The sequence below is a fragment of the Stomoxys calcitrans genome, chromosome 1, assembly GCF_963082655.1.
Source record: "Stomoxys calcitrans chromosome 1, idStoCalc2.1, whole genome shotgun sequence".
Classification (NCBI taxonomy): domain Eukaryota; kingdom Metazoa; phylum Arthropoda; class Insecta; order Diptera; family Muscidae; genus Stomoxys; species Stomoxys calcitrans.
In genome coordinates this window covers 14,678,996-14,739,943 of record NC_081552.1, presented here as the reverse complement: position 1 = coordinate 14,739,943, position 60,948 = coordinate 14,678,996, and the positions used below count along the sequence as shown (strand labels likewise).

Below are 60,948 nucleotides of genomic sequence, written 5' to 3'. Positions count from 1 at the left end.
ATATAGGTTCTGTACCAAATTATTTATCTGAATGATTGGTGATTTGAACATTCTTTATAGAGTTCTTAAAAAGGGTAGTACATAAAGTTCTGTTCTTTTCCATTGTTAAGGGGCCATTCTTGATTAGTAGTGTATGTTCTGCATAGAATACTTTAAGTGTTTAGTTCAGAAAATTAATGTATGTTCTATTCTGCGTGAGTAAAGCAGTCATGTACATATGGTATATATTTCCAATTTGAATGTATGTATGATCTGGACAAAGTTCTTATAACGACTAGTTCTTGAACCACACCACTTTTCGCTATTATATCAACTATCCTTCACGATTTGTTTAGAAAAATTGAAACTTATCTTTACAATTTTACTCACTCGAATAAATATTGATGATATATATGTTCTGTATATGAGTTCCTGAAATGAATAGTATTAAAAAGTATTTTCTTGTTCCACACTTCTTCTTGCTCTTATAGGGTTTGTTATTCATGATAAGTGCAGATATGCATGCATGTTCTGTACAAACTTCTTTGAATAACAGCTTAATAACATAAATAGCCCTATAAGTAATGCATCGCTTGGCATATGGATTAGTATGTTCCAACTCTTCAGATCCTTCAATAATATTTTAAATAACATTCCTTCGGTAGTATGGCTTGATGCATTGTAATGTGTAATATCACTACACTCTTAAGCATTCAATAAGTATAACCTTATCACATTGACACTCAAAAGATTATTTAAATACAACTTTATTTTCTCTTCTCAATCTCACACTTATACACAATACTATATGTACTATATACTATAGTATAATCAGCAGCGATTAAATGTTTGCACATTATTTGTGCTACCTATTAACTACTTACTGTATGTATATGTGAATGAATGTGTATGTATGTAGTATATGACAAATATTTAGTACGATTTGAAATTGAAAGAAAGCGAAAAACCAAAAGAAAAATGTAATAAACAAAAAAACCATATATATGTAAGATAAGTAGTTAATTCAAACAATTACCATTTTTCTGTTACTATAGGTTCCAAATAAAAGGTTACAAAAACTTGAATCCCTTCCCCCAAAACATTAGAAAAACTGATAATTTTTTTTTTATATAAACTTTTAGAAGTATTTTGCATTTGGAAATATTGATTTGAAAATGTGTATGTGTGTTGCATAAGTCGAAGAGCTTATTATTGACATACACATGGTAGTTTATATGTATAGTTAGTGCTCATATCGAGCAATAATCCAAATAAAAAAATTCAAATTATAAAAATCATGGTGCATAATTTCATAAACTATTTTCATTTTTATAGTTCCTCCCATACATTCCTAATTTTAGAAATGGATCTGTACTGTTAGTAGTGTCTAACTTTTATCAATTCCGTTTGTTTTATTCCTTTTGGTATTAAGTAATACAGTATTAAAATGGCAACTGTACTTGGACTTACGTGATACGGCATTTAACATCCTTAGGTCTAATCTCTCTCAAAGAAAGAATCCTTAATAAAAGGCTTTGAAGCACTTCCCAATTCAATTCATAGAAGTGTTTTGATGGAGGTAATAATGAGCTTCGAACCATAAAACTTGGTAAATCTAATACTTGCTCCAAGCTGCTCTAAATTAATTGACACCAATTGACACGGAAAATACTGTATATTTCGCTTGTTGTCCACATAGTGAGTTGCACGAAATTTGTGGCTTATATCGCAAATTGAATTAAAATCGAATTTTTTTACATGCCTTTTTTGGATAACAAGCGAATTTGTATACAATAAACATTTGTTGACTATATACGAATCAAAGGGTTTATTTTTATACCCTCCACCATAAGGTGGGGGTATACTAATATCGTCATTCTGTTTGTGACACATCGAAATATTGATCTCAGGCCCAACAAAGGATATATATTCGTGATCGTCTTTACGTTCTATGTCAATTTAGCCATGGTCGTCCGTCTGTCTGTCCAAAGCACGCTAACTTTTGAAGGAGTAAAGCTAGCCGCTTGAAATTTTGCACAATTACTTTCCATTAGTGTAGATCGGTTGGGATTGTAAATGGGTCATATTGGTATATATTTGGGTATCTTTGATCTTGACTTCTTGAGCCTCTAAACGGCGCAATTCCTATTCGATTTGGCTAACATTTTGTATGAAGTATTTCGCTATAGCTCCCAAATCGGGTTTAAATCGGTTCATAACCTGCTATAGTTGCCATATAAAACGATATTGGATCTTGAATTCTTGAGTCTCTAGAGGGCGCAATTATTATCCGATTTGGCTGAAATTTTCTATGAGGTGTCTTGTTATGGCTTTCAACAACTATGCCAAGTATGTTCTCCCATATAAACCGATCTCCCATTCATATTTCTTGAGCCTCTAGAGCGCTCAATTCTCAATAAGGCTGGAACTTCTGCTATGGTCTGCAATATCCAAACCAAGTATGGTCCGAATCGGTCCATAACCTAATATGGCTCCCATAGCATGGCAATTCATAGCCATCATCCTTTGCTTCCCTATTGAGAGATACCAGACAAAGAACTTGACAAATGCGATCCATGATGGAGAGTAAATAAGATTCGATCTAGCCGAACTAAGAACGCTTTTACTTGTTTTAATACCCACCATAATAGGATAAGGGTATACCAATCTAATCATTCCGTTTGTAACACATCGAAATATTCGTCTAAGACTCCATAAAGTATATATATATTCTTGATCGTCTCGACGCTCTACGTCGATTTAGCCATGTCTGTCCGTCCGTCCGTCTGTCGATATTACGTTAGCGGTCGAACGCGTAGGGTTAGCAGCTTAAAATTTTGCGCAGATACTTCTTATTAATATAGGTCGTTGGAAACTACAAATGGGCCATATCGGTTCAGATTTATATATAGCTTCCATATAAACCGACCTCCCGATTTGACTTCTTGAGCCCCTGGAAGCCACAGTTTTTGTCCGACTTTGCTGAAATTTAGCATGTAGTTTTGCATCGGTCTATAAACCGATCTCCCGTTTTAACTTCTTAAGTCCTTACAAGCCGCAATTTTTTCCGATTTGGCTGAAATTTTGGACGTAGTGTTCTGTTATGACTCGCAATAACTGTGCCAAGTACGGTCCAAATCGGTCTATAACCTGATATAGCTTCCATATAAACCGATCCCCCGATTTGACTTCTTGAGCCAGTGGTAGCCGCAGTTTTTGTCCGACTTGGCTGAAATTTTGCATGTAGTATTGTGTTGTGACTTTCAACAACTGGGCCATGTACTGTCCAACTCTGTCTATAACCTGATATAGCTCCCAAAAAATCCGATCTCCCGATTTGACTTCTTGAGTCTTTACAATCGGCAATTTTCGTCCGATTTGGCTAAAATTTTGCATGTAGAGTTGTGTTGTGACTTTCAACGACTGTGTCAAGTACATTCCACATTGGTGTATAACCTGATATAGTTTCCATATAAACCGATCTCCCCATTTGACTTCTTGAGTCAGTGGAAGCCGCAATTTTTGTCCGACTTGGCTGATATTTAGCATGTAGTGTTGTGGCCATGTACAGTCCAAATCTGTCTATAAAATGATATAGCTTCCATATATGACGATCTACCGATTTGACTTCTTGAGCCCTTACTGGCCGAAATTTTTGCCCGATTTGGCTGAAATTTAGCATGTGGTGTTCCGTTATGACTTCCAATAACTGTGCCAAGTACGGTCCGAATCGGTCTATAACCTGACATAGCTCCCCTATAAAGCGGTCTCTCGATTATTCTTGTTCGGTTCGTGGGAGCTTTAAGGTGACGGGTTCCCAAGATTCGGCCCGGCTTAAATTAGCACGCTGTTCTATTTATAATAGAAATAGTGAACTCTACGGTCTGCAGCCGTACAATATCCGATTGTATGAAACACTTTGATCATTGTGCTTCGGTTCCAGCCTTAAACGTCTATGCAATTTTTCGCCTGTACGCCTGGAGTTATAAGCCAGCTACACCCTGTTTGGACTCGACTAAAATGAAGAATATCTCCTGTAATTTAGCTAAAACTTGAACCAGCACCCTTTGAAAAGATTGAGGCCTTCTTGCAGTTTCTTTAATAGTTGTTATGCGAAAATGTTTGGCTATGTTTTGATTCGTTTAAAGATATTCGAATATGTTGAAACATTTTAAATCATCTTTTTTCACATCACAAGAGATCATTTTGTCAAACATTCATTTCAACTGCCACGAATTTGCCATTGCATGGACTTCATTGAAACAAAAGTCTTTTTATATCGCAAAAGTCTTTCTATATCATAGAGACTAAAATATGTTTGTTGGAATTAAACAAATATCAGTAGGGGGAAAATCTTAAATAAAATGTAAAAAAAAAACCCCAAGCAAAACCCAAAACAAACAAAAGAAATCTCATTTCAAATTAAGTTTAATAATACAACGTGTAGACTTGTAAAGAATTTAATAATGAATTTACAATAAGGTTTAAAAAACATATTCGAATTGCATATTTTTTTTATTATAAAGATAAAATAGGAGAAAAAATAAAAAAGGTAATTTATACAAAAAAAAGTTAACGAAAAAAACACAAACCCCTTAAAATCCACACCAAATTCCATAATTTTCCATTCAAGGAAAACTTCTTCTCAAATTTAAAACCAATTTAATATATAATTTAAAAAAATATTTCAATATAAATACTTTCTTTTCTTTCCCCAACCTAAAACCATAGAAACCATAAAAGAAAACCTCTTCCAAGAGTTTCATTTCAAAATCCAAAACAATAATAATTATATGTGTAAATCTTAAAAACAAATAATAACGAATACAGATACAGAACAAAACCAAAGCCTAAAAAGAATCAAAGGAAACCAACACCACCACCACCATTGCTATAACAAAAACAACTAGCATACAAATATACCCCAATCATTAAATTAAATACATACTCGTACTACATTATTGTGCAAAGAATCGTTATACCCGCATTAATAATCCCCATCCATCAACCTGATTATAAAGAAATCTTAAAATAAATATTTAAAAATATTTTTAAAAATGAAGCATATGACTTTGGAATATAATACTAACAAACAACAGATTTTTGGTTGTCCCCCAAATATAAGTAACTCTTAACAATAAAAGGACTCGGAAACCCTTGAATAAGATTTAAAAACAAAAATAAAGCAAACAACACAAAAGTAATAAATCGGAAAGAAACAGTCTAAAAAAATCTACTTTTAGACAAAAATTGATTTTCAAACGAAATAAACCCTTAAAAAGAATATAACACAACAACCAGACAGATCAAAACTATTTCAATAGCTATGGAATCAAAAATAGTTACAAAAAAAAACACTAACTAAAAGTCGTTTCTATTAGTGACATAAATTATTCAGTAAATGTCAGATTAAGTTCAATGAAAAATTGTATATATGGGATGATTCCACTGAAACCTTTTAGGACAGATTCAAGTGGCAATCTGCAATAAAACTCACCTAGACGTTTTCTTCTATTCTAATGCCACAGGAGAAGGAAGATACCTTCTAGTTCCAGTTCTTCAGAGTTTTCTTCTATTTTAATACCACAGGAGAAGGAATATACCTTATAGTTCCAGTTCTTCAGAGTACACCTCAAAGTCCTTCCGATCGTCTAGTCTGCAACCATCTATTCAGTTCGATATTGTACAATAGTTCCAATCGATTCTATCAAGAATAGTGGTACACAAATTTTTTGTTAAAAAGCGGCTACGACAATATGTAATTCACACTGCCTGGAACATCGGACATTATATCAAGAATAACACAGTGTTCGTAGCCTCCGCATGACCAAAAAGGATGTTCCCTGAGCCTCACAGCAGTGGCCGCAGCAATTTGTCTAGCCACAATGTCCAGAGGTATTAGGTGTATCTTTAAATTCAGTGCATCAGATGGTGTCGTCCTCTGTGTGCGGCTGTGACAAGTCATCCTTGGGATCCGGCTTGGTGTGGAAAAGCAGGTGTACTTTGGTCAGTGCCAGTGACACGCGGTTTAAACCCTCAATTTTCCTAATGGCCCTTTTGCAGGTGTATGGGGCAGGGGTTGTCTTTCTTTCCCTTTCAAAAATGTTTGATTTAAATTTACATTTCCTGTCTAGCAAAACACCTAGGTATACTGCGTTTTCAGTAAATGGAACCTTCCCTCCTCCCAAGGAGACAGGTGCCACTGTAGGTAACTTGTATCTCCTGCCGAAAGGAACTACAACTGTTCTAGATAGATTTACGAATAGACCGCTTTCAGTAGCCCACTTCGCTATCGTACGTAGAGCTCCCGCTGTCGTAGAGAGCTGGGAACCTTTCCCCTTACTGCCATAGTTACATCATCAAAATACGCTAAAATTTGTACAGCTTTTTCTTCCAGAGACAATGATATATTGTTAATAACAATACTCCAAAGTAGAGAAGACAGTACACCAGCTTGAGGTGTTCCTATGCAGACCCATCTTTTTGTACCAACCAGCATAGGATGAAGTAGAGGAGACAGTACACCATGCTGACCCATCTTTTAATACCCACCACCATAAGATGGGGGTATACTAATCTAGTCATTCCCTTTGCAACACCCCAAAATATTGATCTAAGACCCCACAATGTATATATACTCTTGATCGGCTCCACATTCTGAGTGAATCTAGCCATGTCCGTCCGTCCGTCTGTCGAAATCACGATAGCGAACGAAAGCGTGAAACCAGCAGCTTGAAATTTCGAACAGATACTTTATATTGATGTAGGTCGTCGGGGATTGTAAATGGGCCATATCGGTACAGATTTGAATATAGTTCCCATATAAACCGATCTCCTGATTTGACTTTTTGAGTCCTTACAAGCCGCAATTTTTATCCGATTTGGCTAAAAATTTGCACATAGTGTTCTGTTATGACTTCCAACAACTGTGCGATTCAGCTAACATTTTGCACATAGTGTTCTGTTATAAGTTCCAACAACAGTGCCATAGCTCCCATGTAAACCGGTCTCTCGATTAACCTAGTTCGGTCCCTAGAAGCTTTAATATTTGCTGGTTTGACAGAAGTTTGGTATTAAGAGTAAAATTATGCCCTTCAACTAAATTTATTTTGTATACATTTTTCGCATAATCCATGGTGTTGGGTTCCCAAGATTCGGCCCGGCCGAACTTAGCACGCTTTTACTTGTTATACCCTCCACCATAGAATGGGGGTATACTAATTTCTTCATTCTGTTTGTAACACCTGGAAAAATGCGTCTATATTCTTGATCGTCATGACATTTTAAGTCGATCTAGCCATGTCCATCCGCCTGTCAAAGGCTCGCTTTCGAAGAAGTAAAGCTAATTGCTTGACATTTTTCACAATTATATTTCAGTTGGAATCACAAATGGGCCAAATCGTTCCATGTTTCGATATAGCTGCAATATAAACCAATCTTCCAATTAGACTTTTGTCAATTAGACTTAGCGGGCGCAGTTCTTATCTAATTTAGTTGAAATTTTGCATATGTCGTTTTAATATGACTTCCAACAACTCATCCAAGTATGGCCCAAATCGGTTGATAACCTGATATGGCTGCCATATAAACCGATCTCCCAATTTTTCTTTAGCGGTCTTTTTCTATGACCGGAGGGTATATAAGATTCGACCCGTAATGCATCTTTTAGGAAGAAGTAAGTGAGAAACTTTATTATGCTAATGTTGATGCCTAGAAACTGCAGCACCTTCATTACTGACGTCGGTTTTACACTATCGAAAGAACCCACAATGTAAAGAAATGCTGCCATTATACATTCCTTGACAGCGAAAGAGCCCTCTATGTAGGTGACTAAGTCGTGAAGGGCTATTTAAGTGAATATATCTATGCATGTTGTTGCCGAGACAGGCGATCTCCAGGGATCTTTCCCCTAAGATATGTTTCTATCAACCTCTCAAGAGTCTTCAGCATAAAATATGGCAGAATAATGGAACGAAAATTTTTCGCCATCGTGTGGTAGGGTTCTCCTGCATTTGAATTGAAAATGTCCTTTGTCTTCAACACGACATGCTGATACAAGCCGAATATAACTCTCTAAGCCAAGGAAGCATTCAATTCAAATTTAAAGGAGTCCAAACTTTTTATAGCCCAAAGGATTTTTGGCTCAGACCCAATTTCTCCAATAACCTCCGACGAATGCATTTCAGTGACATTCTCTTTTGACCCCACGTTATCCGTTGGAGATTTTCCCACGAAATATGAGTCAAAGAGTAGTTTTAGTGTTTCCTCATTAGACAGTGGCCATACATTCTCTGACTTCTGAATATATCCCAGGTTTCGAGAATAGGCTCTTTCTTTGCCTAGAGGCCTCAGATGTATCCTCCAAGGAGCTGCAGCTTTCCACCCAGGATTAACTGGGAGTCAAGAATATGACCAAGTTCCTCAACCTGTCTCTGGAAACCCTTATTGTTCCTGATGCCTGAAAATGGACATCAGGTAGTATCTTAGACGCTTGAAGGGCAACTCCTTCCGAGCCTTGTTAGAGAACTAGCACGTGCTGAGCATCAGCATGGATTTTGTATATAGCATAACAGGAAGACTGCTTTGTACGCCATTACGGCATATATTATCCGAGTATGGGCCACAGTCGTATGAGAATTTTGGCATAACAAGCAAAAAAGTGCTAAATTCGGCCAGGCCATATCTTGGCCTATGTGTAGTTTAGATATCAAATTTCTGCAAAATCCACCAAAATTTTATCATTCTTGGGATCGTAGAAGATTAATCAGGAAATCGGTATATATGGGAACATAGTCAGGTTCTAGACGGATTTCGACTTGGCACGGTATTAGGAGTCTGAACAGAATACTACGTTAAAATTTTCATCCCAACTGGATACACATTGGGACTTCTAGTGACTCAAGATGCCAAATTGGGAGGTGTTCGCCACGCTTGTTGGAAACACTCCGTACAAAATGTCACCCAAATCGGATAACATTTGCTACTTCCAGGAGCTCAAAATCCAAATCTGAACCAATATGGTCCATTTGCAATCCCCAACTTGCTGTGCAAAAATCATGTTGATATCTTTATTCGTTTGAAAGTTATCATGAATTCGACAGACGGACGGACATGGATAGATCGACTCAAAATGTGGAGACGATCAAGAATGTATATACTTCATAGGGTCTCAGATCCATACTTCGAGGAGTTGCAAATGGAATGACTAGATTAGTATACCCCCATGTTATGGTGATGGTAAATAGCCTATACCCCGCTGATTGAATCGATGCAGTAATTCCCCGAGGGGTGTTTTTTTAATTGCGGTTCAGGATGGAAAAGTGCTTTAGCCGTATGCCAGGCTCCGTTAATATCAACGGCACCCCGCCCTGTGTCACTTGGGGGATAAGTTCCACCTCAGAACCGCTTTCGCATTACTTCGTATTGGACGCCAAATTTGGTAATTAACCATATCATATTCTTTAGGTTTACTTCCGGAACTCTTACCCACTGCTTCCAGGTCTTTCTTCTTCTCCCAGTTCTTTTCGTTCTCCTACATTCCCTGGACTATTGTCCCAGATGAAACGTCATCAATCGCTTTCTCCAGTTCTCTGCGCCTTTCGTTCCAGATTTCGCAGAAGATGTGCCCTACATCGTGTGCAACTTCTAGCGCCTCATAAATGGATTTGCTAGAAGCGCTTTTGCCCATTCCATCCCATATGGGTATTTACGGAAATAATCATGGCCTGTCAATATCTGCCATGTTTCATATCTCTGCACATCCGTACGTCGGGAATAAGTTGTCGCGTTCACCTGCCCCGACTCTAGTTCATTGACCTTTGTTGCCATCTCTATGATCCGTTTTAATCTCACTCTCTCATCTCTGGGGGATTGCGCCTACATGGTTAGCTCCATTGCCTATAAGTCGTCCCATCCACCTACCCCTATAAGTCGTCGCATCCACCTACCCACCTACTCCCCAAAGTAATGTCGCACCGCGGCACACCGTTCGGATGGAACTCGGCTATAAGATATTGTTCCCTTATTCTTGAGCTTAAACTTGAATTGGACAGTACTCATTAAGATGTGAGAAGTTTCTTAGGGAATATTGATGAGCAAATTTGCATGATCCGCTTGAATCTCACTCTCTCCCCAGCGATGTAGAGCGAAGTGCGCTCCATGGCCTGTAGGTCTATCGGTACCATTCCAGCTATTACAATGGACGTGGGCTAGGCCACTGTTCGGTATGATGATATGGTACTTAGATCCGCCGTCCCCTATACCAAAAGCAAAGATGCTGTGTCTGGCCCCATATTTCGCTCCGATAGAGAAGGATGCCAGGGTCCAGCAAGTCCTTTGATTTTAGCGTCACCAGCAACAGTTTGGGCCCTGTAACTTCCGTGTCTGTTCAATGCGTTCTTCACATCCAGTGTGGCCAGGAGGACGACCACCCTGCAGTTGTGGCCCCTTTACCTGGCCGCCTAAGCTATTTCCACCACATCACTCAGAGCTCCGATCGTGGACATTCCTGCCCATAAAACATCTTCCATAACTCCAGAAAAACTCCTTCCAGTAGGCATGGGTTGGACAATTTCAGGTGAAATTCCAGTCTGTTTCAGCTATCTGCCTAATGACCTCGGCCGGTATTCCGTCGGGACCTGGGGCTTTTTTGCTCAGAAAACTGCCGGCCGCTTATCTTAGCTCCTTTATTGTGAAAGGGCTTATGTTGTCAGCAGGCGCTTCATAATCTTCATCTTCTCTGATCGTGTCGGTGGAAGTGTGTGTGGACTGTTTTCTCCATTGTTATTCCGTCCATAAGCTCCGTTCTTCCCATTACAATTTTGTATCAGAGGATTTATGTCTTTTCTTAATTCCTTCCAATTTTCCTTTGTTGCTCAGCTATCGCGGCGTTCCACCAGTGTACTGCGGTTCTATTTACTCTTGTCAGTTTAAGTCTAGCCATGGTTCTTTTGCATCCGCGCTCTATGATGCACATCGACCGACCACCCGACTTCATAACCACTGAGCATCGGACATTTTTCAATCAGAAGAAGGTCGATTCGGTCGACTTCAGAGAGTACACCAATCACCGCTTCAGTGAACTGACACCGTACTCGAATGTGCTAGTTACCGAGAGCAAATTCCAAGACATCGTTAACGCAGCAGCCGATCGTTTTATATATATATATATATATATATATATATATATATATATATAACATTTGGAACAATGTGATTTAGGTACAGGTTAAGGCAAGCTGTGGTCTGCTGTTAAGCCACTCTAGAAACCCGGTAGACGGGATGACAAGAACCTCAGTCACTTTTGGCGACGTAACTGTGAGTGATACGAATAGATGCGTCGTCAATTTATTGTGAATCTAGAGAGTGGAATGGCTAGGAGAGGAGAACCATTCGTCGTATCCGTGGTTTACGAGCATAATTTACCGTGGACGAACTTACGAATATCATCCCTGGCGCCAAAACATTCAAGGCGTTGGGCCCCGACAGAATCTCTACACTGATGCTGAAGAATCTTTACTAACTGGAGTCGAGTACTCAACTCAACCTGTCTTTGAACACTCCTATAGTACCCGATGTCTGGAGAATGGGCAGAGTGATCCCGGTACTGAAGCCTTGAAAGGACCCAAGCAAGGGGGAGTCGTACACATCGATCTCCCTCTTCCACACCAGTAGCCAAGACGCTTGAGGGACTACTCCTTCGGAGCCTCGTTGGAGAATTTCCATTCGCCTTACTTCGAAGACTGAATAGAAAAACAACTGTTTTGCATGCCATCACTGCACACATTTACCGTGCCTTCAATCAGCCATGTGATAGGACGGTCCTCGTGGCATTTGACATGGTCAGCCATGCCAAACTATTCGAGGATATCGCCAATATGTCCCTCAGCCAGAGCTCGAACGCTCGGCCGCGAATTATCTGTGTGCTCCCCAGTCATTTGTAGAATTTATAAATAAGAAGTCGAAGTACCGTAAAGTGAAAGAAGGAGTTCCCCAAGGCAGGCTGATATCTCCGGCACTATTTAACCTCTAGCATTTTATTCCACCCCCTCCTGACGGCCCAGTGATCGTATCATATGCGGACGATTGTACGATCATGGCATCAGGCCCCAACCCATTGATGACAACTGCGATAAGTTAAAAGTCTACCTCAATGAATTTGCCTCTTATTTCGCTGCAAGAGATTTTAAGATATCTGCCACATTGTTCACTACAGATACCCGTGAGGTGAATAATGAACTGGATGTGATAGTGAAAATGCAGACACGGTAGCTGAAGTGGTGAACAGCTATCGGGCTAATGTTGTCCTTGGAGAACGTCGACCTTCCAATGCACCTGAAGAAATCGATCTCCCCCGGCAAACCAGAGTAGTTCTACCTCAATTACGATCCGGCAGATGCAGCTTGCGCTTCAACTCCTACAGAGCAAGGATTGATGCCGACGTGCACACGACACACGTTACCTGTTTTACTGCCCAGCCACACCCACTTGACTCAGACCCAGATCCCTCTGGACGCACCCCATCTTAATCGCAGAGTTCCTGGATCTGGATACTCAACAGAATCAAGCAGACGAAAGATAGAGCACAACACACTGCTACCACAACAACAACAACACGATGCACTTCACTCGCCTTACACAAAAATAGAATTCATGTGGCTGCAATAGCGTAAGCCATAAAAAGCTTCTGATGAAATTAAGCCCCCCCCCCAGGCGTTACCCAAAAACACTATTGTCCTTAAAGAAATAGCGATTTTACAATACGTACAATATTCGCAATTTTACACTCGGAACCCTTTGTGATGAATTCTGTAGTCTTCACATATTCCTTAATGCTCTTCCATTATATGCCCTCGAGTTGGATCAAGTCCAGAATACCATCTGATTCCATACGGTGGGATTTTCCATACAAGGAACGCTGTGCCTTTCTATATTTGCATTTGACTCCCTTTCGCTCCGAAGTTTAATAACATCTTCCACATAGCAGACTGGTTTAAATCCCTTAGAGCTCTTAACAGAATGTTTATACTAGTCATTGTCAATATACACTGACAATGTGTTCATTGCTAAATTTGAAATGTTGCTCTAATCATTTCTTTCTCCTGACATTGCATTAAGATTAAAAAAAATAAACTTACTTCCCCGAAAATGAACCATCTTCTTGGAATCATCCCATAATTTTATATCTACGTTATCTTAATTTCGTAATATAGTCCAATGTTTAGATGTTATAATTTTAAAACAACATTACTACAACAACAACAACTACTACTACTACTATACCTTTGTTGTACCTTCATAGATAGCGAGTGAACCTATGATTGTTTAAATTTCTATATATCTTGAATGTTTACATTGACACCTTTATTAGGATTTCCCAATTAGCAAACAAACTAACATGTTAATAACTATCATTTAAATCAAAAAACCGAAATGAAAGTAACAAAAAAAAACAAAAAACTCTTCTATGAAAAAAAGAGAATCCTAAAACAAAAACTTTTAGTGCGAGTACATATCGAAAACAAAAAATTCTACATTTTGTTCGTTCTAAGAGAATGTTTTAGATTCTTTTCTTTCCATAGCTTAGGTACAGAGACTAGTTTTATTATTACAATGAATTATTGAGGAAAAGTTATTATTGTGTACTATTACTATTATAATTACAATATATTTTTTTGTAATAAACTAGATGCAAAATAAACAATAATTGGAATAAAATTTAATTAAAAAAAAAAGATAATAATAATAAACCAAATATGACGTATTTATGAATGTATTTGAATGGAGCAAAAAGAGAAAAGTGGTAGAAATGAAGAAAAAATGGAAATGTTAATATTGTTTTAAAAGTAAATAAATATACATGCAAATTTGATTAAAATGTTTGGTTGTAAACCACATGGCCGCCCTTATTTTATTTTCAAATGATATGATAAATGGTAATGGCAGCGATTGAACATAAAACCGATTCATTGACTTCCCCTACATCAGTGCCAAACAAAACAAATAAAGGCGCGCTAAGTTCGTCCGGACCGAATCATGGGTACCCACCACCATGGATTCTGCTAAAAATTTACCCTTATTAACTGAGTTTGTATTTTAATTATTCCGGCTTGAAGAAGTCGTTACTTAGGGAGGCCAATATCACCATATTGACCGATTCAGATAAAACTTGGTTCGGTTGTTGTACGTCATAAGATATAGGGTGTTAGCACAAATTTCAGCCAAATCAGGTGAAAATTGAGGCTTCTAAGGAGAAGTCAAATCCGGGATTGGTTTATAGGGGGGCAATATCTGTTTATAGAACTAGTCGGATCATATTTGGCATGCATGTTGAAAGGCAAATTTCAGCCAAATCGGATGAAAATTGAGGCTCCTAAGTACTCCAGAAGTCAAATCCGGGGATCGGTTTATATAGGAGTTATTATACCGATTCGAATTGTATTTGGCATGGATATTAAAAGTCGTAACACAAGCCTTTTTTTCCAAATTTCAGCCAAATTGGATGAATATTGAAGCTTCTAAGGGCTCAAGAAGTCAAATTCGGGGATCGGTTTATATGGGTGCTATATCAAAATCTGAACCGATATGACCCATTTGCAATCCCCAATGACCTACATCAATACTAAGTATCTGTGCAAAATTTCAAGCGGCTAGCTATACGCGTTCGAAAGAAATCGTGATTTCAACAGACGGACAGACGTATATATATGGCTACATAGACTCAGAATTTCGAGACGATCCAGAACTTTGAATACCCACCAACTCGGGTATATATTTAAACCACCTTTCGTCATAATCCGGTGGAAAATGCATAATTCTTAAATCTAGTGAACGGTCTATCTGGACCGATATGGGCAAAATTGCAGAAAGATGTCGAGGAGCCTCGGGGCCCTCGAAATTTTTTCTATGTAAAGATAAAACGTGAAATACATTTTTTTCTAAAGGCAAAATTTCAATGGAATATGTCTTAAGGCAAAATGTTGCTTAGGCCTGGGAATTCTCGAAATTATTTGATGAAAAGAAATATTTCGATAAATTTCAATAACATCTTTTCAAATGAAAACATTTGCCTAAAATTTTTTCTTAGAAAATTTTAATAAATATTTTTAAAGACAAAATTAACCCCTCTCTCTTGTCCATTTTGATGAAATTTCTTATATTTATAATTTAGGGCGTTTAAATTGAAGCAGTCATTTTTTTTTATTTTCTTTAACGACACTTTTTTTTAAGGAAAATTTTTGAAAAAAAAAAATATAGAAATTTTGAAAACATAAAAATTCATCATTTTGCGCCAATCCCAATTTCATTAGGATACCTCTTTCCAAGCTCGAGCTGGAGTTATTCTAAGACAGCTCCATTCTTAGGTATTTCGTATTTAATGGGTCAATGACATTATCTTAAAAGACCGAGTCACCCAGATTTACATTTAAAAAAAATTATTTCAAATGAAACCATTTCTTTTTATAGCCACCACCGAGGGATGGGGGTGTATTCATTTTGTCATTCCGTTTGCAACACATCGAAATATCCATTTCCGACCCTATAAAGTATATATATTCTTGATCAGCGTAAAAATCTAAGACGATCTAGACATGGCCGTCTGTCTGTTGAAATCACGCTACAGTCTTCAAAAATAGAGACATTGAGCTGAAATTTTGCACAGATTCTTTTTTTGTCCATAAGCAGGTTAAGTTCGAAGATGGGCTATATCGGACTATATCTTGATATAGCCCCCATATAGACCGATCCGCCGATTTAGGGTCTAAGACCCATAAAAGCCACATTTACTATCCGATTTCGCTGAAATTTTGGACAGTGAATTGTGTTAGGCCCTTCAACATCTTTCGTCAATTTGGCTCAGATCGGTTCAGATTTGGATATAGCTGCCATATAGACCGATCCTCCGATTTAGGGTCTAAGACCCATAAAAGCCACATTTACTATCCGATTTCGCTGAAATTTTGGACAGTGAGTTGTGTTAGGCCCTTCAAAATCCTCCGTCAGTTTAGCGCAGATCGGTCTATATTTAAATATAGCTGCCATATAGACCGATCCTCCGATTTAGGGTCTTAGGCCCACAAAAGCCACATTTATTACCGATTTTGCTGAAATTTCGGGCACTGAGTTGTGTTAGGCCCTTCGACATCCTTCGTCAATTTGGCTCAGATCGCTTCAGATTTGGATATAGCTGCCATATAGACCGATCCTCAGATTTAGGGTCTAAGGCCCATAAAAGCCACATTTACTATCCGATTTTGCTGAAATTTGGGACAGTGAGTTGTGTAAGGCTTTTCGACTTCCTTCGTTAATTTGACCCAAATCGGTCCAGATTTGGATATAGTTGCCATACAGACCGATCCCCCGGTTTAGGGTCTTAGGCCCACAAAAGCCACATTTATTATCCGATTTTGATGAAATTCGGGACAGTGAGTTGTGTTAGGCCCTTCGACATCTTTCTTCAATTTGGTCCAGATCGGTTCAGATTTGGATATAGCTGCCATATAGACCGATTTCTTGATTTATGGTTTTGGACCCATAAAATGCTCATTTATCGTCCGATGTCGCCGAAATTTGGGACAGCGAGTTAAGTTAAGCTCCTTGATATACTTCTGTAATATCGCACAGATCGGTCCAGATTTGAATATAGCTGCCATATAGACCGATCTCTCGATTTAAGGTTTTAGGACCATAAAAGAGGCATTTATTGTCCGATTTCGCCGAAATTTGGGACATTGCTTTGTGTTAGGCTCTTCGACAACTTGGCCCAAATCGGTCCAGATTTGGATATATCTGCCATATAGACCCAAGAAATTAACTGTCTTAGAGAAATTCTAGCTCGAGTCACGGAAGTGGTAGTCCACTAAAATTTGGATTGGCGTAAAGTAGACGAATAAAACTAGTTTAAAACAAGTAAAAGCGTGCTAAGTTCGGTCGGGCCGAATCTTATATACCCTCCACCATGGATCGCATTTGTCGAGTTCTTTTCCCGGCATCTCTTCTTAGGCAAAAAAGGATATAAGAAAAAATTTGCTCTGCTATTAGAGCGATATGAAGATATGGTCTGGTTTGGACCACAATTAAATTATATGTTGGAGACCTGTGTAAAATGTCAGCCAATTCGAATAAGAATTGCGCCCTTTGGGGGCTCAAGAAGTAAAATAGAGAGATCGATTTGTATGGGAGCTGTATCGGGCGATAGACCGATTCAGACCATAATTGTCACGTATTTGAAGGTCATGAGAGGATCCGTCGTACAAAATTTCAGGCAAATCGAATAATAATTACGAACTCTAGAGGCTCAAGAAGTCAAGATCCCAGATCAGTTTATATGGCAACTATATCAGGTTATGAACCGATTTGAACATTATTTGACACAGTTGTTGAAAGTAAGAATATAATACGTCATGCAAAATTTCAGCCAATTGCGCCTTCTAAAAGCTAAAGAAGTCAAGTCCCCAGATCTGTTTATATGACAATTATATCAGGTTATGAACCGATTTGAGCCATACTTGGATATCATAACAAAATACTTCGTGCAAAAATTCATTCAAATCGGATAAGAATTGCGCACTCTAGAGGCTCATGAAGTCAAGACCTACGATCGGTTTATATGACAGCTATATCAAAACATGGCCCATTTACAATACCAACCGACCTACACTAATAAGAAGTATTTGCGCAAAATTTCAAGCGGCTAGCTTTACTCCTTCGGAAGTTAGCGTGCTTTCGACAGACAGACGGACGGACGGACATGGCTAGATCGACATAAAATATCACGACGATCAAGAATTAGTATAACCCCCATCCTATGGTGGAGGGTACAACAAGTAAAAGCGGGTTAAGTTCGGCCGGGCCAAATCTTGGGAACCCACCACCATGGATTCTGCTAAAATATGGTTTACTGTTCCAACATAAAATTACAACAAGTAAAAACGTGTTAAGTTCGGTCGTGCCGAACTTTGGATACCCACCACCATAAATAAAATAACCATCCTCTTTTATAACAACTCAACTACCATATGCATAGCAATATGCAAATAGAAATCGGTCAAAAAATCCGCCTTTAATGGGATTAAGACCCATAATTGAAAGATCGATCAATAATAAATAAATGCAGCTTTTATAATAATTGCGGCTTTTATGGGCTTAAGACCCTAAATTAGCAGATCGGTGTATATGGCAGCTATATCTAAGTACAACTTCCTGTTTCAGATTTCAACAAAATTGGACAAACAATTCAGTTTTTCGACCCTAAATCGCCAGATCGGTCCATATGGCAGCTATATCCAAATACGATTTAGACCCATTCAAGAACTTAACCTGCGTATAAATGAAATACGAATCTGTGAAAAATTTCAACTTAATATCTCAATTTTTTAAAACTGTAGCGTGGTTACAACCGACGGAGACACAGACGAACAGATATACGGCCATCGCTAGATCGTCTTGGAATTTTGCGACGATCAGAAATATATATACTTTGCAGCGTCGGAAATGGATATTTCGATGTGTTGCAAATGGAGTCACTAAATGAGTAAACCAAAATTAAAAAATGTTCAAAAATGTTGATGAATGTTAAGACTCATTTATTTATTTATTTCTGTTCTTTTATACTTACCTTAATTTCCTTTTTTTCTGATCAACTGAAGTCTATCAATTCCGCTTTAATTGATAAATTCATTTTTGTTTTTATACCCTCCACCATAAGATGGGGGGTATACTAATTTCGTCATTCTGTTTGTAACTACTCGAAATATTCGTCTGAGACCCCATAAAGTGTATATATTCTTGATCGTCGTGACATTTTATGTCGATCTAGCCATGTCCGTCCGTCTGTCCGTCCGTCCGTCTGTCCGTCCGTCCGTCCGTCCGTCCGTCCGTCTGTCTGTCGAAAGCACGCTAACTTCAGAAGGAGTAAAGCTAGCCGCTTGAAATTTTGCACAAATACTTCTTATTAGTGTAGGTCGGTTGGTATTGTAAATGGGCCATATCGGTCCATGTTTTGATATAGCTGCCATATAAACCGATCTTGGGTCTTGACTTCTTGAGCCTCTAGAGTGCGCAATTCTTATCCGATTGAAATGAAATTTTGCACGACGTGTTTTGTTATGATATCCAACAACTGCGCCAAGTATAGTTCAAATCGGTTCATAACCTGATATAGCTGCCATATAAACCGATCTTGGGTCTTGACTTCTTGAGCCTCTAGCGTGCGCAATTCTTATCCGATCAGAATGAAATTTTGCACGACGTGTTTTGTTATGATATCCAACAACTGTGCCAAGTATGGTTGAAATCGGTCCATAACCTGATATAGCTGTCATATAAACAGATCTGGGGATTTGACTTCTTGAGCTTTTAGAGGGCGCAATTCCTATCCGATTTGGCTGAAATTTTGCATGACGTATTTTATTTTTACTTTCAACAACTGTGTCAAATAAAGTACAAGTCGGTTCATAACCTGATATGGCTGCCATATAAACCGATCTGGGATCTTGACTTCTTGACCCTTAGAGGTCGCAATTATTATCCGATATGCCTGAAATTTTGTACGACGGATCCTCTCATGACCATCAACAAACGTGTTTATTATGGTCTGAATCGGTCTATAGCCCGATACAGATCCCATATAAATTGTTCTCTCTATTTTACTTCGTGAGCCCCAATGGGCGCAATTCTTATACGAATTGGCTGAAATTTTACACAGGTCTCCAACATATAATTTAATTGTGGTCCGAACCGGACCATATCTTGATATCGTTTTAATAGTAGAGCAACTCTTTTCTTATATCCTTTTTGCCTAAGAAGAGATGCCGGGAAAAGAACTCGACAAATGCGATCCACGGTGGAGGGTATATAAGATTCGGCCCGGCCGAACTTAGCACGCTTTTACTTGTTTCTTTTAAATTCAAATCTATAAAGTCACAAATGTTAGTTTTTTTCTGTTAGTAAGTTATTCATTCAAAATCTGTGATGTATTGTATAGATACAGATTCTTAGTTTTAAGTGTTTACTATGTACAATTGTTGGAGATATTACCCGCACTTTAATTATAAGAATTTTATATTCTTGTTGTGCGGGTGTAAATAAATAAATTACAAATATTGGGTTGCCCAAAAAGTAATTGCGGATTTTTCATATAGTCGGCGTTGACAAATTTTTCACAGCGTGTGACTCTGTAATTGCATTCTTTCTTCTGTCAGTTATCAGCTGTTACTTTTAGCTTGCTTTAGAAAAATGTGTAAAAAAGTATATTTGATTCTCATTCTCATTCTAAGTTTTATTAAAAATGCATTTACTTTCTTTTAAAAAAATCCGCAATTACTTTTTGGGCAACCCAATAGTTTTCTAAAAACCCGGTTGTTGGATAGAACCAGCGCTTTTCCAGACATTAGGATGTTGCCTTAAGCACATTAAAGGATTTTAACAAAAATATTCAAAATTTGCTACCGTACTGTTTATATTGTCTTTAATTTTCTTTACATAGAGCAAATTACCATTAATCTGTCATCTCTTGCCATCGATAGCTATTGAGTACATCTTTGCACTTACATTCTATCGAAAACATCTCACTTGTACTGGAAAAAAAAGGGAAATTATGTTGCCAATTAAAAAAAATAAACTTTTATTTACAAACTTCTAAAAGGTTTAAAAAATTACAAAATTTAAAAAAAATAATAAAAAAATTCTTTAAAGAAATAGAAATTGGGAAAAATAATTAACAAAAATTAAATTTAAAAAAATGAAAAAGGCTGAACAATTGTAAAGAAAATAATCGATTACAAATCTAAAGCAAAGTTCCATTAAAAAGTCAACATTTCAAAATGAACGACTTCAGTTGGTATTTAATTAACAGCAATCCAGCTAGCATTTCCATGTTCTTCCCTATGCCATTTAATCCACTTCTTCAATAGTGGGTCCAGTGGAACCACCACTTGGTCCACCAGACATACCTCCGGCATTTGGTGGTGGAGCAGCACCACCCTGATAAAGGCGTGTAATGATGGGATTGCAGATCTTTTCCAATTCTCTTTGCTTATGCTCATATTCATCCTTCTCCGCCATTTGATTGCCATCCAACCACGATATGGTTTCATTGCATTTTTGCGTTATCATTTGACGATCCGATTCCGAAACCTTAGAACGAATGTTTTCATCATCGATGGTGGCCTTCATTTGGAAGCAATAACCCTCCAGAGCATTCTTGGCATTAACACGCTCACGCTGCTTTTCATCCTCATGACGATAGGCCTCGGCATCATTGACCATGCGTTCGATATCTTCTTTGCTCAAGCGGCCCTTGTCATTGGTAATGGTGATTTTATTCTCCTTATTGGTGGACTTTTCCACAGCGGTGACGTTCAAAATGCCATTAGCATCTATATCAAAGGTGACCTCGATTTGGGGCACACCTCGGGGAGCGGGCGGAATGCCACTCAGCTCAAATTTACCCAAAATATTATTATCCTTGGTCATGGCGCGCTCACCTTCAAAGACTTGAATCAATACACCCGGCTGATTATCCGAATAGGTGGTAAAGACCTGAGTCTGTTTAGTGGGTATGGTGGTGTTGCGTTTAATAAGCACAGTCATGACACCACCAGCTGTCTCTATGCCCAAAGACAAGGGAGTTACATCGAGCAACAATAAGTCTTGAACAGCCTCCGATTTGTCACCATGCAAAATGGCAGCCTGCACAGCAGCACCATAGGCCACAGCCTCATCGGGATTGATGGACTTATTCAAATCTTTGCCATTGAAGAAATCCTGCAAAAGTTTTTGCACTTTGGGTATGCGGGTGGAGCCACCCACCAACACAATGTCATTGATTTGACCCTTATCCATTTTGGCATCACGCAAGGCCTTGGCCACGGGATCCATGGTTCCACGGAACAAATCACCATTTAATTCTTCAAAACGAGCCCTGGTTATGGAGGTGTAAAAATCAATGCCATCCAGCAACGAGTCAATCTCAATGCTGGCCTGCGAAGAAGCGGATAAGGTGCGCTTGGCTCGCTCACAGGCAGTGCGCAAACGTCTCAAAGCCCTCTTGTTGGCCGATAAATCTTTCTTGTGCTTACGTTGGAACTCTTGGACAAAATGGTTGACCATGCGATTGTCAAAATCTTCACCACCCAAATGGGTATCACCTGCTGTGGACTTGACCTCAAAGATACCATCCTCAATGGTAAGAATGGAAACATCAAAAGTACCACCACCCAAATCGAAAATCAAGACATTGCGTTCCGAGGTGCCTTTCTTGTCCAAACCATAGGCAATGGCAGCTGCAGTGGGTTCATTGATGATGCGCAAAACATTAAGTCCAGCAATGGCACCAGCATCCTTGGTGGCTTGTCGCTGAGAGTCATTGAAATAGGCTGGCACAGTGACCACGGCATCGGTGACCGTGCGTCCCAAATAGGCTTCAGCAGTTTCCTTCATTTTGGTCAACACCATGGATGAAACCTCCTCGGGGAAGAAACATTTCTTTTCGCCTTTGTATTCGACACGAATCTTAGGTTTACCATTGTCGCTGACAATCTCAAAAGGCCAATGTTTCATGTCACTTTGAACGGTGGCATCATCAAATTTGCGACCAATTAAACGTTTGGCATCTGAAGAAAAAAAAAAATGAAAAATGGCAGAGAAAAAATTAAATAACAACCAAAACAAAATAAATAAATAAAAAAAAAGTAACTAAGAGCTAAGCTAGAGCTTAATGATGTCTATACAAATTTGTTCAAGTTATGGATATATTGAAAAATGTGTTATGCAGGCAACTTTGGTATCCTCCATTGCATCATTCTTAGCGTCCACTGCAATCTATATGACCAACAATCCAATTCAGCAGTGTCCCATTCAGTTGTCCCATTTTTTTAAATAAAATTAAAGGGCCATATTTTTCATTTTCTTTTATTATATTATTATAAATTAAAAATTATATTATTATAAAAAAAAAAAAGTTAAAAGAGTTGTGTTGATCACTGATAAAACAGCTGTGTTTACTCTTTCTGGCAAATATTGGTTTTGGTACGAGGTTGCCACCTTTTCAAATTTGGAACGCTATCACTTATCGCCTAAGAGAAGAAGAAGAAGAATTACACCTGACCGTTACAACTTTTTTAAATTAAATAATCAACTGCAACAATACTGATTGCGCCTAAAAATATGTCAACTCCTTCAGTCAATTCGCCATTCAGTACAGCCAACACAGTGGGACGAGTAGAACAAAATGTGAAACGGAGATTAATGGAAACATCTCCAGATAATTCGGCCTTGGTAGGAAGCATGTCCACATTGGAACTTATGAAGGTGATGCAAGAGGCCATGTCAAAACTTTTGGACGATAAATTAGAAAATTTACCAACAAAATCTGACATATTGGATATCAAAACCCACATGGAAGGTGTTAAGAGCGATGTTAATCGGCTTACAAACGAAAATGAAGAACTCAAAAGAGAGATTAAAGCACTGCGAGAAGAGAAGGAAGAGGACCGTAAAAGACTGCAAAGACTGGAAGATCAATTAGGAAGAAGTAAACTAATAATTCGAGGGTTGCCAAACCAAAAATCTTTGTATGGGGCTGTCAACAAAATTTTCCAACACAATCTAAAGATGAATACTGAGCTGGACATAGAAAACGTTAAAAAAATTCAAGAAACAGGAGACAAAATGACGGTTATAGTTGAATTTCAATCGTCGAGAACTGTGAGAGAAGTACTAAAATCAACAAAGATGCTGGCTGGTTCATCCGTTTTTATAGAAAGAGACCTCAGTGGGATGCGTTTGCAGAAAAAGAAAGTAATGCTGCTATTGAAAAAAGAACTGCAGAAAATTAATAAAGATAAAAAGATCGGGGTGAGAGGTGAACAACTTGTGACGGAGGGAAAAACTTTCTATTGGAATCTTAAAAATAAGCTAATGTGTGGCCAAAGTTGCGGTGCCGAAATTTTACAAAATATTTTTGGTAAGGATATACAAACAATTAATTTAAGTTATGATCAATTAGTAGCTAACTTAATTGCAAAAAACTACTAAAGGCAAATAGATTGCTGAATGAAAATAGGAATCTAAATTCTCATGAAGAAAAACTTAATATAGAAATTATTGAAAAACCAAAAGATTATACAGTAAATATTATAGCATACAATATTCATGGTTTGGCCGGTAAAAATCTTCACCACAGGTTTTTTGAATACTTAGAGCAGTTCGACATTTTTATTCTTTCGGAGACGCATGTTGAGAAGAAAAATCAAGAAAATTATACAAAAAAATTTAAAAATTTTAAAATTTACTGGAACTTTGCTACCAGAAATAGCAATAGAGGGAGAGGTATTGGTGGTCAACTGTATGGAATACGAAATGATTTGGAGGAAAATGGTTTCAAGCATGTATTTTCAAATCGAGGAAATCAAGATGTGCTGCAATGCGAATTTAATTCGATCCGTTTTGAAATTTTACCGGTTTATCTTAGAGGAGCGAATTGGAATCAAGATTTCGAAAATTTAAAGGCGGCTGTGGATAGTTCTGAAGGCACTGGAATTGTAGTTGGGGATCATAATATTCGGATCGGAGAAGAACAAGAACTGCCTTTAGAACTACTGGAAGATCGTAGTATGAGTAACATCAGGCGCTCGAAAGATAAAACAATTACTCCAAATGGAAAAAAATACGTTGAGTTTTGTAATAATAATGGTCTAGTGATTTTAAATGGGAGGATGCCAGGAGATGAAGAAGGTAAATTTACTTTTCTAAATAGAAATGGTAGTTCTGTAATTGATGTGTGTGCCGTATCTCTGAATATGTTGACTTATGTTAAGACTTTTCGAGTAGATGAGCAAATCTGGTCTGACCACCTGCCTGTAATTCTGGAACTAGCTATGCCGTACACAAGTCAGAGAATGCCACAAAAATGTAATCTCCTGCCAAAATTAACTTGGAAAGAAGCAAAGAAAGAAACATTTCATAACAATTTAAACCAACAACTGTGCACTCTGCCATTGAATCCCAGGTTGGAAGATTTTATAAAAACGATCTATGAGTCATATCCTAGCTGTTTAAATAACAAGAAATATCTTTTCAAAAACAAATGGTTTGACAAGGATTGCTCAAAAAGTAGAAAGAAGGCAATGAGTACGCTCAATAAATTTAGGAAGTCTGATAAAATATGCGACAAGAATGCCTACGTCGAACAGAAGAAAGAATACGAGAAGCTATGTAAAGTCAAAAAAATTGATTATTATAAAAGTATTGCGGAAAAGATGGACACGGTATCTGATAGTAAAACCTGGTGGAAAATTGCAAAGGAAATTAGACAAATCGACAGAGATACAAGCTGTTGCATCTCTGCGAACATATTAAAAAGCTATTTTGAACGCCTTTTGAATCCGTTATGCAATACCGAACCAATGTATTATGCTCCCAATAACTTAACCGATCTACTGCTTGATAGAGAGTTCTCCGTTGGCGAGATTAAGGAACAGCTTAGAAATGTCGGGACAAACAAAGCACCAGGAGAAGATCGCGTCCCATACGAGTTTTTTATGCACGCGACAGACGAATTCTTAGGAAAATTATGCAATGCCTTCACTAATATTTTGAACGGTTTTGACGACTTCGAAATATTCCGCACAGGTATCATATTCCCAATTCATAAAAAAGGAAACCTAGACGAAGTGAGTAACTATCGAGGTATCACTTTCATGAACTGCATAGGGAAACTTATGATAGGAATGATCAACTGTAGGATAGTGGACTGGCTAAACCGATATCAAATATTGAACGAATATCAGGCGGGATTTAGAAAAGGATACTCTACAGTGGACAATATCTTTAATCTCTCAGCTATAATTAATATTAAATTACACGACAATAAAAAGGTTTATGCTTTTTTCGTCGATTTTAAGGCCGCATTTGATAGAGTGCCAAGAGGACTGTTAATATATAAACTGCACGAAATCGGTCTGTCATCTAAAATTACCCGCTTTGTAGAAAAAATCTATGAGAACACAAGGTCTGCAGTTTGGTCAGGCTCCCAAATGTCGGAATATTTTGACACATGTACTGGAGTTAAACAAGGCTGTTTATTGTCGCCAACCCTCTTTGCCATTTACCTTAATGATTTACATGAACACTTGGAGGGAGGACTTCAAGTGGATCAAACTAACATTCGTCTATTAATGTACGCGGATGATATAATAATAATGTCGGATAATCCGAGAACTTTACAACAAATGATCTACAACTTGGAATCTTACTGTGATAAATGGGGAATGGAAGTTAACCAGATAAAATCTGAGATAATGGTATTTAGGAAAGGCGGAAAACTTTCCACAAACGAAAAATGGGCATACAAAGGCGAACTGATCAGAATAGTAAATGAATACAAGTACCTGGGACTGATACTAACTCCGAAATTATCATTTACTAAACACCTGTCAAAGAAAGAAGAAGCTGCAAAAATTGCTCTTAATTCCACATGGAAACATTTTATTGCTAAACCATCCGTTAACCTAACCTCGAAGTGGAAAATGTTTTTAGCCGTTTGTCGCTCTATACATAGCTACGGTGCGCAGATATGGGGAAATTCCTACTTTAATGAGGTGGAAAAACTCTACCGATACTTTATTAAAAAAATATTGAAACTTCCAGAGGCCACTCCAAACTACGTAATCGCTCTTGAGACAGGATACGAACCTGGTTACATATATACTTATTCTTTGCACTTACAATACTTGTCGAAAGTGTTATTCGATCTCGAGAGCCACAGACTGCCACATATACTAGCCGAAAAACTTGCAAACAAAAATCTAGCCTGGTTTAACGATTATAGTACCCAACTCTCGTTGCATAACATAAATAGTAATAATGTAAAAATAAATAAAAAATCTTGGATGAGTGCAGCACAGCAACTTTTAATGGACATGAAAGCCAATAAGTTTAATGATCACTTACAAAAAGCGCAGCAAAGTGAAAACAGAATATATAAATACCTCGATTACAATGTTGGCCCCATGTATTGCACAGAAAAATTCAGCCAAGAACAAATAACTTTGATTCTGAAAGCTAGAGGTGATCTAATGTGGTTGAACTTTAATAAATATAGGACCTCGAATGAACAAAGATGTTCATTGTGTAATTTGGGAGAAGCAGAAAATTTAGTCCATTTCATTGGCCGCTGTCCAGTATTAGCAAATATGAGAGTTAGACATTTTAATAGAACTCTATTGGATCAAACCGAAATTATTAGCATACTAAATGGTGGTGAAGGTTTTTGCTGGGTGAATTTACTAAACTTCTTAAAGGAAGCAAGAAAATATAGAAATATGTTAATAGAAGAGTTTAATTACTAATTAAGAATAAAATTAAACAGAAAAATATAATAACTCAATACTCCGGCAGACGGTTTAATTATAAACCATGCTGTAAAATTCTTTATTATCAATAAGATATTTTTTGTAAAATTGTTTTATACATATTATAACGTTATATGAAATAAAGAACCATTGAATTGAATTGAATTGAATTATTATAAATTATCTATATTTGTAGACATATATATATATAGATATATATTGTATTTATGCTTGTAAATACGTCTTCACTGGGTAACAACAACAAATCTTAAACATAAGATAAACATATTGGATGTTTTTTAGGCAGGAGGGAGTAGGAGAACATAGATTACAAAATATAAACTTGCAGGTGCACAAAATGGATCAGAGGTCAACGAATTTTGTTAGAAAACTGAAATTAAACAAACCACAAAAAACAACATTTTCATATTAGATTTGCTGTCATTGTCTTTTTAGAAAAAATATTTGGAGACAACAAACAGTAAAGTATTTATTATTTTTTAATAAAAAGCTAAAAATGTTTTTTACAAATTGATGCAGCATTGAAGGGCATCAAAGGTACCACGTACAATGCATTAACTATATTTCTTGGATAAAAATGCTTTCTCTTATAAAATTCTAAGAGTACTACAATAGTTAGGGTATGGGTAATAAAGTTTTATGTTTGTAATATTGATACCACTCATACGCAATAAATGGTCAACCATTTATTTTTATTAAAATTCTAAAACTCCTTTTTGTATAAGAGATTACGGATTCCAGCACTCTTGGTCTATTTTTGTGCTACATAATTAAAAACTTCAAAAATTATAAATACATATATATTTATTTCATGCAATATTAGGAAATGAAATGGGAATATAGTTTATTTATAAGAAACTTTTTTCAAACTAACAATTGTATAAGAGAATGAAATAGTGTTTAGCAATAGGGGCTTTATATGAGTGAATTTGTTTTTTTCTACTCTTTAATACTCATCTTAGTTGCGGTAAAAAGAAGGATTTCTCAAATATGAGAAGTAAATAAAAAACAAATAAAAAGATAATAAGTTCAACTGGGCCGAACTTTGGATATCCACCGCCTCTGATATATAAATTAAAACAAGTAAAAGCGTGCTAAGTTCGGCCGGGCCGAATCTTATATACCCTCCACCATGGATCGCATTTGTCGAGTTCTTTTCCCGGCATCTCTTCTTAGGCAAAAAAGGATATAAGAAAAGATTTGGTCTGCTATTAGAGCGATATCAAGATATGGTCTGGTTTGGACCACAATCAAATTATATGTTGGAGACCTGTGTAAAATTTCAGCCAATTCGAATAAGAATTGCGCCCTTTGGGGGCTCAAGAAGTAAAATAGAGAGATCGATTTATATGGGAGCTGTATCGGGCTATAGACCGATTCAGACCATAATAAACACGTATGGTGATGGTCATGAGAGGATCAATCGTACAAAATTTCAGGCAAATCGGATAATAATTGCGACCTCTATAGGTTCAAGAACTCAAGATTCCAAATCGGTTTATATGGCAGCTATATCAGGTTATGAACCGATTTGAACCTTATTTGGCACAGTTGTTGAAAGTAAGAATAAAATAAGTCATGCAAGATCTCAGCCAAATCGGATAATAATTGCGCCCTATAGAGGCTCAAGAAGTCAAAACCCCAGATCGGTGTATATGGCAGCTATATCAGGTTATGGACCGATTTGAACCATACTTGGCACAGTTGTTGGATATAATACATATATAAAACACGTCGTGCAAAATTTTATTCCAATCGGATGAGAATTGCGCACTCTAGAGGCTCAAGAAGTCAAGACCCAAGATCGGTTTATATGACAGCTTTGTCAGGTTATGGACCGATTTGAAACATACTTGGCACAGTTGTTAGATATCATAACAAACCATGTCGTGCAAAATTTCATTCCAATCGGATGAGAATTGCGCACTCTAGAGGCTCAAGAAGTCAAGAAGCCAAGACCCAAGATCGGTTTATATGGCAGCTACATCAGGTTATGAACCGATTTGAACCATACTTGGCACAATTGTTGGATATCATAAGAAAACACGTCGTGGAAAATTTCATTCCAATCGGATAAGAATTGTGCACTCTAGAGGCTCAAGAATTTAAGACCCAAGATCGGTTTATATGGCAGCTATATCAAAACATGGACCGATATGGCCCATTTACAATACCAACCGACCTACACTGATAAGAAGTAATTGTGCAAAATTTCAAGCGGCTAGCTTTACTCCTTCGGAAGTTAGCGTGCTTTCGACAAACAGACGGACGGACGGACATGACTAGATCGACATAAAATGTCGCGACGATCAAGAATATATACACTTTATGGGGTCTCAGACGAATATTTCGAGTAGTTACAAACAGAATGACGAAATTAATATACCCCCCATCCTATGGTGGAGGGTATAAAAAGATAATAAGTTCAACTGGGCCGAACTTTGGATATCCACCGCCTCTGATATATAAATTAAAGAAATTTCGTTAGAATCCAATGAAAAAAATGTTACATTTATGAACTCAAGAAGTTTATTCGGGGAATCTCATGAGAGATAAATAAATATGATCCGATAACGAATAAAAACGTTGTCTTACACAACTCAATTTTTAAAATTTCAGCGAAATCGGGCAATAAATGAGTATTTCATGGGTCCAATGCCGAGAATCGGCACATCTATAATTGTAACACCTACTCAAAAAACAGGCCAATCTATATAGTATTCGGCTAAGATGTTGCATGATCTAATGCAACTCAATGTATAAAGTTTTTAGCATTCATCTTAATCCGGCAGTAAATGCGACTTTTACGGACTAAAACCCTTACCCATTAACATTCCACTAAGGAACAGGGACAAAAGTTAGAAAAAATCGGTTCAGATCTGGATATAGCTCCCATATATATGTTCGTCCGATTTTCAATAATCTTATGTATAAAAATCAATTTGTGTTTGTTTGTAGGTTTGTTTGTTTGTTTGATATCTGAAGAGGGCGCGGCCCTCCCCCTTACCCTAATTTTCAGAAACGCCAGATCTCGGAGATGGGTGGTGCGATTTAAGCGAAATTTTGTGTGCTCTCATATAGCACCCTAAAAATAAAAATTTCGTATCCAAATTTCGGATGGGGTACCTAGGGGGCCGCCCCACCCTGAAACCTACCAAACATATATTTAGACCAATCACGACAATATGGGACTCAAATGAAAGGTATTTAGGATAAGAAAACGTATCTGATATCCAATTGTCGAACCAAGTGCTAGGGGGACCACCCCAACCCCCAAAACACACCTAAATTGGCCATATTTACCGACCATGTCAATGTGAAGATTAAATGAAAGGTATTGGGGGGTAGAGCAAGAATTGATACCCACTTTCGGGACCAATTTTCTGGGGGTCAACCCCTTTTCCAAAATACCCCACAAGTAGCAATTTTGTAGTGACCATCGCAAAATGGGACTCAAATAAAGGTATTTGGGAGTAGAATACGAATTTGATATCCAAATGTAGGACCATGTATTTAGGGAATCACCCCTTCCCCAAAACACCCCGCAAAGGGTAAACAATTTTCGACCATGGCAATATGTGGTATTTAAGATTAGAAAACGAATTTGATAACCTATTTTGGGCCATGTGTTTGGGGGACGTCTCATCGTGTAAACTGCCCTAAACCAATGGCAATAAATGGAGTTTAAATAAATGGTTTTTGAAAGAAGAGCACGATGCTGATATTTTTTCAGGGACAAGTGCCTGGGAGACCACCTCACCCCCGAAAACACCCCTAAATCAGATATCATGAGAGTAGGGGGCTGAAATAATCATATGGGACTCGGACAAAGGCACTTATATTGTTAAATTGTTAGTCAAGTGATATACTATTTTCGTAGCATGGTATTTCACTAAAAGCTCTTTAATTGTCGAAAATAAATATTCCAAGAAAACTTTTTGTCCATTTAAAGTAAAAGAAGGCGCAGCGGAGTGGGCCCGGGTCAGCTAGTTATTCAATAAAATAGTCATTTGTCATTGTCTTCATTGACAGACGGACAGACAAACGAACAGACAGACAGGCATTCAGACAGACAGATATACAGGCAGACTGTCGACGGATGGACGGACAGTCACAGCTGCACGTTTTATAATACAACGGCAATTGTTCGTATCTGACACGTAGTGTTAACAAGTTCACACAGGTATACCTTTAACACTTGTATATCTGCCAAACCAAAAATGACAGCTACATAATATGTGTTTTATTGACAGCTTAATATTTTTTTTTTCCAAACCATCAAAATCATTTTCTTCTGAGTTAATCTAAAAATAAAGTTATTCGTGATGGAGTTCAAGCGTAATAGAATGATTGCGTTATAAAGAGTTTTCCAACAAGAGGCTGTCACTTTTGGAGCTATTATTCCTTGACATTTCAGAAGTAGAAACTACCCCACTATAAACAAATGGAAAGGCATTAAGTTCGCCCGGGCCGAACTTTGCATATCCTCCACCACGGATATATATGTTAAACACCTTACATCATTAGACGAAAAACAATGCATCATTTATGAATCCAAAGCAGCTATATCTAAATATAGTTCGATCTCCACCATATTCAGGAAAGCTAACACAACTCATTGTACCAAATTCATCGGTTGAAAATTCGCCTTTTATGGACCTAAGAACTTAAATCGGGAAATCGAGATTGGTCTAAATGGCAACTATATCTAAATATAGACCGTTCTGGGCCATATTGAATTCGAATGTCGAAGAGCCCACCATACTCGGTACGAATGTCGAAGGGCCTAACAGAACTCGTTGTGCTTCAATTCTGGGAGAACCATTTGTGGTCCCAAAACCTTCAATCGAGAGATCGGTCTATATGGCCGCTATATCCGAATCTGGACCGATCTGAGCCAAATTGAACAAAGGTATCCAGGAGAACATAACTCGCTTTTCCAAATTTCAGCGAAATCGAGAGATCGGTCTATATGGCAGCTGTATCCAAATCTGGACAGATCGGGGCCGAACGGAAAAAGGACCTTAAATCGAGAGATCGATCTATATGACAGCTATATCCAAATCTCGACCAATTTGGGAAAAATTTAACTTAGTTGTCACGGGGCCTAACGTAATTTTCTGTCCCAAATTCGAGCGAAATCGGATTTACTATGCAGCTTTTATGGGCTCAAACCTTCAAATCGAAGTCGGGACCGATCTGGGCCAATTTGACCAAGAATGTCTAGAAGCCTAACACAACTCGCTTTGGGAAATTTCAGCAAAATCGGACAATATATGGGTCTATTATGGGCCCATGACCTTAAATCGGGAGATCGATCTATATGGTAGCTATATGCAAATCTGGACTGATCTGGGCTGAATTGAACAAGGATGTCGAGGGGCCTAATGTAACTTACTGCCTCAAATTTCAACGAATTTGGACAGTAAATGGCCTTTTATGGGCCCAAAACCTTAAATAGAGAGAACGGTCTATATGGGAGCTGTATCTAAATCTGAACCTATCTGGGCCGTATTGAGCAAGAATTTCGAAAGACCTAACACAACTTACTGTTCCAAATTTTAGCGAAATACATTTATACATTCATTTCAGCGGATAATAAATATGGCCTTTATGGGCCTGAGGCCTTAAATCGGCAGATCCGTCTATATGGGGGCTATATCAAGATATAGTCCAATATAGCCCATCTTCGAACTTAACCTACCTATGGACAAAGAGGTCTGTGCAAAGTTTCAGCTCAATATCCTCATTTTTAAAGAGTGTAGCGTGATTTCAACAGACAGACGGACGGACAGTCAGACTTTATAGGGTCGGAAATGGATATTTAGATGTGTTGCAAACGGAATGACAATGACGAAACGGAAATTTTCGTTCAAAAACCCATATCCTAACTGAAACGTTAGTAGACGACTTGGGAGTGAGGCAGAGACAACGGAGGACATGTTGAGGCTTTTGATAAAAACGCATTTTCCACACGATACGACGGCACGTACGGAGGCCCCAGAATCTTGGAATAATGAGGTTGATAGAAGGCTTATCACTATTTTCACTGCTTGCCTAGCACTTGCATATACTCCGAAAGCCTGGCAGTAGGCAAGGGTGGCATTTATACCCATGCCTGGCAAGGCAAGATATGCGACACCAAAGCCCTACAGACCTATAAGCCTTACATTCTTTCTACTCAAATCCATAGAACGCATTGAGGATGCCATGATAAAGAGTAGGACATCCAGCGACCTGCTGAAGTACAAACAGCATGCCTATGTCAAGAAAAGGTCGGCGAAGACTGCCCTGCCCGAAGTTGGGCACAAAATAGAAGAATCCTTCAATGTACATATTGGAGGTATGCATTAAATTCGAGGGGGCTTTTTACTATGTGCGGACCGACACACTGATCCACTCCTTAGATCAGTACCGGGTGGACTGAAATATGCCTGTTCACTAGGAAAACGAAGGAGGGCCAATTTGATGCACCACGTTTCCTCAATAAAACGATTTCGATATCTGACAAGGTCAAATCTTAGGAGTAATCTTGAATAAGTAACTTAATTGGAGGTATCACATTCAGGAGCGTACTAAGAAGTCTCACAGATATTGGGCATTATGTAGACAGACAGTAGGCTCGAAATGGGGCCTGAATTCGAAGATAGTCCACTGGATCTACAGGAGCGTGATATAAACCAATACTTACTTACGCCTCAGTAGTTTGATGGACCGCTTATAAGTGGAACGATGAGGACCACGCCCACTAGGGCACTGAAGACTATTCTAGATATCCGACCCATAGACATACAGATTAAGTGTGAGGCAGCCACTGCGGCTATGAGACTTAAGGCGATGGAAGAATGGATAAAGGATAGGAGTAGGTCATATCATCGCGGTATAATCTAGGGAACGGTAGGAAACCTAGAAGGTTTCCGATCGGATACCTGAGACAACACGTGTGGTCAAGTGCAAGGCACTGGTGCAAGCGGCGCTGTCTTGGATTGACGGAACCCTGGTATTGCCATCTGGAAAATCATGCAACACGGATGGATCAAAGCTAGAGGACAGTGTGGGCCTGGGGGTTGACGTTGAGAACCCAGGGACTGATATCTATTTTAGACTGTCGGACCATAAAACGCTTCTTCAGGTGGAGATCCGGATGATCATGGAATGCGTGAGATGGTGTGGTGTTAACGCAAGGACGCCGAGTGTAGCAAGTGAAAGCATGTGTAGGGCATAGAGGGAAGATGGTGAGACGTGGAAGCATTTCCTATTATTGCCCGGGTTTCGCTGCTAACAGACAACGATACTTAGATGGGAACGCAACACCAGACATAAACCATGTTTGCGGCGTGGTATGCAAAACAATTAGGAATTCCTGACTTATTCTTTTTTTCGACGTTACTTTATAATATTTAGAGCGCACAACAAGCCGAATACTGGCTTTGGTGTATGTCCATAATGGCATGAGGCTGAGGATTAATATCCGCTCTACTCTTTTCATCCTAACCAAACCTCAGCTAATTTTAATGAAATTTTGTTTAGAAAACCAGTAAGGAAAGGCAATCAAATCAAAATTGTGGCAACCACAGCCAAAAAATTCCATATCGGATGAAAAATAAATATGGGACCGATTTTGATGAAATTGTGCACATGTTTTATGACGTCAAATGGAACATTGGGAGTATTGGGACGTCAAATAAAATACCTCATGCTATATTTTGTTAAGATCGGACCAAATTTGAGGCTTCTACAGCCTTACAAGGCCATATCGGATAACAGTACATATGGGAGCTAAATCTAAATCTAAACCGATTTTGCTGAAATTTTGCACACGTATTAAGACGTTGAATGCAACATCTCACGCAAAATTCTGTAATGATCGGATCAAAATTTGTGTGTGCTACTACAGCCTTAAAAGTCCATATCGATGTTTTTCAATAGTGACCGTCCTTTTGCCAGAAAAATGCCATGATTGTAATCTGGCAACAAATGCTACCTGTAAAAATACATGGACAGACAGACGGACAAAACTTAATCGTATCAAGAAGTAATTCTAAGCCGATCGGTGTTCTTAACAATAGGTCTATCTCGTCTCTTTCTTGCAAGCAAATGCACAATGTAATAATACCCTGTTCCACGGTTATGGTGTACGGTATAAATATTGTTATACTCACCACCATAAGATTGGGGTATACTAATCTAGGCATTCCCATTATAACACCTCGCAATATTGATCTCCGACCCCATATAGTATATATATACCCACTCTAAGGTTCTTATATAGTTTTTGCGTATACCAGGCGTGTCTTTTAAATTTAAATTTTTATGCCCACCACCGACGGATGGGGGTATATTCATTTTGTCATTCCGTTTGCAACACATCGAAATATCCATTTCCGACCCTATAAAGTATATATATATTCTTGATCAGCGTAAAAATCTAAGACGATCTAGACATGTCCGTCCGTCTGTCCGTCTGTCTGCTGAAATCACGCTACAGTCTTCAAAAATAGAGATATTGAGCTGAAATTTTGCACAGGTTCTTTTTTTGTCCATAAGCAGGTTAAGTTCGAAAATGGGCCATATCGGACTATATCTTGATATAGCCCCCATATAGACCGATCCTCCGATTTAGGGTCTTAGGCCCATAAAAGTCACATTTATTATCCTATTTTACTGAAATTCGGGACAGTAAGTTGTCTTAGGCCCTTTGACATCTTCTGTCAATATGGCTCAGATCGGTTTAGATTTGGATATAGCTGCCATATAGACCGATCCTCCGATTTATGGTCTAAGGCCCATAAATGCCACATTTATGGTCGGATTTCGCTGAAATTTGGGGCAGTGAATTGTGTAGGACCCATCGACATCCTTCGTTAATTTGGCTCAGATCGGTTCAGATTTGGATATAGCTGCCATATGGATCGATCCTCCGATTTATGGTGTAAGGCCCATAATAGCCACATTCATTATCCGATTTTGCTGAAATTTGGGACAGTGAGATGTGTTAGGCCCTTTGACATATTTCTTCAATTTGGTTCAGATCGGTTCAAATTTGGATATAGCTGCCATATAGACCGATTTCTTGATTCATGGTTTTGGGCCTATAAAATGCTCATTTACTGCCCGATGTCCCCGAAATTTGGAACAGTGAGTTAAGTTAAGCCCCTTGACATACTTCTGCAATATCGCACATATCGGTCCAGATTTGGATATAGCTGCCATATAGACCGATATCTAGGTTTTAGGTTTTGGGGCCATAAAAGACGCATTTATTGTCCGAAGTCGCTGAAATTTGAGACAGTGAGTTTAGTTAGGCTCTTCGACGTCCTTCTTCAATTTTGCCCAGATCAGTCCAGATTTGAATATAGCTGCCATATAGACCGATCTCTGGATTTAAGGTTTAGGACCCATAAAGGAGGCATTTATTGTCCGATTTCGCCGAAATTTGGGACAGTGCTTAGTGTTAGGCTCTTCGACATGTTTATGCAACTTGGCCCAAATCGGTCCAGATTTGGATATAGCTGCCATGTAGACCGATATCTCGATTTAAAGTCTTGGCCCCATAAAAGGCGAATTTATAATCCGATTTCACTGAAATTTGACACAGTGACTTATGTTCGGCTTTTCGACATCCGTGTCGTATATAGTTCAGATCGGTATTAGGTATATGAGTATAAGGTATGAAATTGTCACCGAATTTTGATGAAAGGTGGTTTACATATATACCCGAGGTGGGTATCCAAAGTTCGGCCCGGCCGAACTTAATGCCTTTTTACTTGTTTTTTTTTTAATTTATAATTTTTATTAGCCTATTTTGTTAAAAACTTTTAATTTTTTTCTTACTGTGGCCAAAATATGTTCAATTGCCAAAGCCAGAAAAAACGTTTTCTCGAAAGAAAAACAGCAGCATTTTCCCACTCACCCTATCACTATGAATGTGTAAAGCTTTCTATTGGCCATGTGTACACGACTTTTTCGCATGCTCTATAATGGTTTAGCCACACATTTGCAGGAATATGTAAACAAACCAAATTCATTCATATCAATATAGCGCTGAAAATTGTGGGCATATGTAAGGCAAATGCCCACACACATACACGAATTTCAGTGTCATTATGGCCCAGCTCTTAAATGATGTGTTTGTAGCTCTTGAAATTTAAGAAAAGCCAAAAGAAAATGTATTTATATTTGTACTGCTAAAAATGTGTGCTTAAATTGACACATACATATATATTTTCGATTAGTTTCTGTCACAAGTTGCTAAATTAGCATGGGATTTGCTACAATAGTTGCAGGTTTTTTTTTAAGAAAAATATATAATTTAATTAAAGCAACATTTTTATTTTAGGTAATCTCAGTTAGTGCTGTTTGTCTTCATTTAAGAAAATTTCTGTTTAAGAAAGCAGAAAACTTGTTTGATGTTAATTTTGCCTAGTTTTTTTGTGGCCTATAATCTATTTGTAGGCAGCGAATATCAAAACTGTCTAATAATTAGTTAGGGTGCTATACATGCTAGCGAATGATACATTTTAAATTTATTCAGGTTATTCATACGTCCCATGGAACTTTATTTAAATATAATGGATTTTTAAACCCTCCACCATATGATGGGGGTATACTAATTTCGCCATTCTGTTAGTAACTCCTCGAAATATTCCTCTGAGACCTCATAAGGTATATATATTGCCCAAAAAGTAATTGCGGATTTTTCATATAGTCGGCGTTGACAAATTTTTTCAACGGCTTGTGACTCTGTAATTGCATTCTTTCTTCTGTCAGTTATCAGCTGTTATTTTTAGCCTGCTTTAGAAAAAAAGTGTAAAAAAGTATTCATTCTAATTTTTATTAAAAATGCATTTACTTTCTTTTAAAAAATCCGCAATTACTTTTTGGGCAACCCAATATATATATTCTTGATTGTCATGACATTTTAAGTCGATCTAGCCATGTCCGTCCGTCTGTCTGTCGAAAGCACGCTAACTTTCGATGGAGTAAAGCCAGCAGCTTCAAATTTTGTACGAATACTTATTATTTGTGTAGGTCGGTCGGGATTGTAAATGGGCCATGTCGGTACATGTTTTGATATAGCTGCCATATAAACCAATCTTGGATCTTGACTTCTCGAGTCGCGACTAGAGGGCGCAATTCTCACCCGATTTGGCTGAAATTTAGCATAAGGTGTTTTATTGTCATTTCCAATAACTGTGCTAAGTGTGGTTCAATTCGGTCCATAACCTAATATAGCTGTCATATAAACCTAACTGGTGTCTTGACTTCTTAAGCGTCTAGAGAGCTCAATTCCCATCCAATTTGACTGAGATTTCGAACGACGTGTTACGTTAAGAGATCCAACTGTAATAAGTACGGTTTAAATCGGTTCATAACTTGACTTCTGATGCCTCTAGAGGGCGCAATTCTTATCCGATTGGACACGAAATTTTGCACGACGTGTTTTGTTATGATATCCAACAACTGTGCCAAGTATGGTTTAAATCGGTCCATAACCTGATATAGCTGTCATATAAACAGATCTGGGGATTTGACTTCTTGAGCATCTAGAGGGCGCAATTTTTATCCGATTGGACCGAAATTTTGTACGACGTGTTTTGTTATGATATCCAACAACTGTGCCACGTATGGATCAAATCGGTTCATGACCTGATATAGCTGTCATATAAATAAATCTGGGGATTTGACTTCTTGAGCTTCTAGAGGGCGCAATTCCTTCCCGATTTGGTTGAAAATGTTCATGAAGTATTTTATTCTTACTTTCAACAACTGTGTCAAATAAGGTTCAAATCGGTTCATAACCTGATATAGTTGCCATATAAACCGATCTGGGATCTTGACTTCTGATGCCTCTAGAGGTCGAAATTATTATCCGATTCAGCTGAAATTTTGTACAACGACTCTCATGACCTTCAAATACGTGACAATTATGGTCTGAATCGGTCTATAGTCTGATACAGCTCCCATATAAACCGATCACTCTATTTTACTTCTTGAGCCGCTAAACGGCACAATTTTTATTCGAATTGGCTAAATCTTACACAACGACTTCTACTATGGTCTTCAACATTCAGTTTAAATTTGGTCCGGACCATAAGTTGATATAGCTCCAATATCATAGCAATATTTTTCTTTAAATAAATGAATTTACCGCAATGGCATTGAGTAAGGTGAAGTATTATCTTGCAGTTCTTGAGAACAATATCCCACAAAATACTTTCTAAATCTTTTTCTAGCAAAGCAAGCTAAAAGTAACAGCTGATAACTGACTGATAAAAGAATGCAATTACAGAGTCACAAGCTGTGAAAAAATTTGTCAACGCCGACTATATGAGAAATCCGCAATTACTTTTTGGGCAACCCAATAAAATTTAAATCGGGTTATAGCATGGTATATCTCCCATATAAACCGATCTGAAGATTTAATTTTTGAGCCCTTACAAGTCGCAATGTTTGTCCTATTTGGCTGAAATGTAGTGTTTAATTATGTTTTCCGACAACTGTTCCAAATACGGTCCAAATCAGTCTACAACCTGAAATAGCTCTCATGTTCCTAGATCTCTCGGTTCCTAGATGCTTTAATTTTTGCTGGTTTGACAGAAGTTCGGTATGTAAAATAAAATTATACCCTTTAACTAAATTTTGTTTGTATAAATTTTTAGCAGAATCCATGGTGGTGGGTTTCCAAGATTCGGCCTGGCCGAATTACTTTTTTTGTGTTAAAATATTTTTTATAGATTCAAATGACAAAATTATTTGGAAGTAATTTAAATTTCAAAACTCATTGACTTTTGCTTGATATGTTCGCCGATTGCCTTGGATATTGCTCTGAATTGGTCAAAAAACGAGCCGCACAAATGTAGTCTGCCGGTATTTTGGCCCATTCCCGTACAATATTTTTATACCCACCACCGAAGGATGGGGTATATTCATTTTGCCATTCCGTTTGCAACACATCGAAACATCCATTTCCGACCCTATAAAGTATATATATTCTTGATCAGCGTAAAAATCTAAGACGATCTAGACATGTCCGTCCGTCTGTCCGTCTGTCTGTTGAGATCACGCTACAGCCTTTAAAAATAGAGATATTGAGCTGAAATTTGGCACAGATTCTTTTTTTGTCCATAAGCAGGTTAAGTTCGAAGATGGGCTATATCGGACTATATCTTGATATAGCCCCCATATAGACCGATCCGCCGATTTAGAGTCTTACGCCCATAAAAGCCACATTTATTATCCGATTTTGCTAAAATTTGGGACAGTGAGTTGTGTTAGGCCCTTCGAAATCCTTCGTCAATTTGGCCTAGATCGGTCCAGATTTGGATATAGCTGCCATATAGACGGATCCTCCGATTTAGGGTCTAAGGCCCATAAAAGCCACATTCATTATCCGATTTCGCTGAAATTTGGGACAAGGAGTTGTGTTAGGCACTTCGACTTCCTTCCTTAATTTGGACCAGATCGGTTCAGACTTGGATATAGCTGCCATATAGACCGATCCTCCGATTTAGGGTCTAAGGCCCATAAAAGCCACATTTATTATTCGATTTTGCTGAAATTTGGGACAGTAAGTTCTCTTAGGCCCTTCGACATCTTTCTTCAATTTTGCCCAGATCGGTCTAGATTTGAATATAGCTGCCATATAGACCGATCTCTCGATTTAAGGTTTTGGGCCCATAAAAGAGGCATTTATTGTCCGATTTCGCCGAAATTTGGGACAGTGCTTTAAGTTAGGCTCCTCGACATTTTTATGCAACTTGGCCCAAATCGGTCCAGATTTGGATATAGCTGCCATGTAGACCGTTATGTCGATTTAAAGTCTTGGCCCCATAAAATTCGCACTTATAATCCGATATCACGGAAATTTGACAAAGTCTTATGTTAGGCTTTTCGACATCCGTGTCGTATATGGTTCAGATCGGTTTATTTTTAGATATATCTACTGTACTTATTAGTATTTGGTCCAAATCGGAACATATTTTAATATAACTGATATGGGACATAAGTTTTGAATTTTTCACCGAATTTTGATGAAAGGCGGTTTACATATATACCCGAGGTGGTGGATATCCAAAGTTCGGCCCGGCCGAACTTAACGCCTTTTTACTTGTTTTGTTTATTCCGTAATGGGAGGTCGACCCACCCCCAAATGGGCTTTTAACCGACCATGGCTATATGAGACTCAAATGAAAGGTATTTGGGAGTAGATTACAAATATGACATTAAAATTTGCGTTCAAGTCCAGGTGGCGCTTTTCCTCCTAAAAATATGTCAAATAGGTTTATTGACCCATTATGACAATATTGGACTCAAATGAAAAGTATTTGAGAGTAGAAAACGAATTTGATATCTAAATTTAGAGCCAAGTGCTTGGGGGGGATATGAAGTTCAGTTTTTTCAGGTGACGCCCTTCCCCTTACTCCATAACGGAGTAAAGGGGAATGAAATGCAAGCGCGTAGGCGACAAACCCGCATGTAACACTGTGGAAGAGCGAAACAGTCGGTAGGACTGCTAAAATCTTATACGGTGATCTGGATCGTGAGAGAACGAGGCTATTACTGAAAGGAAGAAAGAAGGAGGCCAATATAGCACTTGGTGTCAAAACGGGACACATAAGACTACGAGCTCAATTATGCAAAATCGATGCGGCAAGTGATAGCATGTGTAGGGCATATGGGGAAGATGGTGAGACGTTGGAGCATTTCCTAAAAATAAAAATTTTCTTCTTCGAGGTTACTTTTTAGTTGTTAGAGTGCACAACAAGCCGATTACTGGCTTAGGTGTATGTCGATAGTGGCATGGGGCAGATTAATATCTGCAACCTATTTTTAACCTAACCTAACGTAACCTACTGTCACCAAAAACAAAACATGCTTTCTATTGTTGTAGTCTGGTGCATCGGGGGCCGCCCAAAACCTCCCAAATGTCACAATGGCACGAATTCGATATTCACATTCATGGCGAATTTTCCCCACCCTTAAAAGATATTAGAGAGTTAAAGAAGGCGCAGCGGAGCGGGCCCGGTTTGGCTGGTATCTAAATATAGTCCGATCTAAACCATATTTAGGTCGGATGTCGGGAGGCTTAAAACAACTCACTGTTTCATATTTCAGCGAATTTATTTCGGTTGATAAATGCAGCTTTTAAGGGTCTAAGACCCTTAACTGGCACATCGGTCTATATAGCAGCTATATTCAAATATGGTCCGATTTGACCCGTTCAAGACACACGAACATCGTTAAATCTTCTTAGAATTTTGCGACGATCCGAAATATATATACTCTGTAGGGTCGGAAATCGATATTTTGATGAGTTGCAAACGGAATGACTAAATGAATATACCCCCTGTCCTATGGTGGTGGGTATAAAAGGCATTAAATTCAGCCGGAGCGAACTTTGACAGTTCAGCCGGAGCGAACGGCAGCTATATCCAAATAAATACCGATCTCAGCCACGGCACGGATGTCGAAAAGCCTAACCTAGGTCACTATGGCAAATTTCAGCGAAATCAGATAATAAATGCTCCTTTTATGGCTATATCCAAATATATACCGATCTCAGCCACGGCACGGATGTCGAAAAGCCTAACCTAGGTCACTATGGCAAATTTCAGCAAAATCGGATAATAAATGCTCCTTTTATGGGCTCAAGGCTTTTAAACGGGAGACCGGTCTTTATGGCAGCTATATCCAAATGTAAACCGATGGTAGCGATAAAGAACATGGATGTTGAAGGGCTTTACACGGATCACTGTGCAAAACTTCAACGAAATTGGGCAATAAACGCTGATTTTATTGCCCAAGGGCTAAAATCGGGATATCAGTAAAAATGACAGCTATATGCAAATATTGTACAAAGCAATCGGAACCGGGAAGCCTAACATAGCTCACTGTGCAAAGTTTCAGGGAAATCGGATAATATATGCGCCTTTTTTGGGAGATCGGTTTGTATGGCAGCTATATCCAAATATGGAAAGATCTGAGCCATATTGAACATGTATATCGAAAATCGGTCAATAAATGCGCCTCTTATGGGGAAAAGATCATGAATCTGGAGATCGGTCTATATGGCAGCTATATAGCCAAATATAGCCCGATTTTGATACACGGTATACGAATGTCAACTAACTTAATGCAACAAATTATGCACAATTTCAGCGAAATAGAATAATAAATGTGGCTTAAATGGGGCTAAAACCTTAAATCGGCAGGTCGGTTTATATGGGGGCTATATCAAGATATACTCCGATATAGTCCACCTTGGAACTTAACCTGCCTGTGAATAAAAAAGAATCTGTGCAAAGCTTCAGCTAATTATCTCCATTTTTAAAGCCTGTAGCGTAATTTCAACAATCAGACGGACAGACCGACGAACAGCTAGATCGTCTTGGATTTTGACGACGATCAAGAATATATATACTTAATATGGTCAGCGGAGGCCATCGTAGCGCAGAGGTTAGCATGTCCGCCTATGACGCTGAACGCCTGGATTCGAATCCTGGCGAGAACATCAGAAACAATTATTCAGCGGTTGTTATCACCTTCTAATGCTGGTGACATTTGTGAGGTACTATGCCATGTAAAAACTTCATCCCAAAGAGGTGTCGCTCTGCGGCACGCCGTTCGGACTCGGCTATAAAAAGGAGGCCCCTTCTCATTGAGCCTAAATTTGAATCGGACAGCACTCATCGATATGTGAGTAGATTGCCCCTGATCTTTATGGAATGTTTATGGTCAAATTTGCATGCCATCTTGGGTGTGCGGCGGCGTATTAGTTGTAGTCATTTTATTCATACGCAACATCAGTTTTATTAGAAATTAAGTAGTTATCCAATTTATCTTGTTATAGAAAGTAGTCTGGACCGTAGTCTATTCCATTTGTAAGACCTCGACCCAGCTTATCAAAAATAGGTTTTTACTAACATCTCCTATAAACATTTCTAGTAGTATACTATCAATACCAAACATACTAAATAAGCGGCAGCATTGCCGTTGTGAACCTAAAAGAAGACCTTGACCCTCATTGAGACCCTTTTTAATCAGTACCTTTTTTATACCCTCCACCATAGGATGGAGGTATACTAATTTCGTCATTCTGTTTGTAACTACTCGAAATATTCGAAATATTCTATATTCTTAATCGTCGCGACATTTTATGTCGATCTAGCCATGTCCGTCCGTCTGTCCGTCCGTCCATCCGAAAGCACGCTAACTTCCGAAGGAGTAAAGCTAGCCGCTTGAAATTTTGCACAAATACTTCCTATTAGTGTAGGTCGGTATTGTATTGTAAATGGGCCATATCGGTCCACGTTTTGATATAGCTGCCATATAAGCCAATCTTGGGTCTTGACTTCTTGTGCCTCTAGAGTGCGCAATTCTTATCCGATTTGACAGAAATTTTGCACGACTGTGTCAAATAAGGTTCAAATCGGTTCATAACCTGATATAGCTGCCGTTTTGAGATCTTGACTCCTTGAGCCTTTAGAGGTCGCAATTATTATCTGATATGCCTGACATTTTGTACGACGGATCCTCTCATGACCATCAACATACGTGTTTAATATGGTCTGAATCGGTCTATAGCCCGATACAGCTCCCATATAAATCTATCTCTCTATTTTACTTCTTGAGCCCCCAAAGGGCGCAATTCTTATTCGAATTGGCTGACATTTTACCCAGGTCTCCAACATATAATTTAATTGTGGTCCAAACCGGACCATATCTTGATATCGCTCTAATAGCAGAGCAAATCTTTTCTTATATCCTGTATTGCCTAAGAAGAGATGCCGGGAAAAGAACTCGACAAATGCGATCCATGGTGGAGGATATATAAGATTCGGCCCGGCCGAACATAGCACGCTTTTACTTGTTTTACCTAAGAAGAGATGCCGGGAAAAGAACTCGACAAATGCGATCCATGGTGGAGGATATGTAAAATTCGGCCCGGCCGAACTTAGCAAGCTTTTACATGTTTAACTTTTTTTTATTCCCACCACCGAAGGATGGGGTATATTACTTTTATCATTCCGTTTGCAACACATTGAAATATTAATTTCCGACCCTATTGCAAATTGCAAATTTTGACCATGAACATTCCACTAAGGAACAGGGGCACACTACTCACATATCAATTAGTGCAGTCGGATTCAAGTTTAAGAATGCCGCAGTGCGACACCTCTTTGAAAATATGTTTTACAGGCATAGTATCTCACAAATTTTGCCAGCATTAGAAGGTGATAACCACCGCTGAATATTTGTTTCTGATGTTCTCGCCAGGATTCGAATCCAGGCATTCAGCGTCAAAAGAGGACCTCTCCATAATGGCATATTTTTATTTAACCTCCATTTTAACGTGTCTGGTTTTTTCTCAACCCACTCTATTAAAGGTATTTTGATACAGGTGCAGATATGTTATGTGCAAAAATATCTGTCGAATGTTTTTATATCTTCTAAGGCTAAACAACAAAATACGAATTTGCTCATCATCATATTGTAGTTCACTGTTATAAGGTGGAGGCGCTGATAATGCTGCCAGACATAATTATGATGATGTGTGCTACACATTGATACTGATGGCAGTCGCCAAGAACTGCCGCCTTTGATAGCGAGCTTGCTGGCTAGATGACTAGCTGGCGGACAAGCTAGTGCTGATGTACCCAATAAAAAATAAGAAATACAGTTCAGTGTCTATGCTTGAGCAGATTGAGGACATACAGGCATATTTTTTCAAACTAAATACACACATACACAAGAAAAACTAAAAAAAAGAACAAAAAGGCTATAACTCAGAGAAGAATTTAAATGTGGTTGGGAGTAAGGGTAAACAAACAATCAAAAATCTTTCCAAATATGTATAAATAAAGAAGTGGAAATTTCATGGTAAGACACTAAGGCATGGGTTCATTTTAAGCTCTAAACATTTACAGAATTTTTTTTCTTAAGCTTCTGGGTAATTGGGAAACTTACCAAAAATTGTATTATTGGGATTCATGGCCACTTGATTTTTAGCAGCATCACCAATTAAGCGCTCCGTATCGGTGAAGGCCACATAGGAGGGGGTAACACGATTGCCTTGATCATTGGCAATGATCTCTACTTTGCCATGTTGAAAGACACCGACACATGAATATGTTGTGCCCAAATCGATACCAACGGCCGGAACTTTGGCCATGTTCGAAAAACCTCTTTTTTTTGTAGCAAACGAAAACCACCATCAAACGAGACATAGATCAAAGGCATTACATAGAAAAATAAAAAAGAAATTGTGATGGATAACCCAAGATTACATAATGACCTTGAAAAGTGAACACTAATTTCATTGGTATTACCTTAAAGTACTCCTTTTACAGATAAGATTTCCACAATGTCACTTGGCGAAACTTTAAGCAACGCCCTTGATTGTTTTCGCTGGCTTCTTAAAATGCAAAACGATACAGATATAGGGAGATGATCAAAAATAACAGAACAAAGGCCAATATACGCAGAAATTCTACAGTTTTCTCCCTTTGCAGCTCCACAATTAATAAGATTCACTTCACTGAGGGGTATTGGAAAAATTGACGACAGAGGTCCCTACAATATTCTGATATTTTTGTATAGTTCTACCTAAAATTTAGCTGCTTTGTTCTTTGATTTTTATCACCACAGCATATATTTTTCTTTCTAGTTGTATTTTTTCTCGCTTTATTTATAGTTCTTTATTTTCAATTTGCGTGCAAATACTTGACAAATTTGAAAATTTCCGTTTTTTTCTACTTCGAGAAGGTTTTCCGTTGACGTTCCGTTTGCGATCGCTGCTAAATGTCGTTTGTTTGGCTTGCTGGCGCTAGCTAGGTTTTCAGTAAATGCACTTTCTTTCGATTTCGAGTGTTAGAGTGTGTGTCACCATCTCTCGCTCTGTTTTTCTCTCTTTTATTTGGCTAATATGTCGAATTTTTTTTGTAAATTTTTTGCGTTTTTTTGTTTTCTCTTTAAATGCCATAACACTTTCGCTGCATTCGAACGAAAAGAGCGTTGTCGTTTTTTTTTTTCATGCACTTCCGCTTGTTGCTATTTTGGTTAGAGGATTAAAAATGATCCATTTGTTTGTTTATATTTTATGTTGTTGAGAAACATGTGCAAATAATTGAAAGTTCGATTAATTTTATTCTACATATGTGAACTTTCAGTTTTTAATTAAATTATACTGGGCTACAAAAATTAAATAAAACGAAGATGGCAGGAGATTAAAACTTAAAAATATAATTAAACCTCTGCGGAAACATTTTTAGCTTTGAGCCATGGTACGTATTAATAATATTATTATATTCATATCTATTATACGCAACGTGGAACCATGAAAAAAATTTATGTACCCACCACTGTGCGAAATACGGTCCGAATTGGTTTATAACCTGATTTAGCTCCCATATAAATCGATATTCCGATTTGAATTCTTGATATCTTACAAGCCGCAATTTTTGCCAGATTTGGTTGAAATTTTACATGTAGTGTTCCGTTATGACTTTCAACAACTGTGTCAAGTACGGTTAAAGTCGGTCTATAACCTGATCTAGCTCCCGTATAAACTGACCACCCGATTTCATTTCATGAACCCTTACAAGCCACAACTTTTATCCGATTTGGCTTAAATTTTGAATGTAGTGTTCTGTTATGACTTATAACAACTGTGGCAAGGACGGTCCGATTCGGTCTATAACCTGATATAGCTCCCATATAAACCGATCTCCCGATTTGACTTCTTGAGCCCCTACAAGCCCCAATTTTTTTCCAATTTGGCTGAAATTGTGCACGTAGTGTTCTGTTATGATTTACAACAACTGTGTCAAGTACGGTCCGATTCGGTCTATAACCTGATATAGCTCACATATAAACTGATCTCCCGATTTGACTTCTTGAGCCCCTGGAAGCCGGAATTTTTGCCCGATTTGGCTTAAATTTTGAATGTAGTGTTCCGTTATGACTTCCACCCACTATGTCAAGTACGGTCCAAATCCCATATAACCGATCTCCCGATTTGACTTCTTGAGTCCTTACAAGCTGCAATTTTAATCCGATTTGGCTGAAATTTTGCATGCGGTATTCTATTACGAATTCCAACAACTGTGGCCCAAGACCGTGTATGAACTAATATAGCTCCTATATAAACCGGTCTCTTGATTATCCTTGTTCAGTTCCTCAACTACATTTATTTTGTGTGTGTTTTAAGCAGAATCCATGGTGGTGGGTTCCCAATATTCGGCCCGGCCGAACTAAGCACTCTTTTGTTTTTATACCCTCCACCATAGGATGAGGGGTATACTAATTTCGTCATTCTGTTTGTAACTACTCGAAATATTCGTCTGAGACCCCATAAAGTATATATATTCTTGATCGTCGCGACATTTTATGTCGATCTAAATGGGCCATATCGGTCCATGTTTTGATATAGCTACCATATGAACCGATCTTGGGTCTTGACTTCTTGAGCCTATAGAGGGCGCAATTCTTATCCGATTAGAATGAAATTTTGCACGACCTATTTTGTTATGATATCCAACAACTGTGCCAAGTATGGTTCAAATCGCTCCATAACCTGATGTAGCTGCCATATAAACCGATCTTGGGTCTTGACTTCTTGAGCCTATAGAGATCGCAATTCTTATCCGATTGGAATGAAATTTTGCACGACGTGTTTTGTTATGATATCCAACAACTGTGCCAAGTATGGTTCAAATCGGTTTATAACCTGATACAGCTGCCATATAAACCGATCTTGGGTCTTGACTTTTTGAGCCTCTAGAGTGCGCAATTCTTATCCGATTGGAATGAAATTTTGCACGACGTGTTTTGTTATGATATCCAATAACTGTACCGAGTATGGTTTAACACGGTTCATAACCTGATATTGCTGCCATATGAACCGATCTTGGGTCTTGACTTCTTGAGCCTCTAGAGTGCGCAATTCTTATCCGATTGGAATGAAATTTTGCACGACGTGTTTTGTTATTATATCCAACAACTGCGCCAAGTATGATTCAATTCGGTTCATAACCTGATATAGCTGCCATATAAACCGATCTGGGATCTTGACTTCTTGAGCCTCTAGAGGTCGCAATTATTATCCGATTTGACCTCTGGATCCTCTCATGACCATCAACATACGTGTATCGGTCCATAGCCCGATACAGCTCCCATAAAAATCTATCCCTCTATTTTACTTCTTGAGCCCCAAAGGGCGCAATTCTTATTCGAATTGGCTGACATTTTACACAAGTCTCCAACATATAATTTAATTGTGGTCTAAACCGGATCATATCTTGATATCGCTCTAATAGCAGAGCATATCTGTTCTTATATAATTTTTTGCCAAAGAAGTGATGCCGGGAATAGAACTCGACAAATTCGATCCATGGTAGAGGGTATATAAGATTCGGCCTGGCTGAACTTAGCACGCTTTTACTTGTTTTTTTTTTTTTTAATTAAATTAAGGGATTGTCTATGGATCGTTGATGAAGGATTCTTCACGATTATCTGACATTACTGAGGCTATATTATATGATGTTGCACTGAATCATGCAATGTGTCGTATTAATTCTTGAGACCTAATTCATCATGGCTTCAAGACCCTACAGAAAACATTTTAAGGGTGTCATTCGAGCAATAACCATTCTTTATTGCTCTTTGAGTAGTCATTGGACCTTGTAGCTGGCAATCGCTTGGACTTATCCTTAAGATTCTGTATACTGCAGTTAATGTATGTTATTGCGGCGTTGTACGTAGCTCCCACAGATTTGTATAAATCTTATATGACTTGAGATCATCAATAAACAAATGTTTGGCATAGAGACGTTATTTTTCAGATTTTTTGTGATTGATTAAGGATGGTGATTTTCCCATATCTAAAACCTTATCCCTCTGGTGGGACATACGATGTAGAAGATTGAAATTTCTTGGATGAATGTGTGAAGATTGAGACCACTTTCTGGGTAGAAACTTTCAGTGTTTGAGCCTTCTGGGTGGAAGCTTTTATAGTTGTTGTCGCATATATCTTTATTTAATATAAAATTGTGCTACAATTAATTCAATTAACTTTTACAAAAGTCTGCAGCTGAAGGCTAAACCACTCACGAACAACTAGCAATTGCTTTCGTCTTCGTTTGGCAGCTGAAGGGCTGCCATCTCGTTTACTCTCAGAAGTCGCGAAGTTCTGGGTTGCCACATCCACCCCCTCTCCAGTGACCAAGTCAGGAAGTGCTTGGAACGACACACTTTTGCGAGATGGACATGGTTGTGTGCTTGAAGGTAGTTGTGGTAGTTCATTATCAGATGGTCGACGGAAACGTAAAATTTTTGCCCCTTATCATGATGGTATATATTCGATCTGAAATTCTTTGAACTCTTCAAATGGTCCAATACAAGGTATCTCAAGAGGTTCTCTAACAGCATCTGTGCGTAGAAAAACATGAGTACAATCCTTAAGGTTCTTAAATTTAAACATTTCACTCTTTTTGTGATGCGAGGCTGGAACTGGTCGCAAGAAATTGAAATGATCACGAAGTCTCTTTAAAATTCTGATGATGCAGAAATGTTTGACTGGCTGAAAAACTCGTGGTGTAATCGCACTTGTTCGCCATATAGAAGGTCAGCTGGCGAAGCTTGTGGATCTTCTTTAAAAGCCGTTCTTAAACCAAGCAATACCGTAGGAAGAACTTCAACCCAAGACGTATTACTGTAACACATTGATACGGGCTTAAAAGATCTGTGCCATCTTTCTCTCATCCCGTTTTATTAGGGATGATAGGCCGTTGTCCTCGTTCGTTAAGATCCAGTAAATTAACAAGTACTTTGAATAATCCAGATTCAAATTTGTTGTTATCATCCTAGGACAACCAAAACGTTAAATCCAATTTGACCAAAATACTGTTGACGCGTTTTGTGCTGACATATCTTTCAAAGACACTGCTTCTGGGCAGCGCGCGAAAATGATTTATCATCGTGAGGCAATATCTGTAACCTTGAATGAGCAAGCATGGTTGTACTTCATGCAAGGCTCTCCTTACAATCCAAAACTTATCTCTCTGCCTCGGATGTCCAGGGACTTTCATCTTATCATTCTTCTACGTATCGTTGAGAAATTCTTTTAATGGTGCCTGCAATTGAGCAGCATTTATTATAACACTAAGAAATCTATGAAGTTCACAAATCGTTTCGGGCTAAGCATAGTTTTCGATTGCGGTTACTCGATCGGTCGTAGGCTTCGAGCCATCGCCGTTTATGATACATCCTAGAAACTGAACTTCAGATTGGCCAAAACAACATTTGCTAACATTTATTTTTAGTCCATGATGTCGTTAGCATTGAAATACCTCCCGCCACTGAGTCTTATGCTCCTCAATTGATGATGACATGACAATAATCACATCTATGTAGTAATAAACATAGCCAAGGCCCCTTAAAACCGAATCCATAAATCTATGAAATGTCTGGGTGGGATTTCGCAAACCAAATGGTTTATATAAAAAATGTAACGTGACCAAAAAGTGTACAAAACGCTGTTTTCTGGATCTCCTCATTTGCCATAGGGATTTGGTAATACGCTCTTACTAGATCAAGTGTAGTAAAAAAGGGACATACCATGTAATCTCTCTGAAAAATCGTTGATATTGGCTATGGGATATCGGAATTCAGCTTCCGGTAAACACCACATGCGCGCTAACCAACAGTTTTCTTCGAGACCATGTGAATTGGCCTGGCCCATGGGCTTCTTGAGGGACGACATATTATTATAATCTAATAAAAATTCAATTTTTGCCTTTGCTGCCGGAAGTTTTACACCAGAAAGTCGACGTGGGCCACATGCAACGGGTTTATCAGTTGTCTCGATGTTGTGGACGATAATGGGCTTAATAGCTTACGAGTCAATGTTGTAGTTGATATGTCAATGAATTCATCAGTCAACTTTTTAAAGAGTCCAATTGATGTAGAAAGAATTGAAATGCTAACAAGTAAAAGCGTGCTAAGTTCGGCCGGGCCGAATCTTATATACCCTCCACCATGTGTCGCATTTGTCGAGTTCTTTTCCCGGCATCTCTTCTTAGGCAAAAAAGGATAAAAGAAAAGATTTGCTCTGCTATTAGAGCGATATCAAGATAGGGTCCGGTTTGGACCACAATTAAATTATATGTTGGAGACCTGTGTAAAATGTCAGCCAATTCGAATAAGATTGCGCCCTTTGGGGCTCAAGATGTAAAATAGAGAGATTGATTTATATGGGAGCTGTATCGGGCTATTGACCGATTCAGACCATAACAAACACGTATGTTGATGGTCAAGAGACGATCCGTCGTACAAAATTTCGGGCAAATCGGATAATAATTGCGACCTCTACAGGCTCAAGAAGTCAAGATCCCAGATCTGTTTATATGGCACCTATAGCAGGTTATGAACCGATTTAAACCATACTTGGCACAGTTGCTGAAAGTTAAAATAAAATACAAAAATTCAGCCAAATCGGAAAGGAATTGCGCCCTCTAGAAGCTCAAGAAGTCAAGTCCCCAGATCTGTTTATATGACAGCTATATCAGGTTATGGACCGATTTGAACCATACTTAGCACAGTTGTTGGATATCATAACAAAACACGTCGTGCGAAATTTTATTCCAATCGGATAAGAATTGCGCACTCTAGAGGCTCAAGAAGTCAAGACCCAAGATCGGTTTATATGGCAGCTATATCAGGTTATGGACCGATTTGAACCATACTTGGCACAGTTGTTGAATGCCATAACAAAACACGTCGTGCAAAATTTCATCCCAATCGGATAAGAATTGCGCACTCTAGAGGCTCAAGAAGTCAAGACCCATGATCGATTTATATGGCAGCTATATTAAAACATGGACCAATATGGCCCATTTACAATACCAACCGACCTACACTAATAAGAAGTATTTGTGCAAAATTTCAAGCGGCTAGCTTTACTCCTTCGGAAGTTAGCGTGCTTTCTACAGACAGACGAACGGACGGACGGACAGTCGGACGGACATGGCTAGATCGACATAAAATGTCGCGACGATCAAGAATATATATACTTTATGGGGTCTCAGACGAATATTTCGACTAGTTACAAACATAATGACGAAATTAGTATACCCCCATCTTATGGTGGAGGGTATAAAAATACCACACATCCGAATTTCACCACGGCTGCTTAATTTCTTCGTATTGTCAATGAGACATCTTTTTAGAACAATCTTTAAATTGTGATTAATTAAAAAGTCGGCTCCAAATATGGGCGATTTGATGCCCGCAATAATAAACAACAACTTAGATTCAAGTCGAAGACCTAGGTCTATTTTTAAAACACAATGATCATAGGTTTGAATTTCGTGTCCATTGGCTGCGAAAAGTTTAATGGTGGATTGCTAAGCATTGCCTTAAGTAAAGATGGTTGAACTACAGACTCCACAGAACCGGAGTCAATTAAAAAGTACATTTGTCGAAAATATGTATACGATTTTCTTTATTGTTGTTCCCAACTAGTTTCCCTATGTATTGTTCTAACGAGTGCAATTAGGTTTGCAATGCTGAGCAGCAGCTCCAACTTCTGGTGGTACCATCAAAGTAAATTCTCACTTGAATCTTTGTTAGCTCGGGCACTGCTTCGAGATATTGATCGTTGACGATTCTTGTTCTTTCTATTTTGTTGAATTTGTAGGATTTCGACTTTGTCGGCTAATGTCTTAATAGCCTTGCAAATATCTGCCAAAGATACCTGAGAGTTAATGGCGTCCACAGAGCCATGCATGTCAAGCCGTGAGGAAACTGTGATTATAGCATGGTTGGCGTCCAACATTTTGTCTGCCATTTTTGAAAGTTTCCTCGTTGTAGCAAGTTGTATTGGTTGGTATGCATCAGCAAAGAACAAAATTTGTCATTGCAAAACGATGCATGCACAAAATGTGATAAAATTGACGTTCAATTTGAAAATTCTGTCGCTGCTCTGCTTCCAAGAATACAGTTTTCCAATAACGTTGAAATCAATTGTATTTCAGACCGTACGTGACATGCAGGTGTCACCAATATAGTTGTTGTTGCAAATAAAAAACTCAAGTTTAACTTTACTTTTTATACCCTCAGCATGCTTTTTACAGCTGATCGGCCCATAAATGACTGTTTGGCAATCACTTCAAAATTTGACATGCTCGAGGTGATCAATTTCAAGCCCCATGGATCAGCCTCTGGTGGGCCAGGCCTCCCCCATCCTATGGTGGATGGGGGAGGCCTGGCCCGATTTAGGGGTGTTTTGGGGAGTGGGATGGTCCCCAAATACTAAGCCCTGAAGATATATCAGCCACGTGGTCAATTCTCATATATCTACATATGTATCATTTATTTGAACGCCATATTTCCATTGGCATCAAAATTGAATATCAAATTCGTTTTCTAATCTCAAATACCATTCATTTAAATCCCTTATTGCAAAAGTCAGCAAATATGGGGTGGGGTGGCCCCATAGACACTCTTCCCAAATATTGATATCAGATTCGTTCTTTATTTCCGAAGACCTTTCATTTGTCCGATTTTGGGGAGTTTTAGGGGTTGGGGTTGGGTGGTCCCCCAAACACTTGGTCCGACAATTGGATATCAAATTCGTTTTCTAATCTTAAATACCTTTCATTTGAGTCCCATATTGCCATGGTCGGTAAATATGTTCGATTAAGGGGTGTTTTGGGGGTTGGGGTGGTCCCCTAAACAATTGCATATCAGATTCGTTTTCTAATCTTAAATACCTTTCATTTGAGTCCCAAATTGTCGTGATTGGTGTATGTATATTTTTGGTAGGTTTTGGAGGTTTTTTTTTTTGGGGGGGGGGGGGAGGATGGGAATTGAAGATTATTGCCTATGCTGATGACGTTGTTGTACCCATATACTTACATGTAAAAGTAGCGATCATTAGCAAGATCCCTTTTAAGAACGACCTTGTTCCTGTGAATAGACATTATCTCTGGAATACTATTATGGACCTGGTTCAGGGTGCTTCGAGGAAGTTGGCTAGATTGGCGATAGGCAGTTGTATTATTGAGAAAACTGTCCTGAATAAGGTAGAGCTAGCGCTGTCCCCAGGGACTCTCGCCAAAGGGATTAGAAAGGAAAGGTACGTTGGATGTTCAAGGCGATGATTCGGAAAATTCTCACCTCTGTATGTCTCGTTTGGTATCAGGATCTGTGCAAAAATGCAATCCGCAGAATGACCGAGAAGGTACTGAGTATCTCTGAGTGAAGGTAGAGGGCGCTGAATGACATACACGATTTAATGTCTCTACACCTATGTGTTGGGCCTGCAGCAACGAAGAGCGTCCTCAGACTGAATCAGTTGGTAACCTGGCGTTTCTTGAATATTAGGCACTTTTCTGTTCGGTTTGGGTCTAGTGATGCGGTAAGGCGCCAGTGCACATGCGGCTCAACAGACTGTATACCGCGTTGTTATTCCTCGTTGACACATTGTACATCGTTTTTCCAGGGAGGCTACACTGGGCTGGAGGTATGTCACCTTTTCTTTAAATATTGTGTACACAGATCGATTCGGTTTGGAAGGAACACCGGGGCAGAAATCATTGAGATCTTACGATTAAGGTACTCATATAGGTTTCTGGATGGGTAAAGCGTCTTTCAGACTGAAGTTTTCGCAGTTCTGAAAACGCTGGAAACGATTTTGATTCAGGAGCGATCCGACTATCGCTATATACGAGGACAGTGAGGCGGCGCTGAAGACTGTGGAGTCTTGCCATGTGATATCGATACTGGTTTGGAGAAACAAAGAGCATCTTCAAACAATAGAAAAGACTGTCAGGCTATGGTGAGTCCTGAGCCATCAATGGGTGACACAGAAAGACGATCGCTGATTGTTACCAATGCTAATGAAGTAGGTTGCAAGATGGCCAAGGCTCAGTGGCCTGTCACTGTGAAAGCACGAGCCCGAGCTACTAATAGGAGTACTCACTGGTCAATGCAATGTAAAATCTTCGACGTCACCTTGAGCACAGGGTGAAACGGACTCTTTCCAGTTTTGTAGGTGATGAAGGGGAGTTGGAGACAGTAGGTTAACTTGTATATATAACTTGTATGTATATATGGTTCTGAAATTGGGCGCAATATTGCAGGACATTTGGTGATCACGGATGTGGGTTCTTTGCAGGTCCGCCTGGCTCCACTCGTTGCTTTTCATTTGCGTTCATTCTACTGTCTCGTACCGTACAGTGTTTGAAATCGATTTGTATTCTTCCCTCTAGGGTGACCAAAATGGATCAAATGTCTCCCAGTGAAGTGACTAACGGCTGAGGTAACTAAACCCGTCCCCTTCAACCTAGCCTATCCTAGAGACTGAAGAAGTTAAATCCCAGATAGTGTTATATGGAAGCTTTATTTATTGGGTTGCCCAAAAAGTAATCGCGGATTTTTCATATAGTCGGCGTTGACAAATTTTTTCACAGCTTGTGACTCTGTAATTGCATTCTTTCTTCTGTCAGTTATCAGCTGTTACTTTTAGCTTGCTTTAGAAAAAAAGTGTAAAAAAAGTATATTTGATTAAAGTTCATTCTAAGTTTTATTAAAAATGAATTTGCTTTCTTTTAAAAAATCCGCAATTACTTTTTGGGCAACCCAATAGATATTTCACCCGGTAAGGGATTGCCGTGAGCACCACTCAAGCTGGAATATTGAGGTCCGATCTGTGTGGTGTTCATTACTGTCACGAGAAGCTTAGATGCGAGCTACCGGGCGCGTCTACAGGTTGCAGATAATGGAACGCCCCATCCGGAGTAGCTGTAACTGCAGTCGCGGACAATCAACGGTATCGAGCGGAGGGTCTCAGTGAGAGGTCGGGCGGCACCGGCTCTTGTACAAATACTGAGCGCCTATGATGCTCGAAATGACAAGGCGAGTTATTGGCGCCTTTAAATAACCAATGGCCAACCTTTTCCCGCGGCAATCGGTCCTTGGGACCGGAACGAGTTTGTTCACCTACAGGAGCTTGACGAGGATCGCCACCTCCACATGAAAGTGTGGTGTGTAAAAACGACAACATAGATATTTCCAAAGAAGACAAATTAATCAAAGATAAAATACCGCAAATATACTTTTCTTGTTTTGTAAAAACTGAACTTAATCGTTTTTGTTTTCCCCATGGACAATATGGGCAACATTCATTATAGCTAAAATCGATAACATGTTATCGACTTCATATGCCATCACTGAAAGCATGCGCTTGATTTTATTTATTTTATTTTCGTTGAGTGAGGAAAGCATTACACAATTTTTGAAAAAAATGTTGCGTAGGCAGGCTAGGCTAAGAAGAGAGTATATGTTCGAAAAAGCTAAGCAATCCCGACGCCATAAAATAGATGAGAAAAAACAAAGATTGGCTAACAGTATAAAAAATAATAAAACAATACATCCAACATTACAGAAAGAAGCAATTGCATTGCAGGGAAAACTCAAATACTCGCTGGGTAAGTTATAACAAGGCATGTGGTTTGGAATTCAAAATAACACTTTGTTGCCTTATAGATCAAGAAAATCCTAATGTAGATGATGAATATCGCTATGCCGGCAGTGAGGATCCCAAAATAATGATAACCACTTCACACGAGCCCTCGGCCAGATTGAAAATGTTTGTCAAAGAGTTGAGACTGATTTTCCCCAATGCTCAACGCATGAACAGAGGCAAATACGAATTAAAGCAGTTTATACATGCTTGCCGGGCCAATGATGTCACCGATTTCATTATTGTCCATGAGCATCGTGGTGTCCCAGACAGTTTGGTAATATGCCATTTACCTTATGGCCCTACCACATTCTTTAATATCTCGGGAGTAGTTATGCGCCATGATATTCCCGATATTGGACCAATGAGCGAACAAAAACCCCACTTAATATTTCACAATTTCAAAACACCACTTGGTAATCGTACCATGACAATTTTGAAACATCTATTCCCGGTGCCCAAAGAAGATTCGAAGCGTGTTATTACATTTGCCAATCATGATGATTATATAGCATTTAGACATCATACATTCCAATATGTCAATAAGGAATTGGAGATGAAAGAAGTGGGACCACGGTTTCAATTGAAATTGTATCAAATTAAACTGGGCACTTTGGATGAAATACAAGCGGCCAATACGGAATGGGTGCTAAGGCCTTATATGAATACTTCGACAAAGAGAAGATTTCTATCGGACGAAGATGGCTGGTGTCAGGATGAAAATGAGACTTAATATTGCAGACACACGTAAATAAAATTATTTTTGGATAAAGTTCTATTTTTTACATTAAGAAATGTTAATAAATAGAAAAAAAATGGCGAGGCGCTGAACGCACATGGCTGACGATCACAAAAAAATAGCCAGCATGCATAATTTTTCCTTTATTCTAGCTGGAATAGAATCCAGGTGGTCAGCGTCGTAGGCAGGCAAGCTTACTTACTCTTCTTTGCCTTCCTCTCCCGCAAAGCCCACTGCATTTCTTCACGGTGATGCCACCTGTAACGCCAAGTCGTAGACCACATGATCCCCGCACGGGAAAGCTGTGAGCACCACACAGGCTGGAAGATTCAGGTCCAATCTGTGTGGTATTCATGGATGTCACGTGATGTTTAGCTTCGAGCTACCGGGTGTCCACAGGTTGCGGATAGCGGAATGCTCCTTACGGAGTAACTGCAACGGCAGTCGCGGACAATCACCGATATCGAGCGGAGAGTAAATCCTCCATACTTATCACTGCAAACTGTGGCATCGACAGGACATGGTCGTCAAACGGCAGCATTTGTGGTACAGTGCCAACATGAACTCGGCAGTTATGCTACAAGTATTGGAGATCCTCTACGAACTGCGACTGCGTTTTTCATCCGCTTTCATATAAACCAAAGGCTGTATGACTTACGTTTTGATTTAACGAGAGGGTCAGTGTTACAAAAGACAGCAGAAGCGTTGAACTGCTATCGAGTGAGTGCTGTTCATGGAGACCAACCAACTCCCACAACATCTGAAGAATTAAATCTCTCAGATAAGTTTTGGCTCATCTTTGACCCGCAGATGCAACGGTCTAGCATTGATGTCATCGTCCTCGAATGTAACATTGGAGCACTCTATTGAAGTTGTTTGCCCACCAGTTTATATGCCTAGTCAATCCTCTGGGACAACCCACCTTAGATGCGGAGTTCCTAGATACACAGTTACCACAACAACAAAAGTGGCCCTTAGTCCTGACGCAAACTCATTAAATTTCTGATTGCCAATTTCTCTTGTTATAAGTACGACACTAACCACGCTGTTCTTTCCCCAATGCATGTGTTAGTGTGTGTAGTGGCAGATATTTTGTCTACGCAACTACACTACTCCCGTCGTATACACCAGAGAACTGGATAAGACCCAGTATTTGGCTCCCAATAGACACTTATAAAAAACACTCAATCGACCCCGGTACGTGATAGCTGTGAGCACCACACAGGCTGGAACATGGAGGTCCGATCTGTGTGGTGTTCATTGCTGTCACGAGAAGCTTAGCTGCGAACAACCGGGCTCGTCCACAGGTTGCGTATAGTGGAATGTTCCATACGGAGTAGCTGAAACGGCAGTCACGAACAACCAGCGGTATCAAGTGGAGAGTGCCAGTGAAAGGCCGGGCGGCACCGGCTCTTCCACAAATACTGAGTGCATATGATGCTCTATATGACAAGGCGAGTTGTTGCCGCCTTTAAATAACCTGTTCCCGCTGCGATCGGTCCTTTGGACCGAAACGAGCTTGCTCACCAATAGGAGCTTGACGAGGATCACCACCTCCATATGAAAATGAGGCTACAACAACTGGACTCGTCCACATCGTTATCATAAGAAATGCATTAGTATATCCCGATACCATAACAGGAAATTTCGCTCGGAGGTACGCAGCTCAAATGATATTTTCTTTGCGTGATTTTTGCAATTACGAATGTAATTGAATGATTATATAGCTCCACGCAACTTGAAATAAAGTTATATGCAAATAACGACGTTTAATTTCAGTACATATGTACATCATTAGTCAAAAATTATTAAAAATCGGGCAAAATAATGAATCAATGTTTGTCGTCATCTTGTAGTCTACACAACTATTTTCCAGTGAAAACATAAATGTCTCGGCTGCAACCGAAAATTTCGCAGGAGATGCATACCTAGCCTTAAGTGGAATACGTACCCCAAACAAAAATTTCGGTAGCAGCCAAACATGCTGTCAGACTGAGCGTTGCAAGTAGAAACTTTTCCCGAAACTATGAGGACGTCCATGAAGAAAAGTGTGTGTTGCCCGCACTTGCAGTCAGACTGAGTTCCACTTTAGGTTCTCATTTCTTTGAGAACATGTCTTGGATGGTTCAACGGTAGGAACTATTAGGCATTCTCCTGTTCCTGTGGCATTACAATGAACGAAAACGTTTAAGTGAGTCTGATGGCAGACTGACTCTTAAACCCAACCTAACCTACATTTTCAAAATAAAAACGCTCTTTCGCATCTGTTGATTAATTTTCAAATGTTTGCTTAGCATCACTGCCAACTGTGAAATCTATTTTTGTAATCA

General features: G+C 38.7%; 2 protein-coding genes across 2 annotated transcripts; one reads left to right on the top strand and one right to left on the bottom strand.

Annotated features, from left to right (window-relative positions):
• Positions 1-20,589: 20,589 nt before the first annotated feature.
• Positions 20,590-47,201, bottom strand: LOC106094884 (heat shock 70 kDa protein cognate 1). The gene is made up of 3 exons (XM_059361325.1): positions 46,685-47,201; positions 46,323-46,540; positions 20,590-22,592 (listed from the first exon to the last, which is right to left on the bottom strand). Exons 2-3 carry the CDS (start codon positions 46,525-46,527, stop codon positions 20,872-20,874), a joined length of 1,926 nt encoding a protein of 641 aa, XP_059217308.1. The 5' UTR covers positions 46,528-46,540; positions 46,685-47,201; the 3' UTR covers positions 20,590-20,871.
• Positions 47,202-57,604: 10,403 nt separating this feature from the next.
• On the top strand, positions 57,605-58,739 carry LOC106091569 (U3 small nucleolar ribonucleoprotein protein IMP4). Its single transcript, XM_013258120.2, has 2 exons — positions 57,605-57,844; positions 57,903-58,739. Exons 1-2 carry the CDS (start codon positions 57,661-57,663, stop codon positions 58,610-58,612), a joined length of 894 nt encoding a protein of 297 aa, XP_013113574.1. The 5' UTR covers positions 57,605-57,660; the 3' UTR covers positions 58,613-58,739.
• The last annotated feature ends 2,209 nt before the right edge of the window (positions 58,740-60,948 follow it).

Excerpts from the sequence above, each read along its gene's own strand:
- LOC106094884 (XM_059361325.1), bottom strand. The coding sequence starts at position 46,527 with ATGGCCAAAGTTCCGGCCGTTGGTATCGATTTGGGCACAACATATTCA. Across the intron at positions 22,593-46,322 it reads TCCCAATAATACAATTTTTG|ATGCCAAACGTTTAATTGGT; the intron begins GTAAGTTTCCCA and ends TTTTTTCTTCAG.
- LOC106091569 (XM_013258120.2), top strand. The coding sequence starts at position 57,661 with ATGTTGCGTAGGCAGGCTAGGCTAAGAAGAGAGTATATGTTCGAAAAA. Across the intron at positions 57,845-57,902 it reads AAAACTCAAATACTCGCTGG|ATCAAGAAAATCCTAATGTA; the intron begins GTAAGTTATAAC and ends GTTGCCTTATAG.